Source organism: Rhinolophus ferrumequinum, chromosome 14, assembly GCF_004115265.2.
Source record: "Rhinolophus ferrumequinum isolate MPI-CBG mRhiFer1 chromosome 14, mRhiFer1_v1.p, whole genome shotgun sequence".
NCBI lineage: Eukaryota > Metazoa > Chordata > Mammalia > Chiroptera > Rhinolophidae > Rhinolophus > Rhinolophus ferrumequinum.
Genome location: NC_046297.1, coordinates 44,071,245 through 44,143,333, shown reverse-complemented (window position 1 = coordinate 44,143,333; position 72,089 = coordinate 44,071,245). Strand labels below are relative to the sequence as shown.

At 44.3% G+C, this 72,089-nt stretch overlaps 1 protein-coding gene and 1 pseudogene across 1 annotated transcript; both read left to right on the top strand.

Moving 5' to 3' along the window:
• The first annotated feature begins 43,601 nt into the window (after positions 1 to 43,601).
• On the top strand, positions 43,602 to 45,056 carry LOC117033592 (elongation factor 1-alpha 1-like; annotated as a pseudogene).
• Positions 45,057 to 48,668: 3,612 nt separating this feature from the next.
• KLF10 (KLF transcription factor 10) lies at positions 48,669 to 55,241 on the top strand. The gene is made up of 4 exons (XM_033126825.1): positions 48,669 to 48,841; positions 51,925 to 52,158; positions 52,268 to 53,180; positions 53,658 to 55,241. Exons 1-4 carry the CDS (start codon positions 48,806 to 48,808, stop codon positions 53,915 to 53,917), a joined length of 1,443 nt encoding a protein of 480 aa, XP_032982716.1. The 5' UTR covers positions 48,669 to 48,805; the 3' UTR covers positions 53,918 to 55,241.
• The last annotated feature ends 16,848 nt before the right edge of the window (positions 55,242 to 72,089 follow it).

The window sequence follows — 72,089 nt, the reverse complement described above, 5'->3', positions numbered from 1 at the left end:
CCTTCAGGAGTCAGCCCTCTGGTTGGGTCCAGATTTTAGGACAACCCACTATTTCCCACTCTGGATGCAATGTGAACCTACATTCTGTATTTCTACTTTGTTATAGTACATAAGCTCTTAGATGTTCTGCAAGAATCTGGAATTTAAAATTTTAAAAACTGAGACCCTTCCCCAGTATCTGTGGTCTTGCTCCCTCATCTCCAATTGTTCAAATGTTACATTCCCAGGGAGCCTTTCCTTAGTCACTCCATTGAAATTGGCAGCCCCCCCCAGTCAATGTGTACAACTTCTTTCCTGCTTTGTTTTTCTTCATAGCATATATCATTGTCTGGTATACTACATATTTTATTCATGTTCTCTTAATTATCTATCTCCTGCCAATAGAAGGTAAGTTTCATGAGGGTGGGGTTTATTCCAGTGCCTACAGCAGTGCCTAGCACATAGTAGGTCCTTACTAATTTTTTGTTGAATGAATGAATGACTGGATGGTTGGATACCCACCTTGGCAGCCACGTCAGACTCACCCTGTCAAAAAATAAAGTCTGACACCATTTTACACAAATACCAGGCTCAAAACATTGACATCATTTTTCTTTCCCATTTCTTCAGTTCAGCTACCAAGTTCCCAAGTCTCAGGAGTTCTTGTGTTATGTCCCTCACTGATGCTTTGCTCTTAATAGATGCTCAATAAAACACTACTGCAAGGTTACTTTTGATAATTGGGATGGAAGAGAAGATTTATTTTTCCTCTTCGCCCTTTGAACTATTTGATATTTTAAAAATCAACACAGTTGCAGTAGTCAGCATAGTTTCCTATCTATCACCCATTCTCTACCCCCCACTTCCTTACTTCAGGTGTCCATCAGCCTCCATGCGGCCCACTAGATGCACAAGAGAAGCTGACTCTAATTCTTCAACTTGACTTCCAGAGAAAGGGTGGATCCTGATTAGTTTAATCCAGGGGGGTCCAAACTGCGGCCCATGATCCATTGTTAATTGGCGCGCAGCAAATTCCAAAAATATATTTAGTTTACTTAAATAAACCAGGTGAGGCAATACGTACTTCACCTCGAGTGAGTGGCCCGGCTGTTTGTATATTTTACTGCATATGGCCCTTGGTGAAAAACGTTGAAAAAAGTTTGCACACCCCTGGTTTAATCCATTCTCTGCGTATATATCATCAGCCCTGAATGGGTGCAGAAGACCAAAGTTGACTCAATCAAGTGCTTTCTCTTTCCTCATAGATATGGATAAGATAATGCCAACTGTCTCTGGTAGCCATCTTGTGACCACAAAGGGAACCAACCAGGGACAGAGCTCTCACTGAGGATGGCAGAGCCAAGAGACAAAATGAGTTTAGGTCCTTGATACTGTTTCTGTGCTGCTGGTCACAGGGTCCATTCAGAAACCCATCCTATCTCTGAACTGCTGGTTCATTCATTCTTCATTCTATAAATACTGATGGAGTGCCACGCACTGTTTTCTATGCTGGGAATACAGCTGTAAATTTAACAAAACCCCAAATCCCCACCTCATGGAGCTTGTATTCCTCAGTGGGAGAGAGAGGAGTGACAGACCATAAAAAAGTATAAAAAACAAGTAAATAATGTTAGAAAGTTATACATGCTATGAAAAGAAAAATAGAGCCATTTGCTAGAATGGATTCTCAAACACTGAATTCCTATATGAATTATGTTTTTTTCAGTAATAAATCAAAACATCCCTTTTGGAAGCTGACAATTTTTAGTTTGAAATGTACATAGAGTACCATATAAAAGTTATCAAAATAATTTAATGTTAGGACTAGAACACAGAGTATCAGGAATAAAAGTGTAAAATCTGTGTAAGCCAAATGCATATGATTATATTTAATTGCAAACCCTGGAACTGCTAAGTTTATTGACAAATTATTAGTTCTGACACCAAAAAAAATGTGATAAATGATGATCAGTGTAAAATAAGCATAATGATTAACAAGATACCTCTGTCCAGTAACATAAATTACAGAAATGGCGATGCATATGAAGCAGCCATTTTTACCAGCAGAACAAAGTGAAATGAGTCACCGAAAATTGGCAAACCCAGTGATATTCTGAATTCTGGTATTTTTTGGGTGGTCAGTATGACAACCTATGAGCTGAGTAAAGAAGTCCATGAAGATATTTTATGTGCCAATCTGGGCCAACTTGTACAGACAACTCACTGATCCCGCATGGTATATGTAGACTGGAAGGAGGGTTTGGGATGGCGTGGCGAGGCTGAAGCTCTGGCTCGTAACATAAGACCCATCTCCACGTTCAAACTGTTGCACCAAAGCTATGTGCCCTTATATGAGGAAGAGTTCGCGAACTTAATTGTCAGACCTCGTAGCTACAAGGCAACCGTCACCCTCCAGAATATGTATGAAGATTTACGACAAGTACTTAGAGAAGCTGATAAAATTGCCAATCATGTCACCAGCAGGTAATTACATACCTGACCTTTTTTCTTGGCTGTGTGAAGAGATGGTCAGTGGTTACAGTTTCTACTGGAAGCTCATTATTTTTTGATTAGAAAAGTTTTTGTTCATTCAAAAACTTCATTTTTTTATAGAGAACTTTTCCTTTGTGAGATATTATGCCTGGATGGCCCTGGCTTTATGAATTATTCTATGCACTCATCTAAACACCTGTACTTACTGCTATGAGGTAAGTGGGTGGTGAGTACTCTACAATAGAGACCAAGGAGTTGCCCTGCGGGCAAATATGGCATCATGGGTGTCGTGTGAGGCGTCCGGCGGGGGTCTCTGCTCCCGCTCCCCACATAAAAACGCAGGACATGGTGAAGCCAAAAAGGAACACCCACGGAGCCATAGGTAGGGGAGTCACACCACTATAGTCTCACTGGCGGCTGGGTTGGAGACACAGGAACCAGGAGCAACACAATTCTCAACCCTCACTGTGCCGCTTGCAGGATCAGCCACCATCTTCTTGCCAGCCCCCATTTTCTGCTAGCCTAGCCACGGCAGTTATATTCGTGGCCAATGGCTCACTGGTTACAGCTGACGGCCAACTAGCCACAGCTGATGGCCATTTGATCACAGTGGACGGCCATTTACTACCTGAGCCAGCACCTTTCTATGTGAGGCCGAGAGCCTGGAAACTGCTTTTTGGGGCTCTGTCCCCACACTCCACCCCTACAGACTCTCGCCTCACAATCTACGCAACAAGCGTCTTCCGCGAGGGGCTCTGTGTGAGGAGCCTGGAGGTGAATGCTATTTCCTGGACACAGCCAAGCTCTCTGGTCACAGCCAGGGTTTCTCAGGGCACCACCAGTACTTCTGGGCACAGCCAGACTTCCTGGGCTTCTTAGGGTATCACCAGTCTCCCCGGGCACACAAGGGCCTCTCAGGGCACTGCCACTCTCTCTGGGCACAGCCAGACTTCCTGGACACAGCCAGGACTCTCAGGGCACTGCCACTCTCTCTGGGCATAGCCAGACTTCCTGGACACAGCCAGGACTCTCAGGGCACTGCCACTCTCTCTGGACACAGCCAGACTTCCTGGGCTCAGCCAGGGCTCTCAGGGCACTGCCACTCTCTCTGGGCACAGTCAGACCTTCTGGACTCAGCCAGGGCTCTCAGGGCACTGCCAGTCTCTCTGAGCCTCTCAGGGTACCATGCTGGAACAATAGCGACTCACAGTCAAGGTGCTTAATATTCTCAATGGTGGCTGGTCAAGACACAATAGCAAACATCTGCCAGTTCCACTACACGGTGGTATGTTCCCAAACAGTCAAGTGGTCCATTAAATTAGGGATGGAAGGCAATTCCCCATAGTCCATAGTCATTCGCCAGGGCTGTCCTGGGGGTGAGGGATGACCTTGACCTCACCCTCAGCTCCCACGGAGGACTCAGCAAGTGTTTCCTCCTGGGACTACAAGTCCTGCATCCGGGCTGCCTCAGCCAGCACTTCCCAGCTCACAGGGCCGCAAGGACCTTCGCTTTCTCTGGCCTCTGCTGGTTGGGGAACCGTCCACATCTTTCCAGCCCTCCACGGCGTCCAGCTCTCAGGCAGCTGCTCCTCCTAGTCTTCCTGCAACTGAGTGTTCATAGGCACAAACTGCTCCACCGTCCTTCGGAGAGCTTTGGCCGACACCATACCCTGCTCGCTGCGCCATGTGTCGTGCTGGAGACCCTGCTCGCTGCGCCATGTGTAGTGCAGGGGATCCTGCCAACTACGCCATGTGTCGTGCGGGGCGTCAGGCGGGGTCTCTGGTCCCACTCCCCACATAAGAACGCAGGACATGGCGAGGCCAAAAAGGAACACCCACGGAGTCATAAGTAGGGGAGTCACACCACTATACTCTCGCTGGCGGCTGGGTTGGAGACACAGGAAACAGGAGCCACACAATTCTCAACCCTCACTGCTCCGCTTGCAGGCTCAGCCACCATCTTCTCGTTAGCCCCCATTTTTTGCTAGCCTAGCCACGGCAGTTATATTAGTGCCCAATGGCCCACTGGTTACAGCTGATGGCCAACTAGCCACAGCTGATGGCCATTTGATCACAGTCGATGGCCATTTACTACCTGAGCCAGCACATTTCTACGTGAGGCCGAGAGCCTGAAAACTGCTTTTTGGGTCTCTGTCCCCACAATGGGGCAGAGACTTGGATTTGGGGGGTTCAGATTTTTTCCATTGCCTGAAAGACTTTGTTATTAACTCATTTGAAAATTTGTTAGGAAGAGACACTGTAAAGACTTAATTTAAAGACTCTCGTAACTATTTTCCCCAAACAGGCAGTGGCTTAGTAGACAAGGAAATCTTTATTTCACCACTTTAAGACATTACCAAATAACTTTAGAACTTCTTAAGAACAGATTCTGGAGATAACCTTTAGATAGTTTCTTGAAACATACTTTTTTGGTTGGTTTGGTTTTTGAATACAGTTATTCACATCATTTTAAGTGGGAATTGTTTCTCAGCAAACAAAAAAAAATTATTTTTAAATATTTACAGCTGTATTCCTAATCAGTAAAGATAGTTAATCATAGTAGTAGTCAACATTTACTAGAAGTTTCTTCGTGTAAGGCACTGCTGAAAGTGCTTGTATTAACACACCTAATTCTCTCAACCACCCTGTGAGGTAGGGATTACCCTACCTCCATTTTATCTCCATTTTATAGAAGATGAAATTTAGGCACAAAAAGTTAAGTAACTTGCCCAAGATTACACAGCGGGGAAAGCGGGATGAAAGCCTGGACAATACTGGCATCCAAGGCCACATTTTTAATTATGTTACATATTTTATATATATAAATATGTGAGTATGTATGTAGTTAAAATAAGTGATGCCTCATTGCTGCTGCAACCAATTACTGCAAACCTAGTGGCTTTAAACACCACTCATTTATTATTCTTACAGTTCTGGAGGTCAGAAGTCTGACGTCGGGCCTCCCTGGGCTGAAATCAAGGTGCAGTCAGGGCTGCATTCCTTCTGGAGGCTCGGGGAGAATCTCTTTCCTTGCTCCTTCCATCTTCTAGAGACTGCCTGCATGTCTTGGCTCTTGGCCTCCTTCCTCCATCTTCAGACCAGAAGCATAATATCTCCAGTTCTCTTTCCAACTCTGACACTGATTCGCTAGCACCCCTCTTTTGTTTGTAAGGACCCTTGTGATTACATCGGGCCCACTGAGATAATCCAGGATAATCTCTTTATTTTAAGGTCAGCTAACTAGCAATCCTAATTCCATCTGCAATCTTAATTCTTCCTTACCATAACATATTTACAGGTTCCAAGGTCATTATTCTGCCTACCACAACTTATCTAGTTCAAAATCAAAAATTACCACATAGATCAATGGAACAGAATAGAGAGTCCAGAAATAAATCCACGCCTATATGGCCATTTAATCTACAACAAGGGAAACAAGAATGTATGGTGGAGTAAAGACAGTCTATTCAATAAATGGTGCTGGGAAACCTGGACAGACACATACAAAAAAACGAAGCTGGACCACCTCCTTACACCATATACAAAAATAAATTCAAAATGGCTTAAAGACTTAAATGTAAGATCTGAAACCATAAAATACCTAGAAGAAAACATAGGAAGAAACTTCTCAGACATTACCCGGAGTAAGATTTTTACTGATATATACCCTCGCTCGAGGGAAGTAAGAGAAAAAATAAACATGTGGGATTATATCAAACTAAAAAGTTTTCTCACAGCAAAGGAAACCATCAATAAAACAAAAAGGGATCCTACTGAATGGGAAAAGATATTTGCCAATGATATATCTGATAAGGGATTAATATCACAAATCTATGAAAAACTCACTCAACTCAACTCCAAAAAAACAAACGACCCAATTAAAAAATGGGCAGAGGACTTAAAGAGACATTTTTCTAAAAAGGACATACAGATGGCAAACAGACATATGAAGAAATGCTCAACCTCACTAACCATCAGAGAAATGCAAATAAAAACCACAATGAGATACCACCTCACCCCAGTCAAAATGGCTATCATCAATAAATCAACAAACAACAAGTGCTGGCGCGGATGTGAAGAAAAGGGAACGCTTGTGCACTGTTGGTGGGATTGCAGATTGGTGCAGCCACTATGGAAAACAGTATGGAGGTATCTCAAAAATCTGAAAATGGAACTACCCTATGATCCAGTAATCCCACTCCTAGGTATCTATCTGGAGAAATCCAAAACTCCAATTCAAAAATCTTTATGCACTCCTATGTTTATTGCAGCACTATACACAATAGCCAAGACATGGAAACAACCAAAATGCCCATCGGTAGATGACTGGATTAAGAAACTGTGGTACATTTATACAATGGAGTATTATGCAGCCATAAAGAAGAAAGAAATCTTACCATTTGCAACAACATGGATGGACCTAGAGAACATTATGTTAAGTGAAATAAGTCAGACAGAGAAAGATAAGTACCATATGATCTCACTTATTTGCGGAATCTAAAGAAAAGAATAAGTGAATGAACTAACCAGAAACAGTGTTGGAGACAAAGAGGAAAAACTGAGGATTGCTAGATGGGCGGGGGGGGGGGGGGCGGGTGAAGGGATTGAAGGGCAGTCGGTGACCACAGGATGGCCACGGGGTTTGAAAATTAATCTGGGGAACGTAATTTAGCGGTTACCAGAGGGTAAAGGGGTTGGGGGTGGGAGATGAGGGTAAGGGGGATCAAATATACGGTGATGGAAGGAGAACTGACTCTGGGTGGTGAACACACAATGTAATTTATAGATGATGTGATATAGAATTGCACACCTGAAATCTATGTAATTTTAATAACAATTGTCACCCCAATAAATTTAAATAAAAAATTAAAAAATTAAAAAAATTACAAAACAAAAAAGGTGTACAGTGGAAAAATCTCCCTTCTATGTCTGCTCCCCCAATCACACAAAGTTCCCTCCCAAGAAGCAAATGATGTTATCCGCATCATTTAATTTATGTATATAGACTTATTTTATGCATATAAGAGCATATATATTTGTTTTATTTTTTATCTTCATTATACACACTGTTCCATATCTTGCTTTTTTCATTTGAAAAATATGTCCTGGAGATCATTCAGGTTGATACATAAAGAGCTGTGTCATTCTTTTTTGTGCCTGCATAGTATTCCCTTATGTGGGTGTATGCCATATTGTATTTAACCTCACTTGTCCCACAAGACATTTAGGGGATTGCCAATCTTTGAGTTGTTTTCAATCTTTTGCAATACAGACAATGCTGTATGAAAGTTTTGTACCCTCATGGTTTGGCAAGTGGAGAGTGCATCTGTAAGTCAACTCCTAGAAGGAGGATGACAGGTTCAAGGGGCATATGCATTTGCATTTTCATAGTTAGTGTTAAACTACTCTCTTTTGCCCTTCCCAACTATGAATTTTTTAAAATATAAAACTTATGTTTATCTGCACAGCCAGATGGCTCAGTTGGTTAGAGCGTGAGCTCTCAACAACAAGGTTGCCGGTTCAATTCCCGCATGGGATGGTGGGCTGCGGCCCCTGCCACTAAAGATTGAAAACGTCAACTGGACTTGGAGCTGAGCTGCACCCTCCATAAACTAGACTGAAGGACAATGACTTGGAGCTGATGGGCCCTGGAGAAGCATACTGTTCCCCAATATTCCCCAATAAAACTTTATTACAAACAAACAAACAAACAAAAAAATTTACGTTTATCTAACAAATGTAATAAATACTTCTTGATTTCCAGGTATGCATTTTAAAAAATTCATTAGATATGTCATTTGCTTTTCATTGTTCTCTTTTAATCCTTTTAATGCTTTAAATTTAACAATCTATTTTATTTTTATTGTAATTTTTAAATTTGCTTCTTTATGGTGAGTGACACTGGTTTTCTGTTTATAAAGTACTATAAATTTCCATTTAAATCATTTTTATGTTTAAAAAGTTGAGGTGCTTTAAAGAAAAATAGTATGTAAATAGTAATACAGATGTTACCCCGATATGGCAAAAAAATTATGAGGGAGGTATCCTAATGGCTGCTCCCACACATGAAATCATTATCATTTGTTTAGCTTCTGTTGATGTTTTTTTCCACAACAGAGAATCATTGTCAACAACAAGATTCTTAACAGAGAAAGGGAAAAAGTGGCAAAGCAGCAATTCTGCAGAAGCTGCCTTCTTCTCCTCAGGAGCAGATCGTCATTTTCCTTTGTGATATTCTCAAATGTTTTTAGCTCCTATCTCATGGGTGGAAGCCAGAAACTTGGGCACCCAACAGAGAAAAAGTCAATTCTAAACAGATAAATTGAAATAATTAAAACCAGACAGTCCTAGAACATTAGGCTTCGTGCTACCAGGAAGGTGACAGCTTTTAGGGAGGCCTAGCCTTGATTTTTATGCTATAAACACTCTCATCTTTTTTCACTCTTTGTTGTAAACATACAGCCTGTCTCTCTTACCTACTTTGCAGATTGTGGGTGGCAAACTTTAATCAGGGTTATCTATCTCCTAGGGCCTACCCTGCTTGTGACTGGGTATATTTACATTCCTTAGTGGAGAAATGAGGGGATGCAAACTATGTTTAATATTTGCCCACACCAGCATTCTCCAAGAGTAGTGGACAGAAAATAATTTTGTAGAACTTCAACGAGTATTACTTGGAAGAGGGGTTCCATGATTAAATGTTTGCAGAACTTTGAGTGAAATAGCTTTCTTTACTGCAAGCCTTCTCAGAGCATTTATTATGCTCTTTGACCGGACCATGAACTCAAAGATCACCTCAAGGGACTAGTGTCCCACACACCAGGCGTTCAGTGGTATTAGACTAGACAAAACATAATTAGGAAAGTAAAACTTTACCTAAATCAGATAATGTACTCCCAAAACTAAATTTGGGATAATTGGGATTATCTACTTTTTTAGATTATTCACATGATGACAACTTCCAGTAACCAAGCACCTGCTTTGTGCCCGCTACTGTGCTAGCATCTCAATGACTCTTATAAGAACCCTGCAAAGATCTTTAATCTTTTTTAAAAAAAAAATAAATAAAGGATCAAAAATACTAAGTTACTTGGTTCACTCATTCAACAAATGTTTATTTTGAAGTGCCTGCTAAGTACTAGGTACTCTGCCTGACTTAGTGGCTCCACAGCCCTAATGACCTCCAGATTCGGCCCGCTAACCAAGAGTGGACATTCTTGTAAAACAAGCAAACAAACCCAGCAGAGCTCCCAGCATTTCTTTGGGAGATACTGTGACATGGTGGCTAGGAGTGGGGGTTCAAGAGTCTGAATCTCTCCATCTGCAAAATGGGGCTAGGGAGACTGTCCTAGATCAGAAGGATGTTGTGGGGACCGAGGGAGATCATACATAACGTGTGTTTTGCATGGAGCAGGCACATGGATATGCTCAACAAATGTCAACTTGACCTGTAGGTCAAGACATGAGAAACTCAAATAGTCAGACTTTCGGTCAAAATACTCTTTGTCTCATCTATCCAAACTCATCAAGAGAGGAAGGAAGGGAAGGGAAAAGAAAGGAAGGAAAGCAAACAATAAAAAAATGTTGATTTTCTAGTTGAATAGATTTGGAGTTGTTGGTGGTGCTCTAGACTTAGCTTTGGTATAAAGCAAGTCTCCCCAAATAGATACCCCAGCTCACGACAGCCGGAAAATGCAGGCGCCCCTGATCAATCTGAATTTCTCTAAGACTGAGTCCACCAGACACTAGGTGGTGACACACTAGCAAGAGCCCAGAAGTGACTATGAAGAACTTTTGCCAAAAAATAAAAATAAAAATAAAAAAATTGAACTTGACTCCAAATCTCTAGACTTGATTTTATAGGAAACACAGTGGGAACAAAACATATTAAATGACACAATAGAGCCAAACCCAGAGTGAGGAAAATTCTATGGAACAAATAACTTGGTTTTTGAACAAAGAAATGGCATGAAAAAGGGAGTGGAGGGGAGAGTGGAATTGTTAGAGAATTAATGGGATTTAAGAAATGCAACGTGTGGAACTTGTTTGAATTTTATTCAAACAAACCAACTTTTAAAAAGGCATTTTTGACATAATTGGGGAAAATTGAACCAATTGGGTAATAATTGAATCCAAATATATTATTATAACTTAATAGCAGGATATTAGATGATGTTAAGGAGTTCTCAGTCATGTTAGGTTGTGATAACAGTATCATGTTATATTTTTATTAAGTTCTTATTGATTAGAGATAAATCCTGAGGTATTAGGTTGGTGCAAAAGTAATTGTGGTTTTTGCAATGATTTTTAACCTTTTAAACCGCAATTACTTTTGCACCAACCTAATATTTATAGGTGAAATATATGTTGTCTGGAATTCAATTTAAAATAATCCAGCAAAAATGAACAAACAATTAAATAAAATTATTTGGCAGGGAAGATTAGATGAAACAACGGTGGGACAGTGTGCACAATGGCTGAAGCTGAGTGTTGAATACATGGGGCTTCATTACTTGTCTCTCTACATTTGTGTCTAAGTTTTTTATACTCCCAAAACCTGTTAGATGAATAAAAATAGTTTATAAAATCTTGAGAGCAGAGCTGAAGAGTTTTCTGAGTTCAAATGAAAGGGAAAGGGAAAGAGATTCTAAGGGGGTTTCTGGTGGCAACTCTGGAGACCCCGGCTCAGCGGCAGCCTCTCAGCAGCCTGAGACGCCTGCTACCCACACATGTGGATCGTGACGGCTCCCCGGCCGACAATTGTTTAAATTGTCTATTTGACATGCTGCACTGGCTTCTGCAGCATCTAACTATCTATGGAGCTAATTAAATTATTAGACTCAGAGCTGTGAGATGGCCCAGTTTACATGCGAAGAGTCCCTTTTCCAACGATGGAGCCACAAAGCGAATCCTTCTCGAAGTCATAATTAGTCATCCGGAGTTGTTCTCAATCAAGTCCTGTCTCCGATAAAGAATTCCTAGTTTGCTCCTAACACTTCCCTAGTGGTGAAGTTGTTTGTTTGATCTCAGTACAAACAGATGGAGGTGGGGCAGACCAGGAAAAGCCCGTTGGTCGGGCCAGGAAGGCCCCAGTTTTTGAGGTAAGGTGTCCCGTTAATGGAGCCTCTGTTGGACTTACAGGGAATGAGTTTATTCCCCTTCAAAGGTTCAGACAAGGCCTGTTGACTATGGCCCAGAAACATCAGTGTCTGTGATGAGGAAATTCTGCCAGCATCCATCAAGGACAGAGAAGGGACCTTGGTACCTGCTCAGGTCACACCCCCATGAAAATAAGTGATGAGGAGCGTCGTGAGCTGAAAAGCTACTGTGCGGAGAACTAAAGACCTGAACTCAGGGCACATCCCCACACTCACCGGATCGCAGGGTCCTCATCCGTAAGATGGGTGCTGGACAACGTGATTTCAAAGACTCCTTTCATCTACAAAATGAGTTGAAGTGGCAGGAGTTCTTCTGGGAAATGGTACAAAAACTCAGAGTGAAATGTTTGTGGTTTCCGTCCTCAGCAGAGAGGGAGAATCGCTGAGGGATCAAGAAGGGACTCTATAGCCAGATCGCCTCAGTTCTAGTGCTGTTCCCACACTCCCCAGCCGTGCGTCACTTAACCTCTTGAGCCTCAGTTTCCCCCTGTCAGATGAGGATCACAGCAGGACTCTCCTCGTAGGTCTTACAAGAACTAAGAAATGAATACATGTGAAACATGCAGAACTTACAGAATAAGCACCACGTAACTGTTGCTATTATTTTTTATCAAGAAAACTAACACTTTACACATCTTTCCAGCCCTTAGAATCAAGTGTGATGCCGTTGAGGTTCTTCTGTGAATTAGTCAGACCCTCTCCACTAATTTTAGAGTTGAGAAGACAGGGTTCCTACTGAAACCCTGAACTTGACAATAACTATTATGATATGGAGTAGCATTGATTGAACACTTTATTGTCTAACCTTCTTTTTTAAATTGGAAGGTTTATAGGGCATAGCGTTGTGAAGGACCCCTGGGGTTTATCAGCTTAAGCCTCAATCAGAAGTTCAAAGCCCTCTACATCACTACTGAATGACCCTCCATGTTCTACTTGAATTCCTCCAGGGACATGGGACTCACTATCCCCTGACAGAACTGCTGTTTGAACCCTTGCCCCAGGAGAAAATATTACAAGAATTGAGGATCTTAAGCTGGAAAAAAAGAGTTTAATGGAAACACAGCAGATTTTAAATATTTGATGAACTGTAATTAGGATTATTATTAGCATTAATAGAATTAACATTAAGCACTGTCCTTAATATTTTGTTATTATGGCGATCATTTATTCATCTTATACCATGTGCCAGACACCATGCAAAATGCTTTCTACACCTCATTTAATCCTTCAACAACCTCCTGAGACATTATTAGTCTGATTTTACAGTTGAAGAAATTGAGGTGGAGAATAGGTAAAACACTGCCCAAGGATTATACAGCTAGTGAGGGATTCAAACCTAGATTGGTCTGACTTTGCAAGGCAGAATGAGAGCAGTTTTGTGGAAATTGTTGGGACCCCAAAACACAAACTGACTGGAAAACGGGTTTGAGATCAACATAATGAGATTTTTCACATGAGACTGCACTAATTTCAGGCAAAAAAGTGTTGACAGGGCTTTTGTAAAACACACACACACACCTCAGCCTGGTGCAGGTTCCTAAAGGGACAGTGGATAGATAGGAGGCTGGGAAGGGGAATATGGCTGGTAGAGTGGGGTGTCCACGGCTGTCTCACTGCCCGGGAGAACACCCAGGCCAGGTGACCTGTGCTGCTACAAACATGTTGTTTCCAATCACAGCTGGGCCTCCCACTGCTTCCTCAACCCGGTCAGCCCTTCCCCACTTCCCTCCCCAATTCCCCCAACCCCTGAACCCATCTCCCTTAGCAGCTGACCACTCTCCCTACTTCATGAGAAAAGTAGTGGCTACATGAATTGTATGAATGACCTCAACTGTTGGCCTCTGTGCTGATGAACAAGACTGCACGGTCTTCACTCGCTCCCTCCCTGCTTCAAGAACCAGGCACCTAGAACCTTTCGGCATATTTGCTCCATCAGTGCCCATTCTCTTTCCTGAACCTTTACCCCCTGCCCTGTCCCGGCTTCTTTCCACCAGCCTGTCACCATACGCAGCAACACAAGGACATATAAGTCTTATGATCCTGCATCCAGCTCTCAGCAAGTGTCCTGGCCCCCTTCTAAAGTCAAACTTCTAAAGAGCCGTGGCACTGGCCCTCTCCACACCTCCTTGCGTCTGCCCTCAGCCCACTCCCTTTGGTCTCCATCCGCACCAGCGTGGGAAATGACACCACTGGCCTCGCCATTTCTAACATCCTGTGGACCCTTTTAGACCTCTATCTTAGCTGACCAGATCTATTATTTGCTCCCTCTTTGTGAAACTCCCATTTCTCTTGGTTTCCCCCCTCACCTTTCTGGCTCTTTCTGGATCCTCTTTCTCTTGAGTCTCTATTTGTTTACCAGGGATCATCTGAGGCTCTATTCTCAGTCTAGACCCACCCAGGAGCATCCCCACACACATGGCTCCCCCGCCACCTTCACGCCACCCTCCCAATCTACAGATCCAGCTATCTCCCAGCTGCCTGCTATGGGGGCTCTGTATCCTCCTCCCAGAAAATCACAGATTGCCAACACACCCAAATCTGCCAACTTTATGGGATTCCTGCAAGATGTTGGAATGCACCCCAACCTCTCTACTTAAGAAGTTTTAAGGCTTCAGGTGCCCTCAGGCTACAGCAAGCTCTAGTAGGATCCTCTGACCTGCTGCACCTACCTGCCCTCTTCACCATCTCAGGGACACATTCTAAGACCCTCTGGCTTTAACGTAGCCTCAGTCCTCCAAGGCTGAATTGTGAACATGTTATCTTCCATCATTTGCTTCACTTTGGTTCCTCCTCTCAACCCCTAATTTCTCACTTTCCAACAGCTGCATTCCCACAGACTATGTTTAATATTACAGCCCTCTCCTTTTCCCTCTCCTATTCTAATTATAGAAGTTAAACAAATGATTGCACATCAGTTACCTATGTAGCTCACTTAAGGTTTGGAGGAGAACAGAAATAACTCACAAGCAAACAATGACGTGCTATATCAAAGTCCTGAATGAAGACCACAGGTAAGTGCTTCTCAGCCCTCAGCACGGACTTCAAACGACCCCAAAGGCGGCCTCAGGTGGGCCTCAAAGCACGGACTGTCTAAAGAAGAAAATAGTGGCCTTTCCCAAAGAGGGCTTCCAGGGAACACAAAGCATCCAGGTTTCCTTAGAAACAGACAGAGACCTGACCTCATGACGGTGCTGAGTGTGGATTAGAGGACGAGCAAAAGGAGGAACTCATTGGCTTGGAGGGCTTGCAAATATTCTGCGTTGGATCAACATTCCCATGGCAAAGATGAGCGTATTCACCCAGTGCTGTTGGCGCCTCCTGCGCAATTCGGTCTTTTTTTTTCACCAGAACCAGGGCTCATCCTTTGTCAGGAGCAGCTCTCACATTGTGGATCTCTTCTCCTTTTTCTTCTCCTGAGACCAGAATCCTTGAGTGCCTCACCACTGCCAGGTCACCGGGTCCATTTAAGTCTCCAGCTCCTGCACTGGTCTATCTCAGGCGTGCCCTCCTTCCTGTTCCCTCCACCTCCTCCCTCCTCCTCCCCTTCCCTCATCCTCATCCCTCCTTCCTTCTTCTCCTCTTCTTTTCTCCCTTCTCCTCCCTTCTCCTCCTCCTTCCTCTCCCCTGTCTCCTCCTTCTACTAGGATTCAGGACTGTGCCCACCCCAGAAAGCTCAAAATGTTTTTCGTGAGGGACGTGCAGTGCTCCTTGGATGCTCTCAAACACACAAGAACAAGCTGTAGATAACTGGGTTCTCCTGCTGTTGCTTTCTGATAACCAGACACTTAGCTCAGGAAGGGGGTGAGAGATATTCTTACACTGCACTGGGGACCCAAATTGCATTTATGGACAATAATTTTGTCTAGATACCCCATAAACTTTATATCAGCTAGACCCACTCTTAAATTCTCAGTAGATCAAAATAACTTAATCAAGAATATCAGAAAACAGGTGTTTTCCAATTAATAAGAACCACCACCACAGTAAATTATTGAAAAAAAAGAGAGAGAGAGAAAAATTATAAAAAAAGAAAAAGATCATGGGAAAGAAAAAAAATAGAAAAATTCACCAGGGTAAACATATTAGAGATTTCAATTAGACAACTCTCACCTAAGAAGTTCTTCCTGTAAAATTTATATTGATCATGTATCTTTCATACATTGCCTGGGTCTCTAAAGCCCAGATTACAAAAATCAGTTAAAATCTATTTTTCCTAAAATAAGAGTTTACAAAATGCAGCAGCAGTTTAGAGGCTGGAGAAGTAGTACACATTGAACTTGAGCTTTGGCTCAAATAATAACCACCAGAATCACCCTGGTCTACCGTGCACTTAGTACTGCATGTGAGGCGCTGTGCTAAGTGCTTCACACACATTACTTAATTTAATCCCCATTATAGCTGTAGGAGGCAGATATTATCATCTCATTTACAGGCTCTAGAGGGCTTACCTGGTGAGCCAGGATTAAAACTTGATTCTTTTAAACTCCAGAGTCTTTGTGCTTAGCCACTGCATTCTCCTGCCTCACACTATGTTTCATGTATCTTGCAAACCCATGATCATTCCTTCCCATCACCCTGAGCAACAATCCCAGAATCCTTCCCAAATCAAACAAGGGCAGGCAACACAGAACTTAGGCAGCTCTCCTCCATTAATATTTTTAAAGAAATTCCAGTGTATTCTAGATCAGAGTTTCTCAACCTTGACATTACTCATGCTTTGGCTGGGAAAATTCTTTGCTATGGCGGCTGTTCTGTGCATTTTAGGATGTTTAGTAGCATCCCTGGCCTCTTCCCACTACATGCCAGCAACATCTCTCGTCCATCCTCAGTTGTGGCAACCAAAAAAGTCTCCAGACATTGCCAAATGTCCCCTGGGTAGGTGGGTGGTGGTGGTGGTCGGGAATTGGCCTCACTAGGAAACAATCGATCTAGATGGCTAGACCATCAGTATGGACAAAATGCCCCATTCCTGCCCACCAACATTGCTTTCTATGCTTTGCCCACTCATACCTCGAAGTAGCACAGATCTGAAAATCCCACAGTAGGACAAGCAGGAAGAGCTTGGCCATAAAGAAGTCAGGAATAGGCGATCCTTAGAAATCAGGTAGGTTGGCTGTTGGCATCAGGTTTAGGAATTTTCATACTGGTCAGTATGTATTTTCTTGACCAAAATGTCAATTTTACCTCCCCTCAGGCCAAGTCGGTTCATTTTATACAAAGTACATTCTCATTACGTTGCTATTAATGGTCATGGTTGGGAAGATTATGAGCAACATAAATGCTCATGACAATGAAAAAAGCAGGTTAAAAAAAATCATAGGAACACTGTAATGGCAACTAAAATGACAACAATAATGGAAGTAAGGTAGTGGGATTATGGGTGATGTTTTCCTCCTCTTTCTAAATTTCCTGTAATGTAACTTCCATAATACTGTCATCATTTAGAAAGTAAATTTTCATATGGTGTCCCCAGACATGGGTCCCCCTTCCTCCTCCCCAGTTAGTGTCACCTCACACCATATAATTACTACTAGGACTCCCTGAATTATCACCTAGATCCACAGTTTGACTTTAGTCAATATCATCTGGATGGTCTGTGCGATATCTGAATTGCAGTTAATAAGTTTATACAATGACGTTCATTAAAACTCAAAAATACCTACATTTATTTTTAATAAAAAAATTAAAATTTATTCTCCCATTGCCTGATCCCATTTGTGAATCTTGCTAACACCTACTGTGCTTTGGGTCTTCTGGCGGTGCCTGCAGAACTCCCAGGGAGTCCATTTCATCTGAAGCAGCCCAGAGGCATGGAGTGAACCATCCTCTGCAGCTACTGTTGTCCTTTAGGCCCTTGGGGCCCTCAACCCAGCTGGAGGCATTGGCACCAAACTTGAGCTGGCCTAATCAGGCTCACTTTTGTAGAAATTTGGAATTTTGAACCAAGAGACCCAGGCCCTAGGAGCTGTTGTAGCTGAGTTATATAAGTGGCAGTTCTCTAAAAAGTCCATAATAAACCACTGCTACTTGGATCCCAATTTCCGTTCCTTCTGAAATTTGAGCAACTTTTTCTGGAATCTTCCCCCTCCAAAAAACAAACAAATCGTATTATGTATTTGCTTGAGCTGGCTCTAATTGATTTTTGTTTCTTTTACAACCCAAAGAATCTTAACTCCTAGAGATCATATTTGAGATCTCTTTATTGTTCACGTAAATATCAGGCCATAAGTATTATTCTGAGCCTCTTCCCAGTGGTGACGTCCTGGAAAGCTAACGTCTCCTGTGGTCACATCTTTAGAGCGGGAGTGTTGGCATTAGTCAGTCTGATTTCAAATCTCGGCTCTGCCTGGGTTTCCTTACGGTGTAAGTAGACACTTCCACTGCAGCTCAGGGCTGTTGTGAGGGTTAAATCAGGGGCATGGACAGGACGTGCACGTAGGATGTTTCCTCACACACCACACTCCCTCCCCCTTACATTCTGTCTCCAGCCAGGAGATACTGGTGCTTCTTTATTAACTTGTGGTTCAAAACACTAAATCCTATTTTGCTAAACAGTCCATACTTCTCTGCATGCACATCTCACATTTCCTGTCTCTCCCCAAATCCCCACATTTGATTTGAAGCATGTCCTCAGTTTCCCATCCAGGACGTCCTGGGCCTTAGCTGTGCTGGTCAGGTTTCTTCCGACAGAATTGTGTCTTCATATAAACCCTTAACCATAAGTAGTGGTTAATGGGCTTGAAACATCTGTGGGGATGCTTTACCACATTGCACACATTTGATCCAGGAATAATAATAATTACTGAGTGCTTACTATGTGTTTTGCTTGAGTTATCTCATTCAATCCTCACACAACTCTATGAGGTAGGTAATATCATTACCCCTATTTAACAGAAGAGGAAACTACGAGTAGTTAAGTACCTTGCCCAGTGTCACGAAACTAGTAACTGGTAGAGCTGAGCCCAGAGCCTGTGTGCTTAACCTGCTACCCATGCAAAGTTTACTGCCTTTACCTCTCCTGGGACCACGTTCCTGGCCTGCACGCAGTGCATGAGCCATGCACCATGACACTCAGAGCTAAGTTCTCTGTATCTGTGGGGACCAAGGATCCTTATTTACTGTAAGTGCTTGGGAGGACAACACGCTGCCCTTCCCTCAGAAAGTCGCAGCTCGTGCTGTCTAGCCCTTTCATGGAGAGTCGCGGCTCTTGCTTCTGCTTGTCTCATTCGTCTGCATACCATCCTCAGCATCTTTGACTTCTGTTTACTGAGCACTTATTGTGTACCTAGTAAATGTCCAGAGTATAATTCACAATAAACATCAGTTCTTCTTTTCATCATTAAAACTCACACACATACACACACAACCCTCCCAACAGCTCACAGGGCCTTGTGTGCGCTAACCCCGAGCCACTTCCCCAAACCAGCTCCTCCTCCTTCCCTCTCCCTCACAGGCTCCAGCCACACTAGTTTCTTTGCTCTGCCAGAAACACCATCACGCACGCTCCTGCTTCAGACTTGACACTTACTGTTCCTTCTGCCTAGCTTGCTTACCCACTTCTTTCAGTTCTCTACTCAAATATTCCTTAAAAATTGTGCTATACCCTTTTCATAATTTCATTTCATCCTCAGTAGTCCTATGAGTTAGGTATCGTAATAGATTGAGCCCATATGAAATTGCCAATATTTAATCATATGACTCACATGAAAGCAGTTTCATATTGCTCAACCTAGCATTATCCCCATTTTATATAACAGATGAAGGAATTGAAGCTTAAAGATTGGCAAAGGTCACACAGTTATAAAGTGGCTTAGCCAGGATTCAGTCTTTAGACCTCTCTTATACTCAAGTTCATGCTCTTAATTTCTAAACTGTACCATTTGTCTCCCAGAACTTTCCTATTTCCTTCTTGAATTTTTATATTCCATTTTGTCCAGGAACATGTCACACCCTCTCTTAAGCTGAGATACAGAGAGACTGAAACACCCATACTGCTACTTAGACTGAAACACCCATACTCCTACTTTAAGAGCCCCGAGTCTTTCAGTCAACACAGATGCTACCTGTTTGGATATCTTGCATCTCTGCCACCATCCACTCCAAAGCCCTTGGTAAATGAGCCCAAAGGATGTGCCCTACAGACTAGATTGTGAAGAGGAATCACGAGCTGCTACTACATTGGGCACCTGGCCTGAAAACAGAGAAGTGACTCAGACATAGCAGAAGAGAAAAGAAAGCCTGAGAATTCAAAAACACTTACGAGGTCTGACAATTAAGTTCACAAACTTGTTGCAACAATGTTACTAACCTTTTTTGATATCAGGGGGGATTATTCATTATGAATTTGTACCAACTGGACAAACAGTTAACCAAGTTTACTATTTGGAAGCACTGAAAAGGCTGCGTGAAAAAGTTAGACGACCTGAACTTTTCGCCAACAATTCATGGTTCTTGCATGACAATAATGCACCAGCTCACACGGCACTGTCTGTGAGGGAGTTTTTAGCCAGTAAACAAATAACTGTGTTGGAACACCCTCCGTACTCACCTGATGTGGCCCCCGAAGACTTCTTTCTTTACCTGAAGGTAAAGGAAATAGTGAAAGGAAGACATTTTGATGACATTCAGGACAACAAGGGTAATACGACAGCTCCGATGGCCATTCCAGAAAAAGAGTTCCAAAATTGCTTTGCAGGGTGGACTAGGCACTGGCCTTGTGCATAGCTTCCCAAGGGGAGTGCTTCGAAGGTGACCGTAGTGACAGTCAGCAATGAGGTATGTAGCACTTTTTCTAGGATAAGTTTGCAAACTTAATTGTCCGACCTCGTAGACAGCAAATAACTCTGTAACTCTCTCTGCTGTTACTCTCTCACCTGTTGAGAAGCCTCCTTAAGTTGTGGGCACAAGGCCAGGGGTTTGACGATATGGACTGTCAGGGTCAATGTCAAAAGGGAGTGTGATGTTAATAAACAAAAACGCAGGGCCTTTAGGGCACACCAACCACCATCACGTCTTCCTCTCAACATACTTGCCATCTGAAGGCCAAATCTGGCCTAAGCTTGATTCTGTGATGTCATTTTGAACATCATTCCCAGATTATAGTGTGCCTTACAAAGTTCACCAATTATGGCAAATCTCCTCAGAGAAAAAGTGGCTCCCATCCTCTGTTTATCTCTCTGGGTTTCCACTTTTAGTCGGATTTGGCCTGACAACTTATTATCCTGCCAGGTCTTTGATACTTTTAAGATTTTTAGAGGAAGGGTTGTACCATGGAGCATCATTCTGGAGCTATGTCACCATGTTACTGAAAATGGAAGCCCAGTAAATATTCTTAAGCACAGGAATCACGTAGTATCATACCCTTGGTTTTGTTTTTTAAAAGATGAGTCTGATAGTTGTGTGAAGAATGGACTAATTGGTGGCAGAATCTGAAGAAGGGAGACCATAAAAGAGGCCATTGCAGTAGCCGCAGTGAGAAATGGTGTTTGCTTGGCTTGGCCTGGAGAGGTGGCAGTGGCGGGAGACAGAAAAGAACCGATTCAACAGTTACTGTTAAGGTACCTGCACGGCTACTGGCAACCTGCCTCAGTGGGTGAGCTGAGCAGGTGCTCCAAGAGGTCCATCCTACTTTCTCGACCATATAGCTAGTGGACCAAACGACCACTAAAATCCTTCTCAACTTGATGATTCTCAGATTTGACATGGAATAGCGATGACACATATGCAGTGTTTAATAGTTATGATCAATTTCCATATACATGCTCTCGTTTGATCCTCATAGCAACACGGGGAAGTACATATTATTTTTCCTATTTTAAAAATTAGAAAATTCCGGCTCAGAAGAGTTTAAATTATTAATTCAAATACTAATTCAAATTACAACCAGGATTCAAATCCAGGTCTTCTAACTCCAGAACCCATTTGTTTCCTCTATCATGAAAGTAAATTACTCTTCTGAGCAAAAGTGCCAAGACCATAAAGCTGAGATGAATAAAATCAGTGCTGCTATTGTCAAATAAATAAACATTACATATCATTAAATTGATACACATGAATTATAACAACAGCCCATATTTGAGTGTTTACTGTGTGCCAGGAACTGATCAAAGCACCAAGTATATGATCGTATTTGGTCCTCACAAGAACGCAGAGAGGTATGTACTATTATTAACTCCATATACTGGAGCACAGAGGTTAACTGTAGTGCTTAAGTTCACACAGCTGTCAGCTATGGAACTGGGGTTAAAATCCAGGCCACTCTGACACCTGAGTCCACACTTTAACCTATAACCTTTGGAGAAAACACTTTAAATACTAATTGTAACAAACTGGGGACGTGATCATATAGGACTCCCAGGAGCCTCTAATATAGATGGATTAGATTTTATTTTTTTAAAGGTGGTTATCTCTGAGATATCACTCAGGCTGGAAAATCTTACAAAATATGAAGGATATTTAATTTCACTTATCAAACTATGAATTGGGACTCTATATAAGCTTCATACTTAGGATTATAATAATAGTATAAAAAGATGAAAGCTAGAAATGATGTTGGGAATGCATAATCATTCAACAAATATTTACCATACCCTCTGGTATGGCAGGAAAGAGAGAAATTAAATATAGCCCCTGCCCTTAACATATTGGTGGATTTAACAGGCAGTGTCTAGAAGTGAAGCTTCATTTATGAGTTAAGATTTATGATAGTTAGACCAGAGTATTTTTCTCCCTCCAAAAACACAAATTCAGATGAAGTCTTCTGTTTTAGTATTTTAACTCATTTTTACATAAATAAAATTGCCTTCATCACAAACAAAGAGTATCAAGCTCTGCTAAGAGCATACTTCACAGGAGAAAGTAGAAAGTGGGAACCTTTGGGAAGGGCTGACCACACAGAGCAATTGCCACAGTTACAGCATTTTTAAATCTGAAGGACAGTGCAATTATAACAAGTGCTGGAAAATCGTGTGGCTTCAAAAGTTCAGTAGCCTTTTCCCTAAGTAAATGGTGGAAGCCCTATTGCTTCACCAAGTCTTGTAAAAAAAATTCCAAAGAATCTGAGTCCATAAACATCAGCTTGTCAAATTTCCACAAAACTTTCTTCATGGACCAGTGTTAAAATAAAAAAATGTCTCTATGTGAAAACAGCTGAAGAAATGATATATCCATGATCTGAATTCTTCTTTTACTCTACACCTAGAGCTTGCTTTATTTAGGCTAGAATCAAGTAGTTTAATCCATGGCTCTGACAATAATGTCTAGTTAGGACAGCATTCAAACATCAACCGAGATCCATGTGAACAGATGTCCTTCCCTAAGGAAAGGACTATTGCATTTGAAGGGTAGAAGCCACCTCTACTCTCTAGGAGTCACACAGAAAGGAAAAGAGAAGCATGTAGGATCTCTGACTATCTTGCTACTGGTATCCGGTGTCACTGCAGGGGGTCACAAATGGCCCTGAATCAGTCCAACTGGCAGATGGCTGAATAGCCTACGGGGCTATCCTAGGCTTATTTTTTGGCAGCAAGGCTTCTAGCTCCTGCTCAGACTTGCATGAGGAGTGGTGTGGAAGTGTCCGAGCTGCCGGATTCCATCTGCAAGCAGAGACTGTACATCCCCGGTAACATCCAATGAGCTTCTGGGTAATTCTTTCAAGAGACTGGATAGACACCCGGAGCCAGACTTTATCAGACTTAGCAAAGTTTGACCCTTATAAACAGTTCCATTTTCCAGAGGGTTCTGGCTTGCTTATGGCTGAAAGCTGGACTCTGCCAGCTGTGAAATGCGTATCCTCCAACACCTGCTCCAAAACCCAAGATAAGTGGCCAAGGCTGATCGGCCAGGGATGTGTGGGGTTCCCTGACACCCCAGGGTCACATGACTGCAGAGATGGCCACCAACATGCTTCTGGGATTTTAGCGTCTGACAGTTTCCATTATGGCTCCTCTTATAGGCTATGTCTTTGGATCGTAGGAGGGTATTCTCTTGTACCTGTTGCCTCCAGGAAAATACTACATATTTTGTGACTGTATAAACACTGTTCTTCAGAGTTCCCTGGGGCTGAAGTGCAATGACAATGGTCAAACCAACTTGAAACACAAGTAGTTTACCTGAACCCTAGTCAACAGAAAATTACTCATGCGTTCTAAATGCAAGGAACTCTTCCAGGAAGTGTGACGTGGGGGGAGAAAATGCAAAGAAGCAAAACAACACAAATACAAAGTAAAAATATGATCCTTACTTTTATGCAATAAAAGAGGCAAGATCTAAAACATGTACCTCCTGTGTCTTTTCTCCTCTGTGAAGTCTGATCACTGCCCCCAATTCAGTCCAAAAGATTTAGGTTAAAGCACATTTATGAGTGTTGCCATTTTTCCAGTCAGAAAGGTAGAATTGTTAGCAACTTCATTTGGTTCAACCTAATAATCCCTTTTCCCAAAGCACCTTGCCTACTGGATCCATCATGGCCCTGTTTTCAACCTGTCTTGCCAATAATCATGTATTTATATGACCTGTTCCTCTATTTGATTACAAAGCTCCTTGGGAGCATCTCCAGGTAAGCACTGCACCTTATACCTAGTAGGGGAACAAATAAATGGGCAAAAATTGTGTGTGTGTGTGTGTGTGTGTGTGTGTGTGTGTGTGTGTGTGTGTTGTGTTTCTAAGCAATGTGCTGATGAAAGGCTGAATCAACAAGGTCCCTGCCCAGGATGAGCCTGGGTCTCAGTGAGACACAAAGAGAAAATTTCACATCGAGCAGTGGCACTACCGGCACTTTGGTGGGGGCGTGGCTATGCTGTTTGTTATAGGACGCACAGGCCTCCTCTACCTGCTCTATGCCGGTGGTATTCCCTTGACCCCAAACCCCACCCAGTCATCACAATCAAAAATGTCTCTAGATATTGCCAAATGTCCCTGGGGAACAAAATCACCCTGACTGCGGACCACCGCCATCCACTGTGGATGTGCACATTGCCAGTGTGGTGAGTCAAAGAAACTTCCCGGAAAGGATGACACCTGGGGTAGGCCTTAAAGGACATACAGGAACTACCAAGGTGGAGCAAAGCAGAGGCCCCTGCACAGGCAAAGACACGACGGCTTACCTGCACTTTACCTTGAGCTGCACAGGTGTGAGCCACACATAAATGAAAGGCAGTTTTCAAAAGTAAATTCAAACCAACAAAATCAGCCTACACACTCTCTCTCTTTAAAAAATAGATTACACCAAGTCTGGTTTCTGAATTATTCTACCTTCAGCAATGCTTGGCCCAGACATAGGACCTTGATGAATTAAGTAAGGTCACTCACAGCAGTTGTAATGCTTGTGCAGAAACAGCATCAAGAGGTACAATAATATGATCTTCTCTTAACAAGGTACTTTACAGGGCTTTTTTTCTCCACTTTTTTCTTTTTGCATTAATTTTTTTAAGTGCTTTCATGAGAGGTTGAATACAAAAACAAAAGAATATTTAACATGCAAGCACACAGAGTACTAATGAAGCATGTAAGCACGTATGGTTCATGCAGCCATTGACATAGAACATCAGCTCTGCCTTTGAAGCCCCCTGTGTGCTGCTCCTTCCTGATCCCATGCCCCCTCTACCCCCAAGGGAGAAAGATTTTTGTGTTCACATTTATTCATTCAACAAACATTTTACGGAACAGCCCACTATGCTATGGGCCAGGCTCTGTACTGTAAATTAGTGAACAAAACAAGACCTTCCCTCCCTTACTTAAAGCACTTTCACATCAGTCACTTCAATTCGATGTGATGTTCTCAATACCCCAATGAGATACATATAAGCAACTAATAATTACTCTTTCCTCCACCCCTTCACAGATGAGGAAATGGAGGCTCAGACTGTTGACTTGTCCCAAGTCACATGGTAACTAAGTGGCAGAACTGGAGCACGCAGCCAAAGGGTTGCCTCCCTCGGGGCCACCTCCTTCCATTGCACCACATGTCCTCTCCTCTCCTCTCCCTTTCTTCCACCCCCCTCCCCTCTCTTTCCCTCTCCTCTCTTTACCTCATTACCCCTCCCAAGACTGCATACAAGGGGTTCAAGTCACTGTTACCAAATGCCATGCTCTGCAGCTAAAGCAAGGCAACTGCAGAGCACGGAGACAGGTGGGATTCAGAGACCCCTAATGGCCCACCTGGATTCAAGACAAAGCAGCCTGAATACTGGGGCAGGAGGCAGTCTCTGCAGTGAAACAGCCCCCAGCAAGGACAGCCTTGTTCCCAAACATTGGGTCCATATCAAACCTCCATTTTAAAGTTGCACTATATCATACAAAGCCTTTTTTTTTCCCCCCTTTTTATTTTGATTGAAAAATAAAGTTATTTGTGGTTGGTTTATTGGCTACTTAAGTTGGATACATTTGGAGCCATTTATTTATGACTCAATTTCTGCTTCCTTTGTTGGTATTCTTTGGTAAAGACCTCCCTGTAAATAAAAATACCGATGCCTCCAATGGCCCAGCTGACAGTAAACGGCTCTCAGATGCTGCCCAAGGGTGAGGAACAGCTTATATTTAGTGCAGCAACTCTGATCGATTGGTAGGAACTCTCTGGTGTGTTGTCTTGAGAAGGTTCCAGTGTTGTGATGTATTAGCAATCATGCGCTCTGAAGAAGGAAGTGGGGCCCCTTATGTCACATATTTTTCAATGTTGATGTGGCCTTGTGATCAGTCAAGATTGATCAAGCACCAATGTGAGCCTCAGACCAGAAAGGTCCAGGGTTCCCAGTGGCTGACATGTTTCTCACTATGTGAATCACATGCTTCCAGAGAGACAAAGATCTGGTCTTGATTCCAGACCCTTTCAAATGACAATATAGCCTGATAAGAAAGTCTCAGCTTCAGAACTAGATGTGACTTCTTGTGATATAGTAAGAACTGTGTATTTGGTCTCTGTCCCCAGTTCCTGACAAAGAGCTCCTAGGAATTTCCTGCATGACAGGAGCATCTTTTGTTCTAATGAGGTGACTCTTGGTGGACTCCTGCATAGCTTCAGAATGGGGGCAGATCATTAGAAAGACCAAGCCACGATTAGAAGCTTGGAAATTTCAGGGTGGCCCGTTTGCTCAGTGGTTAGAGTGCAGTGCACATAACACCAAGGTCGCCGGTTCAATTCCCACATGGGCCAGTGAGCTGTGCCCTCCACAGCTAGATTCAAAACAATGACTTGACTTGGAGCTGAGCTGCACTCTCCACAACTAGGTTGAAAACGACTTGACTTGGAGCTGATGGGTCCTGGAAAAACACACTACACTCTTCCCCAGTATTCCCCAATTAAAAAACAAAAGTCCCTGCTTCAAAGCACTAGAGGTTCTGAGACTTGTGTGTGTAGCAGAATTGCTTGGGGGAGTTCTTGAAAAGACAAATTCCTGAACCTCATCTCTCAAGATTCCAATGTGGGGTCTGGGTGCCTTTTTTAACAAGCCCAATAGGCGCAACTGATGAAAATGAAAGCTTGAAAACCACTGTCCTCTACCTTGTGAGCAAATAAAAAGTTATTAATTCAACTCGTGATCTGCTGTTGGAAACCCTCGATCAATAACCTGCCATTTTGGGACTCTGGGACAATGAACCCAAATTCCCTCCTGAGCTGGTCTTTCATGGGTCTTCCATCTCCCTACCTGAACCCTCCCTAAGGCAAATTGGAGATCCACTTCCCAACTCTTCTCAGAGGGAGCTGGGTGTGGCTGGATGGCAAGAGAAATCTCACGCTAATACCGCCAAGGGGCTCCTGGATTGGGAAAGTCAAAGGTATGCTCCACCCTGTAAACTGGGTTTACCGGTAACTCACACAATTGATTTATGTCATTCAGATGATCACCATCAAACAGTATGCACCTGACACCCCAAAGTGCGTGGGCATCCATGCAGGGCACTACGTGAAGCAAGTGAAAATGATAGGTACCTACCTTAGAGGCCAGGGATGACCAGACTCACAGATCTTCCCATGTTCCTTGTTTGCCCTGGGACTCTCAGACCCTCCCCCAGCCATCGATCCACCCACTCACCTCCTACCCAGCACCATGGAAACTTTTGACCCAGCCGCCGAAACTACTGGCAGTGCCATCCTCTAGCTCCCTGGGGTGGTGAGACAGGCAACTGGAGAAGTCTCTGAGGAGGATGGGACAGGGCCTCGGGTGGCCCAGCGAAGGTGCAAGGCTCTGCTGAGAAAAGACCTCCCTGCAGAGGTCCACAGGGTCAGAGTCCAGGCCAGACTGCCCCCTTCCCACGCCTGCCCTTTCCGCCTTTGCCAACAGACTCACAAAAGAACTGAAGCACGCTGAAGTGCCCTTCTCCCGCTGTCGTCTTCTCCTTGTATTGCTCATTTTGAGCAGTACTGACCGAACAAATCTGTGAGCCAGGAATCCTCACACGTTAACGCACCCCGACCACCCAAGTTGCTTGTCAGGGAAGCAGATTCCTGAGTTCCACCCTCAAAGAGCCTGACTCAATAGGTGGGACCGGGAAGCTACATTTTAAAGAGGTGCAACCAGGGATCCCCATGCACATGGTCAAGGACAAGGTTGTGTCCTAGGCAGAATTCTTGTGGTGGGGGGTGGAGAGGAAGAAGGCGCAGAGCAGAATAAGGCTTCACAGTCCAGTTGGGAAGGCAGACTGCACGTAAATGGAAAAGGCTTAAGGACAGGCAACACACATAGTCCCACTAGGACTCTGGACTGAGGGAGAGCTTACCTGGGTCCATTTATCTGTTCATGGCTGTATCCCAACACCTAGCAGAGCTGGCACTGGGGTAAGGGAAGAAAGGCACCTAAGACACACTTCAAGTGTTTTAAAATGTTAGGAGGCGCTCACTCTCGGGTGCCCACACGTGCATGACCCTAGAGGGAGCATCTGCTTAAATTTTGTACCCTAGGCACCTCACTCATCTCACCCTCCTGATAGCCCTGGCACCTACAACCATGCCTGGCGTATAGTAAGCACTCTGTAAATACTGGTTGGGTGAATGAATTAATCTAATTAGCAGACATTTACTGAGTACAAACCATTATACTAGGTGTGGGCAATTGGGTGTGGGGGCGGGTCCAGGAGAAAATGGCAGCCTAGAAATAAATTGGACACAGATCTAGCTCAGGCAGAAGCATATAGATCTAGTAAGGTCAGCAGGCATGGAAATAAAAAATGCAAGGGAGCTAAGACTGGTAGAAAGGAAAGTGCTGGAGGCAGGAGTGAGGGGGGTCTAACACGTCTCTGCTAGACGACATGCTCCATGAAAGCAGAGACCCTGCCTCTTCTGACATATCCCCAGTCCTGGCACAAAACAGGCACATAGTGGGCACTTAACATACGAGGTCAGACAACTAGGTTTGCAAACTCATCCTAAAAAAAGTGCTACATATCTCATTGCTTAATATCACTACGGTCACCTTCGAAGTACTCCCCTTGGGAACCTATGCACTGATGCCAGCGCCTTGTCCATCCTTCAAAGCAATTTTGGAACTCTTTCTGGAATGGCCATCAGACCAGTCGTCGTATTACCCTTGATGTCCTGAATGTCATCAAAATGTCTTCCTTTCACTATTTCCTTTATCTTCAGGTAAAGAAAGAAGTCATTGGGGGCCAGATCAGGTGAGTAGGGAGGGTGTTCCAATACAGTTATTTCTTTCCTGGCTCAAAACTCCCTCACAGGCAGTGCCGTGTGAGCTGGTGCATTGTCGTGATGCAAGAGCCATGAACTGTTGGCAAAAAGTTGAGGTCGTCTAACTTTTTGACACAGCATTTTCAGTGCTTCCAAATAGTAAACTTGGTTAACTGTTTGTCCAGTGGGTACAAATTCATAATGAATAATCCCTCTGACATCAAAAAAAGGTTAGCAATAGCATTGCAACAAGTTTGCAAACTTAATTGTCAGACCTTATACATTTGTCAAGTGACTGAATGGCAAGCGCCAGCCTGGAAGTTCCGAAGATACACCCTGGTGTGTTGTGCAGCTTTATAATTGAATGTAAGTCCAGAAAAGCATGTGCCTAGAATTAAGTGATGTTAATAACAAAGGCCCACTAAGGATTGAGCCCAGTGGTTCCCACACTTGGTTGATTATCAAAACCTCCTGAGGAGTGTTTGGAAAATACTGACTCCCAAGCCCCACCCCAGTGGTACCAAATCAGGATCTTAAGAGATGGGACTCAGAAATCGGTATTTGAACTCCCTCCGTGCAGCTCACGAATACCTAGGCCTGGGCCATTGCTCTAGTCAGGAGTAAAGACTCCAGCTTTTAGAGAGCATTGGGCCCTAGGCTCCAGGAGTGGTCACAGCTCTCACACACACCAGGACAGGCTGGGAAGCAAAGGGCAGCTCCCCTCTCCCCAACCCCTGGCAACCATCATTCTACTTTCTGTCTCTAGGATTTTGATTACTCTAGCCTGTTCAGGCTGCTATAACAAAAATATCATAGACTGAGTGGCTTAAACAACAATTTATTTCTTACAGTTTTGGAGGCTGAAAGGTTCAAAATCAAGATGCCAGCAGATTAGATGTCTGGTGTACACTGCCTTCCTGGTTCATAGAGGAAAGTCTTCTGCAGTGTCCTCATGGTTGAAGGGGCAAGGAGCTCCCTAGGGTCTCTTTTATAAGGGCACTAATCCTATTGATTACCTCGCAAAGACCCTACCTCCTAAGACCATCACTCTGGGGGCTAGGTCCTCAACATTAGATTTAAAGGGGACACAAACATTCAGTCTATAGCATTCAGGCAAGTGGAATCATACAGTCTTATTGTGACTCGCTAATTTTACTTAGCATAATGTGTCCAAGGTTCGTCCATGCTGTAGCATGCATCAGTAGTTCCTTCCTTTTTAAGACTGAATATTCCACTGTACATATAGACCACATTTTGTTTATCCATTCATCTGTTGATGGACGCTTAGATTGCTTCCATGTTTTAGCTACTATGAATAATGCTGTTTTGAACACAGGTGTACAAATATGTCTTTGAGACCCTGGTTTCAGTTCTTTCGGGTATATATCCATAAGTGGAATTGCTGGATCATATGATAAATCTTTTTTTAATTTTATGAAAAACTACCATACTGTTTTCCATAGCAGCTATCTTACATTTCCACCAACGGTGCACAAGTTTTCCAATTTCTTCACATCCTTACCAACATTTGTTATTTTGCTCTTGCTTTTTTGTTTTAATTATAGCCATACTAATGGGTATGAGGCAGTATCCCATTGTGGGTTTTTTTTTTAATTTTTTTTTAAAGATTTTATTGGGGAAGGGGAACAGGACTTTATTGGGGAACAGTGTGTACTTCCAGGCCTTTTTTTCCAAGTCAAATTGTTGTCCTTTCAATCTTAGTTGTGGAGGGTGCCATTCAGCTTCAAGTTGTTGTCCTTTCAGTCTTAGTTGTGGAGGGCGCAGCTCAGCTCCAGGTTCAGTTGCTGTTTTTCTAGTTGCAGGAGGCACAGCCCACCATCCCTTGGGGGAGTCGAACCAGCAACCTTGTAGTTGAGAGGACGTGCTCCAACCAACTGAGCCATCCGGGAGCTCAGCGGCAGCTCAGCTCAAGGTGCCCTGTTCAATCTTAGTTGCAGGGGGCGGAGCCCACCATCCCTTGCCGGAGTTGAACCGGCAGCCTTGTGGTTGAGAGCCCACTGGCCCATGTGGGAATCGAACCGGCAGCCTTCGGAGTTAGGAGCATGGAGCTCTAACCGCCTGAGCCACCGGGCCGGCCCCCCATTGTGGTTTTGATTTGCATTTCCCTGATGATTAGTTATGCCGAGCATCCTTTCATGTACTTATTGGCTATTTGTACATCTTCTATAGGAAAAATGTCTATTTAAGACCTTTGCCCTTTTTTCAATCAAGTGGTTTTTTTTGTTGTTGCTGTTGAGTTTTAAGACCTCTCGATATATTCTAGAATTAATCCTTTACCAGATAAATAAACTTTTTCCCATTCCATAGGTTGTATTTTTACTCTGTTGATAGTGTCCTTTAATGCACAAAAGTTTTTAATTTTCATGAAGTTCAATTTTTTGTCTTTTATTGCCTGTGACTTTTGTGTCATATCCAAGAAACTATTGCCAAATCTAAGGTGTATGACTTGTTTTTAAACTTCTTTCTATGTGTCTCAGTTCCTTCTGCTGTACAAAGAGAGAATACAATAGCTTGAATGAAGCTAAGGGATATAATCCTCACAAAGCTTTACTCCAGTGCAAGTGTAGTAGCATTTGGTTGTCATCACTTGCATCTTTTAGCAGCACACCCGGCTTCTCAGTTTCCTTTCCTGGCCTCTACTAAAGCCGGAAGTTGCATCAAAGGATTGGATGCCAATGGTAGAAGCTTCACTGATACTCATGAAACTTTGAGGAGAGTCGTGATCCCCAACTTCCATCTGGGACCCAACCGTGGGGTTTAGAAACCTGATTTTAGGTAGTGCCAATCTTACTGCTATTTTCTTTCAAACACAGCCATAACCCCTGCCCACTTTTCTCTGGCTCCTTCCTGAGTCCTCTTCTTCCTGAGCACCCCTGATCTTCCTGTCCTTTACCCACAGCGGGGGTGCCTGGGAAGTTTAGGTGTGTTCCACAGGGGACATGGGACATGTGGCTCTAAGAATGTCTGAAGCTGTCGGCCTTGGGGACCAGCTCAGCAGGCCTTGATTCCCCTTACAAAGAGAGGAGGCCTCCATCCTTCGTGTTGCTTTCAGGCCCAATTTTTCCCCCAGGTAAATGATGAGGAAACAGGTGAGCGAAGGAAAGCCCTTAAACTCCCAAACTCAGGAGACTCCTTCCCCTTAAAAAACAAGAAAGCTAAAAGATTACCTCCTCCCTTCTGACACTGTCCACTCACTCCCCCATCTTTGCCCAGGGAAATAAAATTCCCAAGAGGCTGCTTCTTCCACTGCACCAAGCTTCTTACACTCCTCAAAGGAAGAAGCCAGCCAAGTGCCATCCCTTAGAGAAATTCTGCTTTAAAAAGAGGTCAGTTGTAATAAATAAATAAATTAATTAATTAAAAAGTCAGTTGTCAAAACGAATTGATTTAGAAGCGCAGTCCCTAGAAGTCTCAAGCTGGTGGTAGAACGGAAGCCTGGGTCAGGCCCTGGCAGAGAATTAACAACCTGTGACCTTTCTTGACCACATTCTTGTTAATATGTTTAAGTCTCTTACACAGTTGTCTAGGGAAAAAAAGAAAATCCACCCTTTGTTGTGGAGAATTATGCCAACATTTTTACAAGTGCTTTATGTGCCTGTGTTTAACCTTTATTTAATTGGTCCTAATTTACTTTACTAATTGATGCTCAATTCCAGGAAAAGCTCAGGTTCTAGGTGTACAGCCTGCTGAAGAAGCGAGTAAGGAGGGTAAACACCCAGCAGGAAGAGTCTCACCACAGTTCAGGTGATAAGGAGCTTTAAACATGTGAAGGGCATCCACACCGAAAAGGTTTGTGTGGGGTGGGATCCCCACAATGGTAGAAGTGGGAGTAGTGGGAGGGAAGCCACAGGAAAGCCACTTGGCACAAGGAAAATCTTTTGAACAATTATAATTATTTTAAAATAAAAATGAAGTGCCTCAGGAGGAGGTCGGCATCTGAGCACTGGAAGTATTGAATCAGGGGGTGGAACCTGTCAAGAGGCTGGGAAGGGTTTGAGCTGATGTCAGAGGAGATCCAGCCCAGGACTAGTATTCTGTGATGAATGTTTGGGCTAGAAAGCTATATATACAGAGATATCTTCTGTCGAGGGAAATGCTTTTCAGACTGGATTAAGGAGAAAGGATTTCCAAAAGTAAAGAGCTAAGTTTCAGAACACTTCCAATCATTTCAGCAGGTAGTTAAAAAATAGAGCATGCATGTAAACTTATTTGCAAAACAGATGGCATGGTGCGTGTAAGTCATAGGACTGCTATAAATTTTAAATAAGACAATACAGGAATGTGCTTGGAACAAAGCTGTGGCTCAACAAGTGTCAGAAATTATCACTAGTATTACAATGCACAAAAACTAGCTGGTCGATTTCTTTTTGAGGACATGGCCACTAGACAGCTACAGAAATGACTAGGAATCTATGAAAACCGCCCCTGGTAGAGTAGGGGGAGGTAGGTTTTTGAGTTGAGAAACTAAAACTTGGTTAACATGCTCACTTCCCCCGAGTACAGGAAATAGTAACATTGTCTATAATACTATATTCAAGTATAGGGTATAATAACTTGTGTTAATGAGCATACACTTTACAGTGTACATTAATCTCTTTTGTGTCTATATGGGTACATGTGGCATAAATATATGTATATTTATTATTATTCAAGTGTTCATTATCCAATTCCTTGAAGTTAGGAAGTTGAGTAGTGAAAATATTCTCTAATAAACCAATCACTTAAGAAATTGGTCCTTACTAAAACATCACTTCTCAACTGCTGCCCCTACTTCTTCTATGATAGGGCTTTAAAAGTCCAAGTGAAATAATATATAATATATAAATATACATATAGATATATAAATGATATATAATTTTGTCAGAAAATATATGTTGAGAACAGTAACACACAAAATTTATTCTTTAAGGGGCGGGCGGATGGCTCAGTTGGTTAGAGCGAGAGGTCTCAACAACAAGGTTGCCGGTTCAATTCCCACAAGGGATGGTGGGCTGCGCCCCCTGCAACTAAGATTGAAAATGACAACTGGACTTGGAACTGAGCTGCACCCTCCACGACTAGCTTGAAGGACAACAACTTGGAGCTGATAGGCCCAGGAGAAACACACTGTTCCCCAATATTCCCCAATAAAATTTATTTAAAAAAATTTATTATGTAAGGATTAGTGCATACTTGCTGTAATAACCTAGATTTGTTAAACCCAAGAAAACATATTTTAAATATTAGTTTCATTTTTCAATATGAAGTTCCAGTCAAACTTTCCCCGCACTGATTACAAAAACCATCATTCTCTTTTTAAATGGATTCATACTGAATGTCCTTGCCTGGTAGCAATTACCCTCTGATGTGGGAAGAGAAAAAAGGAGAGGGAGTGTGAGCAAGCACCAGCGACCTTTCTTGACAGTTGCCTAATTCTTTAGCTAAGTGGCAATGTGACACAAACAGACCCACTGTCCTTTCTTTAAAGTCTTGTGAAACGGAGGGAGAAGGACATTTTCTGTTACTAGAGAAGGCCCTAGACAGTTACCCAAGTTCCCTTACCAGACTTTCGCTGGAAGAGTCTGCAGTGTGAGTTTGAAGAAGAGAACAACGTTCAAATTGGATACTCCGAGGCACCTCAGAGTTCAAACCTCAACTTACCTTCAGTTGCCATTTGAATGAGTTCTTAGAGCTGTGGAGCCAGAAAACATTTTAGAAAATGATCCCGAGGGGTCAAAAGCGTGTTGCTTCCAGTCAAATCCATTGGGAGGAAATAGCCTCATTTCATAGGTGAGATAACTAAAGAGAAAGTGGGTAAGTGACTTTCCCTAGGCCACACTGGCTATTCATGGCTTGACTTGGAACAAAGACCCAAGCCTCCTGAATCTAGAGCTGTGGTTCTCAGCCTTGGGTGCACATTGGATTCACCTGAGAAGCTTTAGAAACTACTCATGTCTGGGTCTCACCTCCAGAGATGCTGACTTAATTGGTCTTGGGTACAACTGAACTGGGGATTTTTAGAGAGCTCCCCAGGTGATTCTAACATGCCGCCAACGTTGAGATCCATTGATCTTTCCTAATATTTGCTCTTGCAAAAATAACATTTTCCACTATAGTCCTTCCTATCCTCCCAGTTTTCCCTCCCAATGAATACTGTTCCTTCTCTACCGTTACCATATCCCAACAATTTTTAAAGCCCAAGGCCAATAAAGGCAGAGCTGTGTGACCTCAGGCAGCAGCAAGTGGGAGGAGAAGGGTAGGAGGGCTGGGGACACAGTGGGATGAAGTGGAAGGTATAGAAAACCACAGTCCACCCTGCCTGCTTACACTGGACAGATGGTCTTTTTCAAAGCTGAATGTACCAGGGAAGCAATAGCAACACTCTAGCAGCAGCCACATCCCCCAATTTAAGTTTAAATATTCTCCATATGCTTGGGTTTTGGATTTCCTCCTGGAGCAGGAGGCAGCAGAAGCTAACCACCCCGAGTCCTAGTTGACAGCAAATGACTTTTGGAGCTGAAAATGACCGACTCCTGCGGTGACGCGAGCATGAAGGCAGGCCTACACCAATCCGTTTCACTGCCTATTTGCTATTCCCTCAATGTGAGATGGTCTTTTTATTGCACTTACTTGGTGTGTAAAAATGAATGTTGGATCCGGGCCTAGAAGGGCAGCGGTGAGAAACAAATTTAAAAATGAATCTTTCCTTTTGAGAAAAGTAGTCAGTACAGGGAGAAAAGCCTCTTCTAGAAGCCCAAGCCCTTGTTGTGCTGGACTTTGTGTCCACATTGGTCATAACGGTGACTGAGCTTTCTGCAGAGAGAGCTGCAGCTTGCTCTCCTCCCTGTCTCCAGGGCCACCGCTGTCAGGCCCTCAGCTCTCACAAGAAGTTCTGACCTTGCCTCCTGGAAAATGCACCAATCAAGACTGGCCGTCTGTCATCCAAGAGAGGCTGGAAGATTCCCATGATGCTCTGTTACACAGTAGATAGTTCTTTGGAAGTGGGTGCAGGGCACTACCGCTTGTTCCGACCACTCCAAACGGGAGTGCAGGCTTTCCCAGCTGGGCAGACAACCAACATTGTGGTCATGTGCACACTAGATCTGACTGCACAGAAGGTAGCTTCCATTTTCCTGAAAGATGCGAGACTCCTTTCTGAAAGGAGTGATGACTACCACTCCTTTCCTGCGTGGGCTTTCACCTGCAAAGTTGCACACGATTCTACTTTCCATCCTAAACGATGGGAACCCAAGAGTTCACTTTAATGACATCCAAACTCTCTTTTCAATTTTATCCAATCATTTCTGGAGCATACATTCCACAGTTTCTTGAAAGAAAGGAAAATAGAAATGGCACTTTATGACTCAGGACACAAGAGCTTGAGTAACACTCTCCTTGTTAGCATATATTAATTTTGTGACGTATTCTAAGACCACAATACAAAGCACTTTGAAACTACAACCAACTGAAGTTTTGAATTAGATGTGTAAGCTAGTTAGAGGCCAATTGCTCCACCGTTTGGTTTAGAGGGCTGGGGAATCCATTTCTCAAACGTTATTAGAGCGGAGCCTCTTATTTGACTAATTCTGGGCAGTAGACACAGAAGCAATAAAGGGTCTAACCCTCCATGCGCTTACAGTGTAATGGAGGACAGAGATACTTGAATTATAGATGACCTTGCTGTATGGTGTGCCCTACAGGAGAGAGATGTACAATTAAGTGACTTCCTGAGGTTGTCTCTCAAATCAAGGATGTCACCAAAGCTGGGGAAAGCAAACCTCCTGATCTAAAATATCCTAACACATCTTTGCTAATGTTGCCCACATTACATTGGGACCCAGCAGCTGTCTGCTAGGGATCTATCAAAGGTGAATGTAGCAAGAAGCCAAAATGAAAAGAAGTTGAGTGCAGCCCAAACAATGTCAAAGAGAGGAAGTCCATGAGCTGTCATGAGACAACAGTGAGGAACATGGCACCTGAAATGGGGAGTTAACTTTGGGTCACATCACGTAGGGCTGGATTGCGAAGGCCCTTGTACATCTAGTAGAGGAGAGTTTTAGGGGGGGTCATTTTGTTTTTATCTTTTCTGAAAATCTCAGGTGAAAAAATTTGAGTTAACCGCTCAGTTTTGAAGCCCTTCATTGTTAATCTATGCAAGGTTCTTCTTGTTTTATTTTTTATTTTTTGTTCTTACCTCCAAACCCTAATTATATTCCCTTTGCCCCCACAGCACCCACTCTAATACGTTTAGTATGTCTTTAGATGAGCATGCATACCTTCTTCAAAAGATTATTATTTTTATGTGAATGTATCTTTACAAAAATGATAATGTGCTATAAATCCTGTTCTGTTTCCTATGTTTTTCCCTCAACACTAGGTTTTAAAGGTCCATCAGTGTTGCTACAATATGTACATCTGGTAGACATTTTTTGCTGCTATGTAGTTTTTGACAGTGCACATCTGCCATAATTTACTAATCCCTGTCTCTAATGATGAGCACTTAGGCTGCCTCCAACATCCAGCTACCCCACGAAATCCCATGATAAACATCCTTATGGACCCGTGGAGAATTTCCTTAGAATATAGATTCCAGAGTTTTTCACAGGTCATAGAGCATGTGCATACTCAGTTTCAACAACTGCCAGATTGCTTTCCTGAGTGACAGTACCAGTTGACAGTCCCTCCAGCAGTGCCCCAGAGTTTCATCTTCCACATTCTCAGCTGCACCATTAGGTACCTTCAGATATAGGTTGTTCTTAGACATTCTGCAAGCGAAGCTTAGAGTAGATGCAATAGGTCATAGGGAGCTATCCAAGGCTCTTCATCTAGGAGTGCCAAGAGAAAGGTCATGCTTTAAAAGAACTGTGCAGGAATGAATGATCTGACCCACAAAATCAAAAGATGCAACATATATGTTTTCTCTGGGAAGTTTGGGAGACATTTAGCATTACAAATGCAAAATATTTTCTACATATACTTATTTTTTTTGTACAAATATCCCATTCAATATTTGTTCCCACTCCCTATGTTTGGTCAGTTTCTGCTGATTTGGCCTTAAATAGGATTTGACTTGGCCACGGCCAGTCTTCACCAGGTCTGGTAGAGGTAGACAGGGAGGTGGAGCTACAAGGATCAGAGTCTCTTCCTGAACAGAAGCCCGGCCTCCCTCCCTATCCTCAGCTATTATCCTCTGTGTTATCAAGATCTCCAAGGGAATCTATGTACATTAGAGTTTAAGAAGCACTGCTTCAGTCTTTGCCAAATATTTTCATATTGACTATCTGATTTAAACTCTTTCCAACACCCCTGGTCTCCTTGGATATAGTTATTATGTAACTCCCATGTTGAGGAAACTGAGTCAGGGCAGGTTAAAGTGACTAGCCCAAGAGTATCCAGAAAAGCCCAGTGGAGACTGATTTTTAGACTCTGTAACTGCCTCCCAAGGTCATATTTTGCTTATATTCCCTTCTCCCCATACCTCATGTCCCCTTGTTCCAAAAGGAAAACATCCAGGAAGAGCTCATTTCAGAGCCAAACCAAAGTGGATTGGAGGTGAAGCCTCCCAGTCTTGTGGGCCTCAGGGATGCAAACTGCCCACTGAGACCAAGACGCACTCACTGCTATTCAGCTTCAATCCTGCTTCACCGCAACTTTGAGTTAGGAGGGGCAGCCAAATCTTCATGGAGTGTGAGGTGGGTGGAGACATTGGTGGGTCCCTCCGTTGAGTAAAGTGCACCAGGTTCCATTTTTCCTTCTTAAAAACAGGTTAAGCAGAGGGGCCTAATCTGGGCTTCCTCAGACCCCCAAGGCATTTGTGGAGAGAATTCAGGAATCATTGAGTTTAGCATTTTTCTTCACCATAACTACAGGACACTAACCACAGTAGCATCAGCAGGACATGTAACTGTGTCACTAATAGAAATCATAGGCATTTCCATATTGAATTGCAAGTCGCACATCTAGAAATTTCGTTTTTGCTTATCACAACTTCAGTATTACTTCAGTTATTAGATCCACACTACATCTTGTTATTGAATGTGTTCGTAAGAAGGTACAGTATTGCTAAATTATAATTTTATTTTTTATATTTTCATAACTGTATATTAATATAATGGTTTCCTTTGTAATCTTACAAATTTCATGTTATGAACTTAAACACAGTCTGAGAAGGAGCCCATAGGCATAATTAAACTGTGAAAGGATGATGTCAAATTGTAGAACTTTTATTACCTCCCCCAGTCTGTTTTTGGTTGGTTTGGGTCACATCCTGCATTGTTTTATATCTGTTATCAGTAGCAACATAGCACTTAAAACCAAAAAGACTTATGTACTTGTCTTCAGGGGTGAAAAGAAGGATTTCCTAAGACTATAAACTCCTTTGGACAGCAAGGCTTGGTGGGAGTGGGGTTGATGAACCCCAAGAAAGAACATTTATGACCTTTGCCCTTCTTCTAGAAGATGTCAACATTCAGAAGACTACAATTAAAAATGCCATGCAAGGGCTGGCCCGGTGGCTCAGGCGGTTAGAGCTCCATGCTCCTAACTCCGAAGGCTGCCGGTTTGATTCCCACATGGGCCAGGGGGCTCTCAACCACAAAGCTGCCAGTTCGATTCCTCGACTCCCGCAAGGGATGGTGAGCTGCTCCTGCCGGAACTAGCAATGGCAACTGGACCTGGAGCTGAGCTGCGCCCTCTACAACTAAGACTGAAAGGACAATGTGAAGCTGAATGGCACCCTCCACAACTAAGATTGAAAGGACAACAAGTTGACTTGGAAAAAAGTCATGGAAGTACACACTGTTCCCCGATAAAGTCCTGTTCCCCTTTCCCAATAAAATCTTAAAAAAAAAAAATGCCATGCCACATGGTAGACTGAGGGTCCACTAATTGAAGCTTTCTCTGGTTACTTACCCCTTGCAGAGAAGCTGGAAGATGTTCAGCCTTTGAAAAGGAACACCCCTCCTTTCATACCTATGACACTAGCCAAGGTTACCAGGATTCTGAAGTCTGAACAGAAAAAAGTAACTGGGACTATCCAGAGAAAATGAAGACGCATACTTTTAAGTAAGCTCTACCTTTATTATTGATGTGCGGAGAGATGTTCATTATCACGTAAAAAAAAAACCAGGTTGTAAAATAGCATATTCTATTATATAGAGAGGGGAAAGTAAGAGGGCAGGGCAGAGAAAAAGTTTGAAAAAATATGTATAAAAATGTGAACAGTGGTTAATTCTGGGTAGGGTGATTACAGATTTTCATCTTTTTATTCCTTTTTTAAATTTTTTATGATCAGCATGTATTACTTTTGTTTAAAAAAGGCAATCAGGCTATTTTCATTTGTAAGAATCAAAATGTCAACTAACTAGACTTTACTGCTAGTTGCAACTTTTCAGAGCCACTTAACCACTTAACTACTTCACATGTTTGCGAGATAAAAATGTGTAGAATGGAGAGTGGAAATTTTTAATTCTTTACACACACACACAAAAAAAATCCTAATGTAAAGTGTTACAATATACTATGAACTTTATACTGTGGGTCAAATTAGGTCCTCCCTATTCTTAGTGAACCAGGCGACAACTGGTGCATAGCAGACGCTGGATCAAGGTGAACTCCCTTCCTTCCTATTACACATTTCTTTCCATCTCAGAGCACTCAGTAGAGTTCTCATGGGGTAGGGGCGGGGGAGCACAGGGTGTGGGGGGGATTTTTCTTCCAAATCTACATACTTCCCACTTCTCCAAGTTAAAAAAAAAAAAAAAAAAAAGATTTCTTACTCCAATTTCTCTTCCTCTTCTACTTTATCAGTTTTTCTAGTCCTCCTTCCTGGGGCTTTCTCCCAGCTCTTTTAGATCCTTAAAATATATATAATACATTAGATATATTATATATATATAATGTGTTAGATGTATTATATATATATGTATATATATGTGTATGTATATATATATATATTATTATAAAATGAATATTTTGAAAACTGTGACTGTCACTCCAGAGCTGAATGAAATAAACACACACACATTGTTTCAGTTATCTCTTGTGGCATAGCAAACCACCCCCAAACCCAGAGACACTCCTGCAAACAAGTGGGAGTAGGTGACTACCAGGTAGAGGGGAGGCCAGAAATGCCACCTGGGTTGCTCTTCCATTTATTGTTTGTGATTCTGTGGGTCGGGAATTCAAGTAGAGCTCATCTCTGCTCCAGGCTGTGTCAGCTGGGCCTGCTTGGCTGGAGGGTTCCAGGTGGCCCTGCATCTGAAGTCTTGGTCCTGGCTGTTCTTTGGGGTGCCTTGGTCTCCTCCATGTGGCCATTCTCCCTTCAAATGTTCTCTCATTATTCAGTAGTTCAGCCTAAGCTCCTTTGCCTAGTGGCTGGTTTCTAAGAGGGTGAAAACAGAAACTTCAAAGGCTTCTTAAGACCTAGTCATGAAGTCCCACAGGGCCACAAAGGATTCTATTGGTCAAAGCGAGTCCCATGGTCAGCACCAATCAAGTGCTGAGGAAACAGACTTCACATCTTGAAGCAGGAAGGGGAAAATTACATTGGAAAAGATTATGTGGAATAGGAAGGGTTGTTGTGGCTATCTTTAGAAGCAATCTGTTTAACATAGAGATCAAGATTTTTTTAAAAAAAATTTTTTAATGAGCTTAAAAACCATGGTAATTAGTACAATGAAAATAACTAATAATATTCACCAGTCAGAGGGGATCTTTTTTTTTTTTTCTAAGCTTACACTTTCACTTTCTGAATCAGCCCTTGCTTGCCTCTCTTCACCACTTTATGTCACATTAGGCTAAGAAATCGTAAGTGTAGTGTGTGTGGCATATATGAAAGAAGTCCTCACCGTGTTACCCCTTTGCCAGTATTTCACCATGTGGCTGTTCCCTCTCCTTCTTCCTGTGCCTGTAGTTCCCCAGAAGCCCACCCCTAGTTTTATCTTTTGTTCTTTACTCTTTCTAGGGGATTTTATCCACTCCTCTAGCTTCAACTGCCACCTATATATTAATGACTCCCACATTTTAATCACCACCTCAGATCTTTCCCTTCTGGACTGCAGACCTGAAATTCCAACTGCCTCCTGGCATCTCTATTTGGATGTCCCACGGGTATTCTCATCTTTACATGTCCTAAATCAAATTTGGCATTTTCTTCCTCTCCATCAAAATCTACTGCCTCCCTGTGGTCCCTTCCTTGGGTCTTATTTTTGTCCTGTTTCATCCAGTAAATGAAGCCAGAAACACAGCAGTTCTCCACACCTCCCTCTTCCTCATGCCTACATGCAATCAATTACCAAATCCTTCTAGTTCTTGATGTAGCTAGTCCATTTTTTCCGTGCCTGCCACCATTTCCTTAGTTTAGGCTAGCATTATCTTTGCTGCCTACATTACTACAAAAGCCTTCTCACTGGTGTTAGACCCTCACCTCTCTGGTCCATTCTGCACTAGGCCAGAATGAGCTTTCTATACCACCATTCCCCGCTAAAACCTGTGGATGAAAGTTCCACATCTATATTCCTTAGTATGGCACACAAAAGCCCTTCATATTCTGGGCTGCTTCTCTTAACATCCCGAGCTTCTCATCCTACCTCTCAAATCTGTAATCCAGACAGTTCACAGCATCCTGAATTCCCAAAGTTCTCTCTACTCTCCACCTCCACCCTTCTACTCCTCCAGCTTAGAGATTAACTGGGGAAGCCTTCCCTGACCCCTTCCTTGGCCTACTAGGACATTCTGTACACACCCTTTTCTTAGCATTTATCACACTCTATACTGTCTGGCTCACTTATTTACTTCTCTCACTATACCAGAAGCTCCTTCAACAAAGGAGCGGAGCCTTTTCTATGGTTGTTCCTCAGTGTTTAGCTAGTGCCTGGAACATGGTGGGGCAAGGAATGAATGGTGATGATATCCATTGATTGGAAGGAGCAAAGAGAAGATGACTCACGGGTACTATGTGTTTTAAAATCCATAAATGCACTGAGGTCTCTTTACATGTAAGCCCCCACCCCCACTTCCTTCATATTCTGATCGAAGGAGAAACCAGCACCATCAGTAGGAAAGGTCAGCATCTATCTGAGGCACTGCTTACTACTACCCAAGAACTTTATTTAACTCATGCCCAAGATGACAGATTTCCATGCCTCATCCTGCAATAATACAAGCAAAGGGAGAGGTATGGAAGGATCCAGGCTTCTGCCCAGGCATTTGTCCACATTCTGTCTGTAACTCCAGTAGCTCTTCAGAGACAACCTCCAATTTTATTTTCTCCATTTAAACAATCTTGCTTTTTTGCAACAGGTTTGTTACCAGAACACAGGTGTAGTGAAAACTACCACTGAATCTAACCCAAAATGGGAAAGGAAAAGACACACATCAACATCGTTGTCATTGGACACGTAGATTCCGGCAAGTCTACTACTGGTCATCGGATCTACAAATGTGGTGGGATCGACAAAAGAACCAGCAAAAAGTTTGAGAGGAGGTTGCTGAGATGGGAGAGGGCTCCTTCAACTATGGCTGGGTCTTGGACAAACTGAGAGCTGATCGTGAGCATGGGCTCACATTGATACCCCCCTGTGGAAATCCGAGACCAGCGAGCATCACGTGACCATCATTGATGCCGCAGGACACAGAGACTTTATCCAAAATATGATTACAGGCACATCTCAGGCTGACTGGGCAGTCCTGATTGTTGCTGCTGGGGTTGCTGAATTTGAAGCAGGTGTCTCCAAAAATGGGCAGACCCGTGAGCATGCCCTTCTGGCTTACACACTGGGTGTGAAACAACTGATCGTTGGTGTTAGCAAAATGGATTCCACTGAGCTGCCATATAGCCAGAAGAGATATGAGGAAATCATTAAGGAAGTCAGCACCTACATTAAGAGAACGGGCTACAACTCTGACACACTTGCATTTGTGCCAATTTCTGGTTGGAACGGTGACAACATGCTGGAGCCAAGTGCTAACATGCTTTGGTTCAAGGGATGGAAAATCACCAGTAAAGATGGCAGTGCCAGGGGAACCACACTGCTTGAAGCTCTGGATTGCATCCTGCCACCATCTCATCCAACTGACAAGCCTTTGTGTCTGCCCCTCTAGGATGTCTACAAAGTTGGTGGTACTGGTACTGTCCCTGTGGGCCGAGTGGAGAATGGTGTTCTCAAACTCAGCATGGTGGTCACCTTTGCTCCAGTCAATGCTACAGCTGAAGTAAAGTCTGTTGAAATGCACCATGAAGCTTTGAGTTACGCTCTTCCTGGGGACAATGTGGGCTTCAATGTCAAGAATGTGTCTGTCAAAGACGTTCATCTTGGCAATGTAGCTGGTGACAGCAAAAATGACCCACCAGTGAAAGCAGCTGGCTTCATGGCTCAGGTGATTATCCTGAACCATCCAGGCCAAATCAGTGCCAGATACGCACTGTGCTGGAATGTCACACAGCTCACATTGCTTGCAAATTTGCTGAGCTGAAGGAGAAGATTGATCGTTGTTCAGGGAAAAAGCTGGAAGATGGCCCCAAGTTTTTGAAATTTGGTGATGCTGCCATCGTTGACACAGTTCCTGGCAAGCCCATGTGTGTTGAGAGCTTCTCTGACTACCCTTCTCTTGACTGTTTTGCTATTCATGACATGAGACAGACAGTTGCTGTGGGTGTCATCAAAGCAGTGGACAAGAAAGCAGCTGGAGCTGACAAGGTCACCAAGTCTGCCAGAAAGCTCAGAAGGCTAAATGAATATTATCCCCAATACCTGCCACTCCAGTCTTAATCAGTGGTGGAAGCACGGTCTCAGAACTGTTTGTCTCAATTGGCCATTTAAGTGTAATAGTAAAAGACTGGTTAATGATTACAATACATCGTAAAACCTTCAGAAGGAAAGAATGTTTTGTGGACCATTTGTTTTTTTGTGTGGCAGTTTTTGTCATTAGTTTTTAAAATCAGTACTTTTTAGTGGAAACAACTTGACCAAAAATCTGTCACAGAATTTTGAGACCCATTAAAACAAAGTTTAATGAGAAAAAAAAAAATCTTGAGTGCCTGATATAGAACAGACACTAGACCAGAAAAATGATGATTACATGGCTACCATCTTGAAGGAACTCCGATCTGGGTGGAGCATGGGCAGTATCGTAAAAGTGTAGACAGAGTGCTATGGGAGCACAAGAGAATAAATTCATCTTAGAGTTAAGAAGGAAGGCTTCAACAGGGTGGCAAAGGAGCCCTTATAGGATAAAAATATGTAGTTCTTCCCAAACACAATGGTTGGTTTCCTTGTATACTTTAAAGACAATCTAGATTTCATATGGTGGCCTATAAATTCCTCAGTCCTCTGGCTTCTCCTGCCTCACTTTCCAATTCTGTCCCCTCCCACTTTCCCTGGCACCCTCTACACCTCAGGCCATACTGCATCACACGGGGCAAGCTCCTTCCTGCCGCAGGACTCTGGCATAGCTGTTCCCTCTACTAAGGTGTGCTCTCTCTGGATCTGCCTATCCTCTCATTAGATTTTTGGCTTAAAAGTCTGTTCTTCAAAGCAAACTTCTCTTCTCTCCCAAATCAAACCAGCTACCCACAGTCACGTCACCCTATTGCAATTCTAGGCATTATAGTTAACTAACTTACCTGCATAAGTGAATAAATGTGTGTGCGTGTGTGTGTGTGTATGTGTGTGTGTATGTGTTTATTGTACTTATCTTTGTCTTCCTATCCAAGGTTTTGAGAGCAGGCAGGTCTCTGGACCTGCCTGTCTTGTTCATTGCTGTTTCCCAGTGCCTAGAACACATAGTAGGTGCTCAACAAATATTTGTTGGAGTGGATAAATGAGCAACACAATATTTATTGAATGAGGATGTGGCTTAAAGACATGTAAGTGCACCATATGTTTGAGGAACAGCAAGTCATTTGGTATGGCTGTGACTGGGGTATGTCTGAGTGGGAGATAAGGTTGGGAGAGTGGGGCAGACTATATCCTATGCAACAGGAGCAAAGGATCATTTCTAAGTAAGGAGTGTCATGATTGGATCATGACTTCCAAAAAGCTCTGGATGTAGTATAGAGAGTTTGGGTACTGGAAACTCGCTGGGGTCGGGGTGGAGGATGGGTTGGGAGATTAAAGATGGTTTAATCCAAGGGAGAGCTGATGACAGACTGACCTAGAGCAACATTTGAGGGATAGAAATGGAAAGTAAAGGAAGAGACATTTTTGAAGTAAAGCTGCTGAGACTTGGGGACCAAGTGGACACAGGGAGAAGGTAAAGGCTGGATGACAGAGAGTGAGCTCATACAAGGAGCAGAAACAATTTAGTTTTGGTTATATTGAGTCTGTGGTGCCTGGGGAACATCTTTCTCTGAATCTCTAGGAATTGTGCCACCACCACACTGTTCCTCCTACCCCTTTTCTCTTTTCTTTCCTGTTTTGAATCACTCCCACAAGCCATGAATGCTCCCTGCTTCTCAGTGTGTTGGGGCACCATGCCAGCAGTCCCACATTCCTGAGGAAGGGACGAGGTTCAGACCTGGAGAGCTGGCTGTGGCCACCCAAGGGGGGCGGCTCCCTGACAGGAAGGAAGGCTGGCCTGTAGGCTGCACACAGACAGGAGCTTCCTCTGCTGCAGCAGGTGCCCAGGGCCAGCTGCTCCAACCCCTCAGGCTCAGATCAACAGGATGGGACAGCCCAGGCGGAAGGAAGCCTGCAGGGAGGGACACCCTGCCGACAGAAGCGGGGAGCGGATTGGGGCGGAGGAGACAGGAAGAGTTGCCTGGGCTGCTGAGCTGGCGCCCCTCCAGCAGATTCAGGCGAGGCAGTGACAGGAGACCATTCAGTCCTCTTGCCCTCCCACCGTGGGCGTCTCTGGCCCTGTCAATCATATTAGTATTACTACTGTAGGCTAGCCTGAGCCTTATACCTGAAGAAACCATCGGAAGATTTTCATAAATTTGGCAGTTTCTAAAATAATTGTTCCCTTTCTGTGCTCATTCTGTGCTTACTGGGAAAGAAAGGACACTTACTTTTAGCCTTTCAGTTACACAGAGTGGTGAGACAGCTCAGGGGAGGGGAGTGATCTTTGCAACGCGCGCAGCCTATCCAAAGGAGATAAAATCTCCGGTTTGCTTAAAGCCGGTTTATCACTACCCAACTCTCCCAACAACAGCTGCTGTGAACCGGCATCAAACGGCTAAAAGGGGGTAAATAGGGAGCCAGGAGCCAAAGCAGAGGCAAGCGCTCCTAAACAAGAGGCCCCGCCCGCCTCGGACCAGCCCAGGGGTGTGGAGATGGGGGTTGTGGGTAAGTGGAGGGTGAGTGGTGCTTTGAAGGGGCGCTGTGTCTTTGACCTAGCAGACATCCCAGCAGCAACCCCACCCCCAGGCGAGGCGAAGAGGGCCCCAGCCGTGCCGGGGCGGGCCCCTGGCGACCCGGGGTAACTCCTCCCCACCCCATCCCCACAAGCAGTTTCCAGGCAGGGCGCTTCCGGAGGCCTTGGCTATGTGTAAGGGTGGGGGTGGGGAACACCTTTGAAACAGCTTGTAGACTGCAGTTTAAACTTTAACTACACCGAGCGTCTGCATCAGAAAGGATAAAAACTCGGATCTACGGCTCCCCATCACTCCAATGGTCCAGTTCTCGAGCTCCCCGCAGTCCCTACACCGTTTTCTCGGCTGTCCTGGAGGGAGGATGGGCGGGGCGGGCAGGGGCGGGCACTACTGCTAGCGACTCAGATAGGGAGGGCGAGCCCGCGCCCGCCGCCCGGGCGTAGGCTGGGGGCCTAGTAGCAGGTGCCGGCTCAGTGACAGGGCTCCCCTCCCTCTCCTCTCCGCCCCCGTGATCCCACGGCTCAGCGAGGCAAAACCCAGCAAATGTTCGAGAAATGCAGCCCAGTCGGTCAGCAGGCTCTGCTTTCTCGCCAGACGCTCAAGGGGACGGTGCTTCCAAATGCAAATATCTTGGCTCGGACCTTTTAGCGCCACCTCCCCTGCCCAGCTCCCTGGTCCTGTCCACCCCGCGGCGGGCCGAGATGGGGCCCCGCGCCGAGGGGACACGGCGGAGCCGGCAACACTCCCCACCTCCCACGTGGGACCGCAGTGCCTCGGCGCTTCGCAGTCGCCGCGCCCCCAGGCTAGGTCCCCGCCCACGACACCGCCCCCTATGCCAGGGAGGGAGACGACAGGCGGAGAGTGGGCAAAGAGTAGGGGGTGTCACTGAGTCAGGTGGCCGCGGGAGTTCCCTCGGGCAGGGCTGATGGAACACGCTGCCGGGGATTGTGTACACGCTTCACTGACACAAGCTTCACGCTGCCGGGCAGCTGCTGATCACGCGTGGCCCCGCTAGTCCATTGGCCGGCGCCTCACACACCTTTGTCGCTGATTGGCCGGCCGCAGGCTCCGCCCCCACCGCCACCCGCGGCGCGCGGCAGGCGGAGCGGCTACCTGAATGGGGAGGGTGCAGACGGCGCGGAGCGCGGCGGCGGCTGGAGTGGCGTCGAGTGTCTCTGGGCTCCCGTCTGTGGCCAAGCAGCTTAGCAGCCAGTCAGTTCGCCGCCGTCAGACAGGCAGCTAACCATGCTCAACTTCGGCGCTTCTCTTCAGCAGGCTGCGGTAAGTCACCTGGGGATGCCTCTGTCCTTCCTTGCCTTGCCACGTCTGAGAGCCCGCAGGGGCGCGAACCCCAAGCCCCTGACATCAGCGGCGCCTGAGAACCTGGGCTGCAGCGGAGTCGTGGGGGAGGGGGGCTTCCTGCCTGCAGACTGGTCATTGGTGAGGACGTGTGTATCGCGAGGGGGCCAAGGGGGGAGGCTTTAAATCGGGAGACAAGGGAGAGGGGTCTTGCTCAAGGTGTAATGAGAGGAAGGGGCAGCTCCACAGGGAGACTTGAGGCAGGTAAGGAGGAGGTTAACTGGAGGAGCCGGAAGAGTGAGGAGGGGGATGCTGCCTTGGCGGTGAGGATAGGAAAAGGTATGGAAGGGGAGGGGGGAACAAGGGGGCCACCCTGCACCTGGCGCCGTGGAGATGCCCCCGCCTGGATCGGGGCTGCAACCCAGGGTGGGAGGGGGCTGCTTGCGTACATTTGAGGGGCAAGGTGTCCACGGGAGAGGAGGAAGGCTACTACCTCTCTTGGAGATCTGAACTGAGGCTTGCAGGACCTGGGCTATTTAGCAGATAGCTGGGGGCTGGGGGGGGGCCCGGCGTAGACGCGGGGGAATGGCACACGGCCGCAAATCGCCGAGGGGGAGACGAGGAGTGGACCTCCCAGACGTCGGCAGGGGACTTCTCATTCTCGGTGGGGGCAGGTGGCCACCTTATGAGAAACCCTTGGAAGGGGTGGGGAGCCGCCTCAGGGATGGGAGGGTGGAAAGCGGGACCCAGCAGCGGGGCGGAGAAGGTGGGCGGGGGAGCCGGGGCCGCGAGACGCGGGGGCCGCGTGTCTAGGCGGGAGCCGCCGGCCGTGGGGCCGCGCGTATGGAGCCGGGGTCTGCGGGGGGTGCTGCACGTCTGGGAACCCGTGGAGACGCGTGGCGGGCGGGGGCTGGAGCTGCTGGATCTGCGGGGAGGGGGACGCCGCGTCTGCTGGGAGAGACCGGGTGGTCTGTGGTCCTGCGGGCGGTGTGGGCGGGAAACGCCGAGGGCTTGGCCGGATCCCCGGGGGCTACGGCCGGGAGGAGGGCGGGGGCCGGGTTTCCGCGGGGACCCAGCTCCTCCTCTGGCAGCTCAGGCAGAGGCCGGGGGTGGGCCGGGAGCGGGTGCGCCCGGGGAGCTTCTCGTCCCCGAGTGACCCAGCCCTGGCCTCCGCCAGGGGCGGGAGCGAGGCCCGGCCCCGCTGTCGGTTCCTAAGGGAACGGCGGCTCGCGGGGAGCTGGGAGGGGCGGGCGCTCCGGGTGCCGGGCGTCCGCGGCCCCGCCCCTCCCCTCGGGCTCGGGCGCGCACCGCCGGGCGGTTGGCAGCGGCGCCCACGGCCCCTCCTCCGGGCCGGCGCGAGGGCGGGGGCCTTAGAGCTCAGGAAGTAGGTGAAAGGTGACGGCGCGGCAATTCCCAGTTCACGTTTCCGGCGCCGCCGGGAGCAGCGGCTGATCACGCTTTGTTCACATGCCTCGCCCCCTCCTCCTCCCCGCCCCCGCCCTTGGCGGCCCAGCCAATCCGGACCGGGGCCGCCGGGCCGGCTGGCCAATGGCGGGGGCAGGGACGCAAGGACGTGCGAGCCGCGAGGAATGTTCCCAGTGAGTCACCCGTGAGCCTCATTGAGGTTAGGGCGGCCCCTTTCGTCTGTCCCCGCCAGCGAGGATCTCCCCCGCCGCGCGCCTCCGCCCCTCGTCTGCCTCCCCCGTCCGCGCCTCCGCCCGCGCTTCCCTTTCCTCCCTCCCGCCCCACTCCCTTTCCTGCCCTCCCCTCATCTCCTCTCTGCTCACACTAGCTTCCCTGCTGCCTGCCTTTTCTCTATCCTTTCTTTGCACTGGCGTCTTGAGGCTTTTACACATACATGCGCTGTCCATTGCAGCTTACATAAAGGCGCGCGCAATTATGCAATTGCATTGTTAGATACATTTCAAGAACAATGGCTCGTTTTCTAAGCATTTCAACACTAAAGGTTTACGGATTTTTTTTAAAACGAGCGTTGAGAATAACATTTTGTAACGTAAAAAAATGTTTTTCGGTATTTTTACACAATCTCTACCTCGACAAAAAGAATAGGATCACATTAATGGAAAACGGGAAAGATGATGGGTACTACAATTTTTTTAAGTGCAGTTTAAGGAACTTTAATCTGAAACATTAAAACACTTGGTAGAAGGAGCTGTACAAATAGAATGTGCTGTTCTTGTCATCAAGCAGTTCTTTAAAAAATTAAAATAGTTCTATTTTGACTATTGCATACTCCTTACAGTCCGGGTTTTTACAAATTCAGAGTGGAATATTAAATTTTCTGACTTTCCAGTTTTTAGTATTACTGCATTAGCTGGTCATAGTTGTGAATATCAAGCCATTGTTAAATAGCTCCAGTTAAAGGGAACACAGATGTGAAGCTGAAACTTAAATAAAGCTTTGGAATTTTTCCATAGATGATCAAAAATTTTTAGATACCAAATAATACACTTTTTTGAAAGAGACTGAAAATTTCATATCCTTTTGATTTTATCTCACAATGCAGTGTCTTTTTAAAGATCATCCATTTCAGCAGTCCAGACCTCTGTCCACTACACTGCATTTTTAAGAAAGTTTTGGCTTTTATTTTCTGTTAGGAACTCACGTCCAAGGTCCTCATGCTGTATCTGTAGTGTTGAAAAAAGATAACTTTTTCAGAGCCTTCCCTTAGTTATTTTGTCTGACCCCAGTTGCAGGAGGCCACTCTGGAAAGAATATAAAACTTTCTTTTTCTTCTAAGCTAAGTGCTTTAATTTTTTGGATCACAAATACATTGATATACCTTTGGCCTTGGTCCCCTAATGATAATAAGATGCTCCTCTTTACCTCACGGTGATATCAGTGTTCAAGCCTAAGTGTGAGAGGAACAACGAGGAAGATTTTATTACCTTTACGATCAGAGTAGGGGTGAGAGAAAAATTGTTATTTCAGATTTTAACTTGGAAAGTTGTGCAAATAGTAAAAAAGTAAAAAAGTACATTGCTCTGTGTCTTACTTGGATGACAAAAATAGGCTTATAAGCATTTAATCTTTTGTTTCTATAGGAGGAAAGAATGGAAATGATTTCTGAAAGATCAAAAGAGAGTATGTATTCCTGGAACAAAACTGCAGAAAAAAGTGATTTTGAAGCTGTAGAAGCACTTATGTCAATGAGCTGCAGTTGGAAGTCTGATTTTAAGAAATATATTGAAAACAGACCTGTTACTCCAGTATCTGATATGTCAGAGGAAGAGAATCTGCTTCCGGGTACACCCGATTTTCATACAATTCCAGCGTTTGTAAGTATTATTGTTTTTAAGATTAATGTAAATGATGTAATTTCTTGTAATTTACATAATGAACTTTACTTTAAATTTCTCACTCTGTTGCCTGTATATTTCTTTGTAGTGTTTGACTCCACCTTATAGTCCTTCTGACTTTGAACCCTCTCAAGTGTCAAATCTGATGGCACCAGCGCCACCTACTGTACATTTCAAGTCATTTTCAGATACTTCCAAGCCTCACATTGCGCCACCTTTCAAAGAGGAAGAGAAGAGCCCACTACCTGCCCCCAAACTCCCCAAGGCTCAGGCAACAAGTGTGATTCGTCACACAGCTGATGCTCAGCTATGTAACCACCGATCCTGCCCAGTGAAAGCAGCCAGCATCTTCAACAGTCAGGACAATTCTTTTCGAAGAAGAACTCACCTAAATGTTGAGGCTGCAAGAAAAAACATACCTTGTGCAGCTGTGTCACCAAACAGATCCAAATGTGAGAGAAACACAGTGGCAGATGATGACGAGAAAGCTAGTGCTGCACTTTATGACTTTTCTGTGCCTTCCTCAGAGACAGTAATCTGTAGACCTCAGCCAGCCCCCATGTCCCCACAACAAAAGTCGGTGTTGGTTTCTCCACCTGCAGTATCAGCAGGAGCAGTGCCACCTATGCCGGTCATCTGTCAGATGGTTCCTCTCCCTGCAAATAACCCTGTTGTGACAACAGTTGTTCCTAGCACTCCACCCAGTCAGCCACCAGCCGTGTGCCCACCTGTGGTGTTCATGGGCGCTCAGATGCCGAAAGGCGCCGTCATGTTTGTCGTACCCCAGCCCGTTGTCCAGAATCCAAAGCCTCCAGTGGTGAGCCCAAATGGCACCAGACTCTCTCCCATTGCCCCTGCTCCAGGGTTTTCGCCTTCGGCAGCAAAAGTCACTCCTCAGATTGACTCATCGAGGATAAGAAGTCACATCTGTAGCCATCCAGGATGTGGCAAGACGTACTTTAAAAGCTCTCATCTGAAAGCCCACATGAGAACGCATACAGGTACCAACCATTATTTATGTCTTAGAAATTTAGATGAAGATTTTTTGGCAGTAATCACAGATATAATCCAGGCATATTAAGGAAGAACTTGTCTTATTAGCCAATTCAGTGGATGATATTTATTTTGCAAGCTCTTCTAAAAGATTTCATTAAGATGTTTTGTTGTCATTTCTCAAATAATTGTTCTTTGAATGTTTTGAGTTGTTACTCTTTAAAGGCTTTGTATCAGAGTTGAGGTCAGAAAACTTTTCTGTATTGGGCTTCTTTTATAAGGAAAAGATTTTAATAAACATGACAGTGAAAGTTAAAAATAGTGTGATACACTGTATAGTACTCACTTGACAATTTATTAACTTAGTAGCTTTTATTTTAAAATGTATCTCTTGAGATACACATTTAATATCTTTAGATATAATTAAGTATGTGATTTAAAGTGATTTAATAAATGTGTAGTAATAATTGAATTTTGTGTTTCAGGAGAAAAGCCTTTTAGCTGTAGTTGGAAAGGTTGCGAAAGGAGGTTTGCCCGTTCTGATGAACTGTCTAGACACCGACGAACCCACACAGGTGAGAAGAAATTCGCCTGTCCCATGTGTGACCGGCGGTTCATGAGGAGCGACCATTTGACGAAGCATGCGCGGCGTCATCTGTCAGCCAAGAAGCTACCAAACTGGCAGATGGAAGTGAGCAAGTTAAACGACATTGCCCTACCTCCAGCCACTGCTCCGACGCAGTGACAGATCAGAAGGTGAAGAATTAGTACTAACTTTGGTCACAGCTGGGAGCCAGTGGTGATATAAGAATGCTTCCACTGCAAGTCTGTGGCCCTCCAGTGGGGGCTGTGAGCAGAAGCCCCACAGCTTGGGGAGAGGCCCAGACTGGGTTAGATGACAAGTGCTGTGCTCACAGGCAGGTCACAGAGTGGCAGGATTCATTTCTACCACAGAAGAGAGATGAGAAAGCCTTTATTCCTTTAAATAGTTTTTGAAGGTTTCAGATGAGGTCAACACAGGTAGCACAGATTTTGAATTTGTGTGCACAATTTGTTACTTTACACTTGTCATTTATACTTGAGACCAACTGTTTTCAATGTGATTCTTCTAAAGCACTGGTTTCAAGAGTATAGAGACTGGAAATCAGCATTACGGTACAGAGATGGAGATACAAAATCAATTTTTAGTATTACAAATATTGTCATCTTTTCCTAGAGTTATCTTGTTTACTATTCCTAGTCTTTCCAGTCAACTTCGTGGACGTAGTTGTTAAACATATCTAGAACTAGCATTTTTACACTATTGCTGACATTTGGAATTGATTAGCTGTATATTGCTAAAGAGGACCCAAAGACTTGGAATCCTCAATAATTTAATTGCTTTGAAGTGTAACTACAAATTTTTTGCATTTCTGTTTTGAAAGTTTAACAAATGACTATATCTAGGCATTTTATTATGCTTTGAACTTTGCCTGCCGTTTCTTGTGTAGATTTGAAATTGTATACCAATGTGTTTTCTGTAGAGACTAAGATACACTGCACTTTGTTTAGAAAAAAATTCAAAGATGAAAATATATATTGTAAAGAAGGGATATCAAGAATTTTAGATAACTCCTTGAAAAGGATGGCGTGTGTCATCAGTAAAGTACCCTTATGTTATGAGGATATAACATGTGCTTTACTGAACTAGAAAATTAGTGACCATTATTCACAAATGGACAGTTATTGTCCTGTTAATTTATAGGAGTTTTGGTGGGAGATATGGAACTGGGTGGGTAGAAAAATTACTGGAACATTTGCTTTTGTTAACAGTATTTCTGTTATATTCTGTTGTACACATAGTGGTAAAACAAAAGTAAATTGTTTAAAATATATAGCGAAAAAATGTCCGTATATCTTCCCATTTAACATTTTTCTCTATGTTGGGTCTAGATTTCTGACATCAAAACTTGGACCCATGGAAAACAAAGAGTTTTCTTTTAATAAAAAATCCTTGTGATTTACAGTTTGCACAATATTTCTTTTGTTGTACTTTATATCTTGTTTACAATAAAGAATTTCCTTTGGTATATATAATTGGTTGATTGCATTTGTTGAAAACCATTCTCTAACCTTGACATTCATCACTACCAAAGGACTTAGTGTCTGAATTCCTCTAAGGGCTTCCTTCAAATTTAGAACTGTAGGAGTGTATCTTTAACATATGAATCAAGTTAGTACACAAATTTAGAGAGACCAGGTATCTTATTCATTAAGATAATATAAGAACCTGCCTGTTCTAAGAAATCAATACATTTTAATTTTTAAACATTCTTGTGCATTTTGATGATTTGGGGTTGAAATACAGCTCTGGCTCTCAGCAAAGCCTTGTTAAGTAGCATTAAATTAAAGAGAACACCACAGTGTAATTACAAGCAATGAGACTGCTGTGGCAAAAGAAAAAAAGCCTGACCTATTAAATAGAGTAAATTATTCACCTCTAAAGATTAGATTAGCTCAGACCATTAAGTGATACCTTAAATGCAGTAAACATACTGGTACTTAAGCACCGATCAAATGAAAAGACCTGATGTATCTGCTCCTGACATCCAACCATCATCGTGTTTCAATGATCCAGCATAACCCTCCTTCTGATACATCAGTAGGTCAGTTAGTAGCCTAATGCTACATCACAATGCCTACATCATTGACCTCCTTCATCTCATCACTTAGGCATTTTAGTATCTCACATGTTCACAAAGAGACAAAAAGAAGAAGGGTGAGTGCAGTACAGTAAGATATTTTGAGAGGTACCACATTCACTTAACTTTTATTACAGTATATTGTTATAATTGTATTTTGTTAATTTCTTACTCTAATTTGTAAATTATGCTTTATCATAGTATATGTGGAGTTTGGTACTATCTGCCGTTTCAGGCATCCATTTGGGGTCTTGGAACATGCCCTCCCTGGATAAGGGGGGACTAGTTTTGTGTGTATGCGTGTGTGTGTGTATAAGAAGGTTTATTATGAGTAATTGGTTCATGCAATTACAGAGGCTGACAACAGTTGCCCCAAGATCTGCAGTGGGCAAGCTGGAAACTCAGACGGGATATAGTTCCAGTCCAATGCGGGCAGGCTCAAGACTCAGGAAGAGCTGGTGCCTTTCAGTTGTAGTCTGAAGGCAGGAAAAAAATGGATGTTCTAACGTGAAGGCAGTTGAGTAGCCACAGTTCCCCCTTATTCAGCGTTTTTGTTTTATTCAGGCCTTCAACTGATTGAATGAGGCCCACCCACACTAGGGAGGGGGATCAGCTTTACTTGTGTACTGATTCAAATGTTAATCTCATCTAGAAACATTGTCACAGACACACCCAAAATAATGTTTGACCAAATAATATGGGCACCTCAGCCTAGTCAAATTAACATACAAAATCAACCATCACACCTGGATTCTAGTCCTGGTTACAATAATAACTAGTTTATACCTTGGAAAAGCAGCTTTGTCATGCTGGATCTCAGCATCCACTTTTTTTTTTTTTTTTTAAAGATTTTATTGGGAAAGGGGAACAGTGTGTACTTCCAGGACTTTTTTCCAAATCAAGTTGTTGTCCTTTCAGTCTTAGTTGTGCAGGGTGCCGTTCAGCTTCAAGTTGTCCTTTCAGTCTTAGTTGTGGAGAGCACAGCTCAGCTCCAGGTCCAGTTGCCGTTGCTAGTTGCAGGGGTTGCAGCCCGCCATACCTTGCGGGACTCGAGGAGTTGAACTGGCAACCTTGTGGTTGAGAGCCCACTGGCCCATGTGGGAATCGAACCAGCAGCCTTCAGAGTTAGGAGCACGGAGCTCTAACCACCTGAGCCACCCGGCCAGCCCCTCAGCACCCACTTTTAAGAATGGGCTAAACACAGCTACCTTATTTAGCCCGTAGAGCTACTGGCAAGCTCAAATAAACACTCTTGGAAAGTATAATGCATTCTACATTTGTTGGCACTGTTACAGCACCCATGTCTGGGAGAATATGCATGGCAGTAAACGGATTAGAATGCCAACCTGGGGTGGCCACCCATTCTGGAAAAGGGAAGCCACCTAGATCTGGGATGATTAAAGAATTCTGATATCCCGGGTTCCCACACTTCTACCTACATGTCTAGTTATTTGGGTGATCCATTTATAGTAACTCATTACAGTGAGGCCGGTCTAATGGGAAAGAAAGCACCAAATATGAAGACACGGCCATTAGCTAAAGCATGGACACTCGTCAGTTGATTATAAAGTACAAATTTGTCCAGTTACCATGAAACGTCCTACGTCCTGAGTGATGAGTTTAAGTCCCCTTTGTTCGCCTGGTATCAACCCCAGCTTGAATGCTTTTTCCAAGCCTGAGCTTAGAATTCATGATAAAGTGCTCAGTATCAGATACTCTTTCAAGCATGGGCTAAAAATTCTGTACAAAGTTCTAGGAGTCAGAATCCCAGGGGAATGAGTGTCAACATGAGTGACAAAAAACATCGTGCTTCCTGGGAAGTTAACAGGCCACACCTGTGCCAAATCTGCCCAGATAATGTGGCCTTCTTAGGTGGATACACAGAGAATTCCAGAGAAGCATAATTCTCTCATCTTTGGCTTGTAGCAGAAGGATTAAAACTAAGCGGGGCCACATAAATGAGGTCTGCTGTTTTAAGCTTCCCCTGCCAGTTGGCACCCTAATTTTGACAAGACTTAGAAATTCATTGCTTTCTACCCAATGAATTCCAACAATCCCTGGGTGACCTTGATTGACCAGCTTGGCAGTGGGATGCTAAAAGTGGGGGAAATACCCTAAAATATAAGAAGGTGAAACCTCATCTTTGATTTTCTTGTTTTAATTTCATTTTTAATTCTAAGCTTAGCCAATGGTCGGTGGAGGCTCAGCCTAAGTTTGGAAAAAATCTGTATGAGATTCTGGGAAGAAAGAGAAGTGAAGAAATAACATGAAGTAACAAAGGGATGACCCAGTGGGATGCTTTGGTAGAATCCGTTTTCCATTTCTCTGATTAGATTATCTGAACCTTGAATATCAATGTCAAAAAGGCACCCATTTAGTTTGCACAGTCTCATTGAAAAGATAAATACAAGCATTGAGTGTTTCTTACCACCGGACAAAGTAAAACAGTGTGACCTTGTGAAAGGAATCTTCTCCTGAGGTCATGGAGCCTGTGTGTTGGTATCAGCTCTAAACTCTGTAATTTTGAACAATTTAACTATTTCATGGCTTTGTTTCATTATCTATAAAACGGGGATTATAATGCTTTTCTGATCTGCTTCCCAAGATAGATTTGAAAACTGAAAACAAGCCAACAAATGCCAAGTGGGCTGCTCTAATACCAGGGGTGGGTATTGCATTTTGACAACTCAGATCAATCATTAAAACAGAAGAGGCCCCATCGTCATGACGCGGTCCCTGTTAGAAAGGAAAGTCAAATACCAAATATTTACAAAATTGTCACAGTTCTGGAGGCTAGAAGTCTAAGATCAAGGTGTCAGCAGGGTTGGTTTCCCCCTGAGGCCTCTCTCCTTGGCTTGTACATGGCCGTCTTCTCTGTGTGTCTTAATATGGTGTGATCATCTTTTAAGAACACCGGTCATATTGGATTAGGGCCCACTCCAATGACCTCATTTTACCTTAATGAACTTTTAAAGAACCTATTTTCAAGTGCAATCACATTCTGGGGTACTGGGCCTTCAACATATGAATTCTGACGGGGCACAATTCAGCCCATAATATTAGTCAACATGTATCAGTCAATAATATTCCATCTTAATGCACTTAACAATAGCATTCTCTAAATTGGTCTTAAGTTCCTATTTCTAGTACAGTCATGCCTTGGTATCCACAGGGATTGGTTCCAGGACCCCCTGCAGATACGAAACTCCCTGGATGCTCAAGTCCCTTATAATAAGTGGTGTAGTATTTGCAATATAACCTATGCACTTCCTCCTTTAAATAATCTCTAGATTGCTTATAATACCTAATACAATACAAATGCCATGTAAGTCGTCGTTATACTGTATTGTTTTGGGAATAATTAGAAAAAAATAAAGTCGGTCCACATTCGATACAAATACAACCATTGGAGTCCTAACTACATACTATACTTGTACATCAGCAACAATGTAAAGATTTTTTCCCCAAATATTTTTTATGTGAGATTGGATGAATCCACAGATTCCAAGGAACCCAAGGATATGGAGGCCAACTCTCTCTGGTAAATATTTGCATGAGAGCTAAGTATCCTCAACCCCCTAGCCAATGTCATGCAGTGATATCATGCCCTGTGCAGTATGTAATTCCCAGCCATTAGGGAGACATATCTGTTTTTCTTTAAATTTTTTTTTTTTTTTTTTTATTGGGGAATGTTGGGGAAACTTTATCCAGGACCCATCAGCTCCAAGTCAAGTTGTTTTTTTTTCAATCTAGTTGGGGGCACAGCTCAGCTCCAAGTTCACTCGTTGTTTTCAATCTTGTTGTGGAGGGCACAGCTCACTGGCCCATGTGGGAATCCAAACCGGCGACCTGGGTGTTATGAGCACTGCGCTCTAACCAACTGAGCCAACTGGCCGCCCAGGAGATATTTTTCAGTTATGCACTCAGGTATTTTTTAGTCATGGAATACTCTTTATCCTCAACAAAGTTTTCCTTCATTACATACTTAAGCATTATTTGCGACAATCCCTTTTTTTTTCTCTGAATTATCTCAAAAGATAAGCTTGTCCTGCCTCAGAATCCTCTCCCTGATCCCAACAATATTGTGAATGGAACAGGCACCATGATGGTCTTTTGGTACCCGTGTTTAGGTTTGTTCGGTTTGATTTTTCTAAGGGACTGTATATTTTCTTTCCAAATTTGAACTCAGTTCAACCAGGAACCTTTAGTCAAGGCTGTAGTCAGCCTTGCTGGTTGGAGATATAATCTAGCTGTGATGCCTTCTGATACTATTCATCACATCCATTGTATTCTTTGTCTGTGTGGTTCTAATAACAATGCTTTTCAAACAGAAAGGGAGCCTGAGTCCCCATCCCTGTAGAGGTCATAATGCTGAGTTCATCACATATTTCAAGCTCTCTGTTTTTCAGACACATGGCAGCATTGCACTTCTTCCTTGTGGCTGGACAGGGTCATGCATTCAGGTCTGGTCAAATGGCTTGTGAATGGAAACGATGGGTGTCACTTCCAAGCCAGAGTCCTGAACTGCCAGTGTTAGGCCCTCCAGAGCGCTCTTTCCCTCTGCTGTGGTGACCAGCAATATTCGAGTTAGTCAACCTTAGCTTAGGAATGAGTATGGCAAAGACCATGAGTGAGAACTAAACCTTTGAAATTTTAAGGCATTGTGATTAGGCGGGGTTGTTTGTTGCCGAAGCATAACCTTGACTTATAAATGTATACTGACCAATACAATCCCTTTTATCCCGTGAGGCTGCTATGCTCCAAGTGAATTATTCACCTCCCTACAGGGACCACTTCTGCATGTAATGAGGTACTGAGGGGGGTGACTTTAAAGAACAAATGGACCTGTGACACATCTTCTCCACCCCCCCACCAAATGGATGTCTTACATTTGCATAACTAAGAGGTGCCAAGTCCCAGGTCGTGGAAAATGAACAAAGAAGCTCTGCTACAAGGTGTTTGGTATTATTTGTGACAATCCCTTTTTTTCTCTTGAAAAAAAGTGCCTGTGTAGTTTATTTAGAGAGAAACGAGAGGCCTTAGCCCACCCCCTTCATGCCCTGTCATCACCCTGGTTGAGCTGGTGGAGAGAAAGAAAAGATTATCAATCACTGTTTTAATAGGTGCAATGATGCCATCCCAGATAATCATGACACTTTCTGGAATTAATGCCTTAATTTTGATATTCATAAGTATTTAATGGAGATAATCTACTCCTTTCACCGGAAGCATCCTGCATTTAGGAAGAAAACTGGAGGATGGAATCCTCTGGGCAGTGCTGAAGGAAGCAGGGAAGGGTGAGCAGGTATCTCCCAGCATTTCCTACCTCGCAGCTGTAGGGAGTAAGAAAGAAAGTGCCTAGGGCTGACAACTGCCGCCTTATGCCTGGTTTTGGTGGTAAGGGTATCACAAATGTTAAATGGGTAAAACGCTGATCTCCTCCCCTAAATATTTTCAGAAGACATTGTGATATGGTGGTAAGTAACATGAGCTTTGGACTATTGGCTTTCAAATCCTACTTCCACCATTTACTGGCTATATGATTTAGGTAAGTTAGGATTAAGTATGAGGATGAAACGAATTAGCACACGTAAAGCACTAGGAATGCCTGGCACACAGTGAGCACGGCATGTAAGTGTTTTCGAGAATGGTGATATCCACTTTTCAAACACCCCAGCCCCAAGGATCCTGTCTGGGTATGAGATTGACCTACTTGGGATCTCTGCCTTATGGGCCAAAAAGGGGTTCAACCTTGAGGATTTTAAAGACACAGTTTTTGGAGTGACACGTGCTGTTTCATCATAAAGACTCCAAGATCAGGCAAGACAACTGTGTCTCTGTCCCATACTTTGAGCTGAAGCTGGAGCTACAGGCCAGCTTCTTCTCCCCAGACCTGTTGCTTGGGTGAGGTGTTTAATCTTTTTTTCTGAATCTGAATGTTTTGCGGATTGTTCGGTTTTGTTTTCAGTCTTTCTTCGGCAGCTGTGTAGTCAATCCTTTTTAATGGGAGTAAATGTCGCTGTGTTCAAACCACCCTGCATCTCTTGGCCAGTGTGGAGACACCCTGGGTGGCCTCCGCAGTAGCCACTAGTCAATGTGGGAGAGACTTGGAGCAGGAACTTGGCCGGGGCCCTAGCTGCTCTCTTCTGGTTTGGCTGGCTTCTCACTGAATCTGCCCAGTGGCCATGCTTCGGACAGGGTTAACAGAGAGGAACTGCTTCAGGTCAGGCTCATCGGAGCAGACTTAGCTGGAGCAGACTTAGCCCAATCGCAGGCTAACTGCCTGAGGGATCCCAGGCCAACCAGGACATCAAGGCGAGACTTAAGATTCTACTCTCTTCTGCTTGGAAAGTTGAAAACAAACGTGATCCTGGCTTCAAACCTGGTTTCCCCACTTACCTAATCTTGGGTATATTGTTTAACTTTTCTGAGCCACATTTTTCTCCTCTGTAGAATGGGCATGAGAATTAATACTAACCTCAAACCAGTTTGTTTGAAGGATGAGTGGACTTATGTGTTTGACACAGGAGGGGCTCAAGAAATGTTAGCATCGTTACTTTAACTCCCACCTCCCCGCCCCGTGGCAATAACATCCTATCATGCTTGTTTCTGCTCACATTACTTCTCTTGTCTAGAAATATCTCTTCCCTCTCCACTGTACATAGAAAATCTTGTTCACTGTTAATGTCTATTTCAGGGCAGGAAAGGGGAAGGGCCCTTCCCGGAACCACTGGGAACTAGTCTGTATTGGTTTGCCAGAGCTGCTGTAACAAAGTACCACAGACTGGGTGGCTTCAACAACAGATGTGTATTGTCTCACAGACCTGGAGACCAGATGTCTGAGATCCAGGTCTTGGCAGGGGTGGCTCCTTCCGGGGGCTGTAAGGGAGAATCTGTTCCATGTTCCTCTCCTTGCTTCTGGCGGTTTGCTGGCAATCTTTGGCCTTCCTTGGCTTGTAGAAACATCACCCCATCTCAGCCTTCATCTTCACGTGGTGTTCTCCCTGTGTGTCTGTCTCTGTGTGCAAATTTCCCTTTTTTATAAGGACACCATATATATTGAATTAGGGTCTACCCTAATGACTTTATCTTAACTAATTACATCTGCAACAACTCTATTTCAAAATAAGGTCACATTTACAGGTACGGGGTTAAGATATATGAATGGGGGGGACACAATTCGACCCATAACAGGGTTCAATTACTAATGCAGGGGTTTCTCAATATTCCCAGTGCCAGCGTCTGGGCACCAGTGATGCCATCTGCTTTCCTCTCCTGCCTACCCCTCCCTCCCCCCATGGTCCACTCTTGCTCATTCTGGTCTGACTACTGGCAGGGGACTTCAGGTCTCCCTTTCCCTCTTCATTGTTGGCCCCTAAGACAGACTCACAGGACAGGCTTTCCGTGCAACTGACTACTGAGAAATAGATGGCTGCTAACAAATTAGGAAAGACCTGAACCCATGGAGCCCATGGGGCCCATGGGGCAGCTGGGGATCCCCAAGGAAGGGCGCTGGACCCTGTATTTCTGACATCCAGGCTCTTGTGCCCTGGGTCAAGGTGAAATACAGGGTGGGTAAGTGGGTGGGAGTTGGCCACCCTAAAAACCACATTTTCTTCTAACCTTGAGATTCTTTTGGCAGGGTGAGTCCAGGGTCTCAAACCCAAATGTCTATGGGAAGGGTTGGGTGGATACTATAAAGGAGCCAAGCCTCACATACAGGAAATGAGCAGAGATGGCCAAAGTACCAATGTTGCCATGTGGGAAAGCAATTAATAGTCTGATTTTTCAAAGAAGCTGTAAATATAGATTTTTAAAAAAACATTTTTTATTGCGGTGAAATATACATAACATAAAGTTTCACCATTTTACCCATTTTAAATATACAATTCTGTGGCATTCACAATGTTATGAACCATCATCACTATCCTTGGAAATCTAGATTTTTATATCAAATGTCCTGATTTTTAACTTTTGGCATGTAATTCATGTAAACATAAACCCTTTATGTTGGCCAGTTTGGAACTTCTAGGCCTATTCAGTGATTATTTGGTATTTTTTCCGTGGGTGGAGAAGGCTGGGAGAATGCTGGGCAAGGTGGGCCCCAAATGCTGAGGCCTGGGGCCAATGATCCAAGGTTCGTTCCTAAGGTAGAGCCTGGGGGTAGGCGGAAATTCCCTCAGAGGAGCTGGGGCCCTCCAGGAGCTGCTGCCAAGTTCACTGGCCAGCACTCAGCATAGGCATTACACTGAGGGGTCACCCTTTTTTTTTTCTGAACTAAGTAAGCACCAAGATTTCTTGTGCAGAGTAGAGGAAGGAAGCTCCTAAGAGGACTGATTTTGGGCTTGTCTCCAGTTTGGCAAGTAGAAGCTGGAATGGACTTAAGTTGATTGTTAAAACATGACCTTTCTTGCAGTCCTAGTGTCCTGGAGTGGTTTGTAGCAGTTATAGCTGAGATCTGTTCAGAGCTTTTCATACTCTTGGTCCCTGATCCAGGGCTCCTGACTCCCCTACCCCTCCTGCTCCCAGTGGTCCCTGGTGGCCATTTGAACCCTGTCCTCTGTGTTTATTTCCAGAAACGGGGCTCATTGAAATCCCCTCTCCTTTTGCCTGGCCTGGAGAAAGGCCCTGAAGACTCGTTCCCCTGAGGCCTGGGCTACATCCAGAGAGGGAAGCCAAAGTGTGGGGCATTGCCAGCAGACACTCAGTCCAAAGGCCGCATCCAGGGGGAAAGCGTCCCTCCCAGAAGGTCTCAGGGGATGGAGGGGGAATCTAGATGTATAAACGAGAACTGCAGAAGGCAGCAGCAGAGCAGAGTAAAGGTGAATGGAGGCTCAAGGAGGAGGGAAAGGGTCTAGAGCCTGAGCCGTGGGCCAGGAGAAGTTCCTGTCCAGTGGATCTCTGTCCCCATATGACCCATCTTGATCCCTCCTCTTGAGGACCACGGGCATATTAGATGCTACACCTTCTTAGGATGTTTACTCTGAACCTCATTTTCCCACAAAGTTTTCTCAGAAGTCTCTGCTCTGCCCACCGGTTTTTCTCTCTCCTGAATGTCTATGTCCGAAGCTCCTCAGACCCTGACTAAATCCTCTCCTGACCTGTTACCATCTTGACCCATGACCTGTTGTCACACTGACTCATGTTGGCTGATTTTGTCTCCTTCCCTGGGCAGGGCTTTGGGCTGGACCAATAGGATGGACACAAACCTGTCAAGTTACCCAGGCCTCTCCCTCGACTAACCTACCTGAGCTGAGGGATTTATTGCTGGTACAAATGACGCTCCAGGACTTCTCTGGACCTAGGCTTCCAACAACATTCTCAGGCCAGGCAAGAAAAGGAAGAGAAGGAAGGAAAAGACAGGGGAAAAAAGCAAAACAACTGGATGCCAGGGAAACCTCACTGGCCTGAAATCCCTCCCACAATAGCTGACAAGCAGAGCTGCCTGCTGACTGTGCCACCGGCTGGCATCCTTGCCAAAAGGTGCGTGCCTACACTCTTGGAGCATGAATGGAGGATGATGTGAAACTATTTGTGTGGCTCAAGTAGCCTTTTTTATGACAACGAGTGTGGCACTTCCAATCCTTACCCTGAGTGACCTCTGTCTTCATTGGCTGATTCCTGCACAACAGAAGCCTGCATCCAGCCTGCTGTCTGGGAGCCTACTGGAAACGAGTCATCCACATAATGCCCTTGTTTTTAGAGTCGGGGGAAGGGGGAGAGGTGTGTATGTAAGAGAGACTGAAACATGTTACAGGATGACCGTTAATATTGAATTGTGCTTTCACTCAGCTACACAGGTGTTTACTGTGGTCTTACTCTGTGCAGGCACTGCTCTGAGTTAATGTTCTAAAACATAGATCTTAAAACCACTCCTGAGAGTCCCCTCATTACCCACACGGTGGAGACCAAACTTGTCACGGCATTCAGGGCACTTCATAATCTGACCTGAGCCTCCTCTTCTAGCATCCTGCGTTACTACTGCTTCTGTGAACTTCTGACACACAGGGGCCCAGTGTCCAACAGATTTCATTCCTGCCGTGAAGGAGCTCAGAGCTGGGGTGGACAGAGGCCTTGTCGCAAATCAGGTTTGTATGGCCAAGCTCCCCTGGAAAGAGCCACTTAGGCCGTGTTTGGTGACCAGAGTGGAGGCAGAGAGGTTGCTAGACAGCAGAGCCCAGATGGCAGCTGTGACCATCCTCCTCAGCTTCATTCTTCCTCTCCTACCCTTCCTCCGTGCTCTCCTAGCCAGCCAGCTGCTGCTTTCCCCTGTAGCAGGCAGTGTCTCCTCTTGGAAGGGGGGAGAAGACTCTTCCAGGCAACACACTGTTTGCTTCCACGCAGAAGGGGCAGAAATGGGGAACTCGCTCTGGGCTTGCATGACCTCCCCAGCTCAGCCACCACTCACCCCTTTCTGGTACAGGCCTCTGCTTATATGACGAGCAAGGTTTGGGTGGGGTGCGAGAGCCAGTGCTAATGGGGATATCTGCAAGGTGGCGGCTACGTGCTGGCTGGGCCCCTGACCCCCACTTTTGTTTTGTTTATTTTGTTGTTTTGGAGGGAGAGGGTCTGATTCTCAGTTTCCTAGTTCTGACCATAGGACTTTTCAATGTAGTCATAGATGGTCTCTCAGTGATAGACTAGAACGATAAATTCCACTGTTGCGTAAACCAGAATGTCAATTTATTGCTTTATGGTGTGTGTGTGTTGGGGGTGGGGGATTAAATAACGTTGGCCGCTGTAACAGAGAAATCCAGAAAAGAGGCTTATTACCTTTTAAAGTGGTTAGTGTGGTTTCTGTCCCACCAGTGTTCCTGCTCCCTCCACCAGTGCTTCAGGATCCAGGCTCATTCCATCTGTGGCTCCCTTGGTCTCAGCAGGATCACCCCAGGGATTGTCTCCATGCCAGCCATCCAGGGAGGCAAGCAGCAGGGAACATTCTGCACCAGAGGGTTTAGGGTCTGTCTCAGGATCTAGGGCTGCTGGGTGGCTTAACACAACAAAAATGTGTTCTCTCACGGTTCTGGAGACCAGAAATCCAAAATCAAGGTGACTGCAGAGTTGATTCTTCTGGAGGCTCTGAGGGAGAATCCTTTCCTTGTCTCTTCTGGTGGCAATGTCCCTTGGGTATAGATGCATCATTCCAATCTCTGCTTCTGTGCTCACATTGTCTTCTCCCCCGTGTCTCTCTCTGTCTTTCCCTTTGCTATCTCTTATGAGGACACTTGTCATTGGATTTAGAGCCTACTCTAATCCAGGATGATCTCATCCCAAGATCCTTAACTTAATTACACCTGCAAAGACTGCCAAATAAGTCACTATGACAAAAAGAGAAATATCTGTTTGGTCTTCACCCCCAGTTCCTGACAAACAGTTCCTAAAATCCTTCACCTCCTGAGTGACAGGGGTTGCTAGGAGCATCATGTTCTTGATCTTTGACCCCAGTTCATGACACAGAACTCCTAAATCCCTTGGAGTTGCCTTAATGATAGGAGTTTGTTCTAATGAGGTGACTGTCGGTGGGCCCTTGGATGGGGGCTGGTCATCAGAACCAAGTCATGATTAGAAGCTTGAAACTTTCAGCCCCACCATCCATCCTCCGGGGGTGAAGATTGAATTATCAATCTATCATATCTACTCAATGAAGCCTCCAGAAAAATCCTTAAACTATGGGATTTGAAGAGCTTCAGATTGGTGAACATGTCCACGTGGCAGGAGGGTGATGCACCCCAACTCCAAGAGACAGAAGGCCCTGCACTCAGGACCTTTCCAGACCTCGTCCCGCGTACCTCTTCATCCGGCTTTTCATCTATGTAGCCTTTGCTATATCCTTTACAATACACCAGCAAATGTGTTTCCCTAAGTTCTGTGAGCCATTCTAGTAAATTCTCAAATTTGAGGAAGGGGTGTGGAAGACCCCAATTGATAGCCTATTGGTCAGAAATAAGGGTGACAACTTCGGACTTGCAACTGGCGTCTGAAGCGGGAGGCAGGCTAGTGGGACTGCGCCCTTACCCTGTGTCGTCTGTGCTAACGCCAGGCAGTTAGTGTCAGAACCGAGTTAAATTATAGGACACCCATTTGGGGTTTTTTGAGAACTGAAGAACTGGTTGGTGTGGGAACCCCACCCCTATCCCACCTCCTCTCCCAAATTTGGGGTCAAAAATATTCTGTGGGTATAGAAAAAATAGTTTTCATTTTAGTCACATTTTGAGGTTCTGGGTGGACACGAATTTTGGGGAGACACTATGAATTCCATTACAGCGACATACCTGGATATGGTGCACTTCTTGTGCCCACTTTCCATTGGCCAGAGATTAGTCACATAGCCATACCTAAGTACAAGAGACACTGGGAAGTGTAAGCTCGCCCTGCCCAGGACAATGAGAGAACCAGTTTCGGGAACAGCTGCTCATTTCTGCCACATGGGGTAGGGTCCTTGTCGAGGACCAGGGAGCTCAAGCTTCCACGGGCGGAATAACTCTCCTTTAGGCAGAACCAGATATATAGTGTGGGGACAGAGCCCCAAAAACCAGTTTCCAGGCTCTCGGCCTCACATAGAAAGGTGCTGGCTCAGGTAGTAAATGGCCATCGACTGTGATCAAATGGCCATCAGCTGTGGCTAGTTGGCCGTCAGCTGTAACCAGTGAGCCATTGGCCACTAATATAACTGCCGTGGCTACGCTAGCAGAAAAAGGGGGGCTAGCAAGAAGATGGTGGCTGAGCCTGCAAGCGGCGCAGTGAGGGTTGAGAATTGTGTTGCTCCTGGTTCCTGTGTCTCCAACCCAGCCGCCAGCGAGACTATAGTGGTATGACTCCCCTACCTATGGTTCCGTGGGTGTTCCTTTTTGGCCTCACCATATCCTGCGTTCTTGTGATGGGAGCGGGAGCAGAGACCCCACTTGTCACCCCACACGACATATAGTGATAACAACTGTTACCTACTAGCCTCCCTGGTTTGTGGCAAACACTAGCCAATATGCTATCAGACATGTTCTTTTAAATACGTAAATTTCAAGGTCTGCTCCATGTGCTTGTATGTGCTAACAGAGCTGGTTTCACCACTTTCCCTTGGATGAAATCTTTCAAGGCCCATGTCCAAAACACTTAGGTCCTTTGTGAATCCTTCCTACCCCTCCTAGGCAATCCCTTCCTCCTCTGTTTATACCTCTTGTCAGGAGGAAATTTGTAGTGGATGCTCCTTCCATGAACCAGTATTTCCACAGACTATATAATAAGCCCCTCCTAACTTCCCTCTAGCATGGCACTGCCTAAAGGGAGGCAAGACCTCTCAGGTGGTGATTTGGAAGGTGGAACCCAGGCTTTTCCTCTTTGTTTTTTTCTTGGGTGCTAGTTTTCAATGAGGAGCACGAGCTATGTTCTGCTCCTCCTGCTGAGTGAGCAGGCTTGTCTGCAGATATAAGCCAGATTTTCCAATTAGCAAACTAATAAAGCTGATATTTTTCACCCCAAATGCCTCACTTCTTTGTCATATTTCTCATTTGGCTTAGTACTCAGGCTGGGAAGAGAGGTGCCAGTACTGAGACCTAGTAAGTCCCCAAAACCTCTGCCATAGTCCTTTAACTTCATACTATACAATCACGAGCTGCTGAATGACGTGACACGTTCTGAGAAATGTGCCATTAGGCGACTTTGTTGTGTGAACATCATAGAGTGCACTTACACAAACCGAGGTTGTGTAGCCCACTACGGTAACTGTACGTGCAATACGCAGTAGGTTTGTTTACACCAGCATCACCACAAACACCTGAGTAACGTAGTGTAAGCCCTGGCAGTGAGCTTTTCTTTTTGTAAGGCAAGTGCCTGCCAAGCTTTGATTGCTAAGACATCCACTTCAAAGAGGGCTATCTCAAACACAGTGCTCGCCTCCCCACCTCCCCTCTTTGTTTGGGAGATCTTGCTTTAGATAACTATTTGGGCTACTTGGTGTTTTTCTTTTCCTGAGCTTTAAATTCTTGCCCATGTGTTTCAATTCACTAATAAAAAGGAAGCCCTCAAAACCCTAGGCCTCCACGCTCAACCCTAATTCAAACAGAACTCCAGGCCAGAGCTCACATGGGCTCTCTCTTTCTCTCTCTCTCTCTCTCTCTCTCTCTCTCTCTCTCTCTCTCTCTCTCTCTCTCAGTCTCTCTCTCTCTCTCTCTCTCTCCCCTCCCCGCCAACCTTCCTGCAATCTTACTCCCGCACTCCTCTTCCACCACAAGCCTTGTACAATCCAGGTCCTGAAAACTTTTTTTCTTCAAGGTTTCTTAATAGTTATCACTGAAAGTTGTCTTGCAAACAGTAATAAAAACCACAAGGGTCCCTACAGTCATAACATTGGCATAGAAACTGGAGATGTCTGTGGGAAGCTCACAGGGAGGGGGAAGGACAGGTCAGTGCTCCCAGGCATTTCTAGTCCATAGCATGACTATCCTAGACAGGCAAAACACAGTAATGCTGTGACCTTACAATGGTTATCTCACTAGACAATAAGAATTTTTCAGCTCAGTTATAATCTTATAGGACCACCGTTGTATATGTGGTTTGTTGTTGACTGAAACATCTTTATGCAGGACATGACTGTAGTTGGTTGAATACATACTTATTTTTAAGGGCCTTGCACAGTGCCTGACACATAGTATGCATTCATGTTTGTTGAATGAATCAGTGAAAACTGGGAAACTAATATACATACAAAGAAATATCACCTCTAAAAAACACAGGGAACTGCAAAAATAGGACATTAAAAATTCCGGTTTTCTGGAGCGTAATTTAGCAATATTTGTCAAGACCCTAGGAAATGCTCATTCTTCTGATTCAGGAATACCTCTTATAGGAATTTAACCTACAGAAATTGATAGATGTGTACACAGAATTATGTACAAAGGATGTCGGCCACAACATTATCTAAAATGGCAAATGTTGAAACAAACTAAATATTTTTTTTATCAGTCAGGGTTCTTTGTTACAAGCAACAGAAATAAGTCCGACTGCTTTAAGCAAAAAAAAAAAAAAGAAAAAGAAAAAGAAAAAAAGGAGTGATGGAAAAAGAACTGACTCTGGGTGGTGAACACACCATGTGATATATATATATATATATATATATATATATATATATATATATATATATATATATATATATATATATATATGATGTATTACAGAATCGTATACCTGAAATCTATGTAATTTTACTAACAATTGTCACCCAATAAACTTTAATTTAAAAATAAATAAATAAATTGAATTTATTAAAAGGTAGTGGATAGTTCACAGAATCTCTAGGAAAACCAAGATGTCAGGATTAGATGAGGCCAAAACCAACAGTCAGAAGAATCAAGCCACAGTATGTTTAACGAATACCCTCCTGCTGACACCCCTAGGCACAAACACTGCAGCTAATGCTGCCAGCACTACAGCTGCTGACTGGTGAGTTCTAGAACCTTCCAGAGCTGCCACCTCTGCCCTACCTTTGCTTGGGTAGAGGCCTTGAAATCCCTGCTTCTTCACAGTCCAGATTCCATTCCAAGTTGGGGCAAATTCATCTCATTGGCAAAGCTTTGGGCATGTGCCTAGTCTCTAGCTGTAAGGGAGCCTGGGAAAATGTGTATTATTTCCAACTTCCCTCGTGGGATGCAGGCTCTGTCTCATTGGGTGGAAGAGTCTCTAAACATAGGGAGAGGGTTATGATACAAAGTGTACTGCGTGGTCCATAAGATGATGAATATCCACCACAGTGTGCCCTAAGAGGATCAGTAAGTACATTATGGCATATCCAAATGATATGATTCTATGAAGATCTTTTTAAAAAGTCATTCTTTACAAGAAGATATAGTGACCTCAGGAAATTATCATGACATAGTAAGTGAAAAAAATTTGCATTGTGAAATAGTATAATCCCAAATGTATTTTGTAAAATGCTATGGACATAAAAATGGAATTAGATACAACCGAATGTTAATAGAAGGACTCTGGGTAGTGGGACTATTGACGATTTTTTTCTATTTTTATACTTGTCTGGGATTTCCAAATTTTCTAAATGAACACACATTTTTATAATTAGAAAACAAGTAATGCAAAGATTTTCAAGAGACTGGGAGTGAGCAAAACCGAAACGTCAAGTGAAACATGTTAGTAACCAGCTCTTCAGGAGCATGCTAGCACTTCACTTGAAGGACAAAAACTGACAGCAGTCTGTTTCAAATCATCAGACACACCAATATCCGTGTAAAT

Bases quoted from the DNA above. Each gene is read 5' to 3' on its own strand.
- KLF10 (XM_033126825.1), top strand. From the start codon at position 48,806: ATGCTCAACTTCGGCGCTTCTCTTCAGCAGGCTGCG. The intron at 48,842-51,924 runs GTAAGTCACCTG...TTGTTTCTATAG, and splicing joins CTTCTCTTCAGCAGGCTGCG to GAGGAAAGAATGGAAATGAT. The intron at 52,159-52,267 runs GTAAGTATTATT...ATTTCTTTGTAG, and splicing joins TTCATACAATTCCAGCGTTT to TGTTTGACTCCACCTTATAG.